Here is a 64,667-nt window from a genome sequence, read left to right as displayed (position 1 = left end):
CCCACCAAAATCCCCACTCCTTCCCCACTCCTTCCCCACTCCTTCCCAAATGCTCTTTATTAGAAATTTTAATTTACAAATACCCTGCACACTTCTTTGAACAAATAATACAAAAGTTAGTAATCTCACCCCCAAACCATCCTGTCCCAAGCCCACCCCCTCCAGGTAACCAGATGGCAGGTTACCACGCAGCCCCTCATCCCACCCAGAAAGACACTCCTCATTGCCGCGCTTCCTGCGCCTCGCCCCAGATTGCCAACAGTGCCCTGGACCGGAAGGTACAGCACTCATGCCCTCGTCAGAATGTTCCAGAATCCGTAAAGCCATGTCCCTCCTGATCCCTGCTGTGGTGGTTTCTACCATAACAACCGTGCTTCAGTAAGTCTGAAAATTTGGAAAACATCCTTTTACTTATATCCTTACAACCTACCGTTTAAACCACAGAAGCTTTTCTGGAAACGCAAGCGGAAGGAAACCCAAAATGTGAAACAGGCACGCAGAGAAGGTTTCCCACTGGAGGTGGAACTGCAGACCCCACGGGTGCCCCCCACTCTCACGGTGCTTTCAAGGCAGCCCCACCCAGCACCCACATTCTGCCTCCAGTCCCATGTCACCTACACGAGCACGCTTCCCCCTGGCCTCTTCCAACCAGGCCATTCCTGCCCCAAACAGGATTCCCCTACGGGGCACCTTGGTTTAGGGACTGTCCATCCACCTTTTGGAGACCTTGTCTAAGTTGGCTGTGGCCTGAGACCCTGCCCACCCAGTCCTTCCTTCCCCGCTCCATTCAGTGGTGTCAGATCCGCAGTGAGATCTGAGACCTCCTGCACCACCCGGTCTTCTCCCTCACAGGGTCCCCCCCACCATGAGTCTGCTGAGCATCTGACCCTGTGCAGGTGTCTGAGCTGGAAGCTAAATCCCTCCTCTCCGTGCCACTGAATGTTCAAGAATTCTTGGAATAGCGTGACGAATTCCAGTGAATTTTGACATACTCTGGAACAGTGCATAGGGAACTGTTGCCAGATAAACGCTGAAGCGACGCTCTTACGGACCAACCACACTGACGCAAGAGGAGGGGAGAAGCACATAAACGCCACGAGAAGTTATCCGTAGGTGTACTGGCCACGCTGTGTGTTGGGGGCTGGTGGGAGGGAAGCCCGGTGTTATCTTCCTTTTCCACCAGCAGCAGTGGGGTTCTGGCTTCTCCTTGGCAAGTCAAAGCTCTCATTCCATGGTTTCTGGAAGGTTCTACAAATATGCACCATTAGTCAGTGAGGAAGGTACTTGATATCAAAGTGATCCCTGGATCCTGTGAAACTCAACTGATGGTTTGAATTCACCCTGAGCCACTTGTGGATTCAAATTTTAGAGGCGCACTGACCAGGAGGTGGGGAGGTGTAAGGGTGGTGTAAAGGCCACGTGGGCCGTGGGCAGTCAGTGTCAGCTCAGTGCCTTCAGGGGGGCTGAAGTCCACTGATGATGACCATATTAGACGCAGCCCAGCAGAAGTGGCCACAGCCCATCCCGGGTTTGAGTCTTAGCAAGGCTGTGTCCTAGAGCGAATTTGTCCCAATGTCCTCATTGGCGAAGCAACGGTAAATATCAAGTTACTCACTGCACTCTAGATAAAAGAAAAAAACGTTTCCAGTCCACACTGTAGTACTTCTTATCCCCGAATTTTAAAATCGGTTCGCACTCTCTGGGTACTTAATTGACAGCCAGTGTCCGGAGCCAAGAAGGTTGTTTAAAATTCCCGACAGAGACCACCCACCCCTGAGAGACCCCCATCAAGTCACAGTGAACGCAACGACAGAAGAGGGCTCCGTGGGATCGTCTGCTGGCTCCTGGCAAGCCAGTAATTAGAATAATTACTCTAGTTTATCGGCAGTTCAGTGTTTCCTTTTTAAACCTAGCCAGTTATTATGGACCTTTACACAAGGTTGGAAACATAGTAACTATGTAATTTCCTTATCCCCGATCTATTGTGACTTACAGACTGAATGAGATGGGAATGACCCGTGGGAGGGGCTAGGATTCAGCCACAACCTTCTAGAAGGGCTCTGAACCCTCCCCGCCTCCTGCTGTTGGCCTGTCCTCGCAGGCTGCCGCTGGGCGCCACTCCCTGACCAAGTTACTGTGGGGCTCCGTGGAGAGTTCCCTCTTCCGAAAACGAGAATGGGGATGGTGGTACCCCTCACTGCGTGGGCTTTCAGGGAGTTAGCAAATCTCAAGCACCTGGTGGGTGTCTGACGCATGCCAAGTGCTTGATCGTCTCGTTAGCTTTGATGATCTTTACAGATTCCTCTGGGTGTCCGCCAGGGACTCCCGGCTGGCTGCACCGTGAGATGTCCATACCTGGGGGAAAGATAAAGGCAGAAACCACCCTGCCCCCAACACAGAGCACCCCGGGAACGGCATCTCTCCAAGTTCCTTCCACCCCCCAGATGTCACCCTGAGATGCTGGGCTTCACGCAGACCCTTTGTGTGTCTGCCCAAAGGGTGAAACGAGAGGCAGCCACACCATTAGGGCAGACACACAAAATGTGGCACACACGTGTTTCGGCCTCACCCCAAAATTCATTTGCGATGGGCACGTCAGTGACTTGAGTTTTCTCTACTGCCGAACTTAAAATCCCCACCCAGGCACTTTGGGGCAAATTCCATCCCGTTCCCTGCTGAGCGAGCTGGGGCTTGCTAGGGTCCGGGCTTCCATGCTGGACAGGGTGGTGTGGACCTCTGCAAGCCCCCCCACACCGGGACTGGCGTGCACCAAGATGGGGTCCCGATGGGACACCCTCCCAGACCCTTCTGGAAGCTGCGGCTTCAGCGGAGCTGCTTCCCGCTCTCTTTGGCAGGACACACAGCAGACCGGGGTCCTCACTGACCTGAGGGCACTGGAGCCGCCCGCCACACCCGCGCATCTTCCCCTCCCCGCCACCCGGAGGCTGCCCCGTCCGGCGTCCAGGCTGGGAACAGAGAAAGAGCCCCCTGTCCTGTGAGAGCTCAGAGCTGCTGGGGTGGGAGAGTGTCTTCGGACACTGGAACCAGATCTCCCTGCACTGCGTGTGGCCGTGGGGTCCTGACCTAACCTTTGTGCCTCTGCTCGTTCACTTGCAGAAATGGACATTATCATCCGGGGCTGCTGTGGGAGTTAACGGAAGTCAAATGTGTAAAACCCTGCAGGGCTGCGGCGGTGGGCACTGAAGGAGGGTGCGCCGCTCCATATTCACGTTCACCGGGACCCCAGGGCACACGCGGCCCGGCTTGCGCAATGACCCCCTCTGCCCCCTGCACGAACAACGGAGCGAAGGCTGGGGAGAGACATGTGCGCCCCAGGAGGGGAAGATGAAGGTCCATCTCCCCATCCCCCCACCTGTGGGTGATTCTCCTGAGCAGGGATGAAGGTCGCTCCAGCATCTGAGTCTGGCCCGGGGTCTCCCCCGGGAAAGCACACACTCAAGACGGGGCCCTGAGCAGCCGGCAAGGGAACAGAAGCCGCCGTCTGGGGCCTGGGGGTGAGGGGTGAGCACCGTCTCCCCTGATGGTGTCGGTGGCCTTGACACAGAAGCAGTGGCTCAGATCTGACCACGGAAGCTACGGGGGGTGGTGGCAGCAGCGTCTGTGAGGGGAGATAGCAGCTCCCCGGGCCTCGAGCTCCATCCAGAAGGGCGGGTGCAGGGGCCTGGGATGCTGGGGCCTCTGGGGTGGAGGGTGGTCCCCAGCCTCCGCTCCCTCCTCACCCCACGGGATTGTGCGCTGAATGCCCGGTCCTCCTGGGGGTGGAGGGCGAGCGGGGACCTGCGGGTGGGGGAAGGCGCTGGTGGGACTCTGCGGACAAGTCGAGTGAGTGAGGGCAGACGCCGCAAAGAGCTACGGACTCGGCCGTCAGGGAGGAAGGACAGGATGGAGTCCCTCTCGCAGGGTGGAGGGCGTGAGAGTGCTCAGGGAGCGGGCTGGGCATCTCGCTCTTGGGGAATCACGTGCACCTCAGAGGGGCTCTAGCTCCTCCAACTAGACCTCACGTGACAAATCGCAGTGTAACAGGCCTCCCCTGGGTGGGCCCTCAGCGGGGGCTTTGGGATGAGTTACTTATCCTACAACAAAGGGAATAACATCTCACTGCTAGGATGTTCATAGGATCTCACTCGAGAGACCTGGCCCAAAGTGCAAGCTTAAAAACAAAGCCTTTGGTTTCGAAAAGGAGCAAGTGTCTCTTTTCCAGCGGGAAGGATGGCTCAGACCCAGAAACCCCTGACCGGAGGCTGCGCTGCTTTCCGTTCCGCCCCGCGCATGCGGTGTAAACGAGCCCTGCGGTAGAAGGAGTAGAATCGTCTGTGCAACCTTAACAGAGTCCTGTCAGCAGGAGGAAGCAGGACACTCAGCTTGGACGGCTGGAGACCGTCCCGGTGTCCGTGGAGAGCTGCGTGTCCCCAAGAGTGAGGGAGGGGACAGCTCTCCGTCTCGGGGTTACTAAGACTTCATGAGTGTTCGTGGTGACATTTGTTCACGTATCCACAAAGCTGCATCCATTCTCAGAGGAAAAAAGCAAAAGAAGGCCCCCCAAGCTGTCACAGATGGTAAACTTGACTTACAAAGAAACCAAAAAGTGCCAATTGGTAAGATGGTTTTATTAGCTTTCTCTTCGCCAGGAAAGACATTAATAATCTTTTTTTTTTTTTTTTGGAACTTACATTTGAAACGGTGTTTCTCAAGGGACACTTAGAAGGCGGCTTGCCCTCCCCGTCAGGTCAGCACTAGATGTGAGGTTTGCTGCACCGTCACAGCTAGGGAGCTAGATTGGGAGCCTTCCCTCCTCCCCAGGCCTGGGGGAGACCCTCTGCTGGGAGATGCTAAGACACCCTCCTCCGCTCCCGTCTGTGAAATGCTGAGAAGGGGGAGTGTGACTCGGTAGAAATAAAACACAACAGCGGAAAGTCTCAGGAATGAAGACGTGAACTCATGCTGAGCACGGGAGCTTTATTCTTTAAACATCAGGCCTCACACATTAGGAGCAGTGCTTGCCGGGAGCAGGTGATAGAAAAGGAGGTGCTAGCGCCAGGCAGAGTCCCCTCCCAAGCTGTCGGGCAGCAGCACGGCTTCAGAAGGTGCATTCTGGAAACAAAGCACAGACGTGCGTTACCCTGAGCCATCCCGTGCCTGCCACCCGCTGCCCCGCTTCTCCAGGTCCAGACAGGCTCCGAGGTCAGCGCCGTCTGCTGCTTTCCACACCAAGTCCCTGGGGAAGGGTTGAGCTCCCCCCGACCCTCGTGGGAGAATAGCCACATGCCCCACGGGGACCCAGGTTGTCGGGGCAGACGGCACCAGAGACGGGCCCAGGTAGGGCCACTGCCAGAGTTCAAAGAAGTGTCGTCGCAGGCCGAGGAGCCGGCAGAGTGGGGACGGCCAGCACAGGGCTGACTCTCCCTCCTGGGCCCAGAGCCTTATCTGGACCTCTGCCCGGCTTTGCCGGAAGGGGAGGAGGCCCCAGACAATGGGAAGGGGCCCCCGTGCTGATTAGGGAGCCGGCATCAGGCGGAGACGTGGCCTCCTTCGTCGTTACCCGGGTGCTCGTTCCAGGAAGGGGCCTTAGGTAGCTACGTTCATCGTAGACGGTGATCTGGCACCGGGGCTGCCAGATGGCTCACGGCCACCTCCACGCCGCACAGGTGATGGGTGGGGCATGGAGGCAAATCACCTGTGCGCAGTCTGCTCCTGACACGCGGCTCCCCAGGGGCTGCCCTGCACCCCACTGCTCCAGCGATGGAGGGGTGAGCACCTCGTACTGGGGGCAGGGTGGGGGATGGCAGGGTGGGGAGAGGTGCCAGGACTCCAGCCCAGCATGTCGCCAGTCACAAAGGACAGAGACTCTGCAGGGGTCGTGTGCTGAAAATGACCTTGAAATCCTCCCAGCTTTCCAAACCTACGTATTGTCCATTTCTCTCCAAACTAGTTCCCTCTCCGTAGGGCCTCGACTTTGAACACCTTTCTGAAATGATTAGAGTTTGCACAGACCTCCTCGGCCAACTGACAGCCGTGGCGCAGGGGGTCCCACCCAGGGCTCAGGTGTGTGTGGCTTCCTGGGAGCCCAGAAAGGTCCCCCGTGCACGTGGGGCTGACTCACCTGCTTCCTGCAGGGGCTTGAAGCACCAGGGCACCCCGGGGATGCTGGAGTCGAAGCAGCAGCCCCGGTTGGTGCACTGCTCGGCGGTGACGTCGGGGTAGGCGCAGTCCACCCTGTCCTTGGCTGGGACCACGCACTGGTTCGGCGCTGTCCCAAACAAAGCCCAGTCAGAGCCCTTGTTGGCTTGGGGTTGGTCTACCGGCTGCATTTGCTGGTCTGCACCCTCCCCCAGCTCCTGAGTTCAAAGGCTGTGATCTCACCCCTCCCATAACCTGTGCTTGTCTGCTTGTCGAGGACACTCTTCCCGTAAATGTGTAAAGAGAAACGTTCTGTAGGCGATCTGGCTGGCTGCCTGGTGTCTCTCACTTGGGTGCTCCTAGCACCTTGCCAGGAAGTCAATAGGGCCTGGATTCCTTCCAGCTGGCAGGTACCCATGGGAATCCAGGGCCCCCGAACCCGGAAACAATGTTCCTCTTTATTGTCTTATCAACAAAATCTCCCCCTTAAAACAAAAGGAGTATAATAGAAGGCGGGCATTCAGAAGAGAAAATCACAATGTTTACTATTTCCTGCTTCTTTTCTGTATCTCCCTACCCCCCTGTCAAGCCTTCCCTGTACATCCTTGGCCTCTACTGTTCATTTTCCAAGTAAGCCTTTATGTCTGAAGTTCAGCAAAATTCCACTTTGCCTCATTTCTTAAACTGGATTTGTCCTTAGGAAAATAGAAATCACGTGAAATCTCAAATCCTCTCCTATGGCTGCCAATTCATAATTCCTCATTCCACTGGTCCCCAAACTTCGCTCACATTGGGATCAGCCGGGGGTCTTGAAAAACCATTGATACCTCCTCCCACCCAGAGACTCTCTGATATAGTTGGCGTATCCTGGGCTTTAAGAGTTTTAAAATCTTCCAGGTGATTCTGATGGGTGACAAGTTCGAGACCTCTCAGCAGATAACTGCCACACCCTAATTTCTTTTCTTTTCTTTTCTCTTCTTTTTTGCGATACGCGGGCCTCTCACTGTTGTGGCCTCTCCCGCCGCGGAGCACAGGCTCCAGACGCGCAGGCTCAGCGGCCATGGCTCACGGGCCCAGCCGCTCCGCGGCATGTGGGATCTTCCCGGACCGGGGCACGAACCCGTGTCCCCTGCATCGGCAGGCGGACTCTCAACCACTGCGCCACCAGGGAAGCTACCCACCCTAATTTCTTCACACTCTGGTTAATGGAGCAGACTCATTCCACTGGAACTGCAGTGCAATGGCTAAGTGAAAACTGTGTTTGTAGGTACTGAAAATGTGATCGTTTTCATTTGTCTTTTCTTTTTGTCTTGCGAATGTGCCGGAATAATGCACAAAGACCTATACTGTAGTTTGGAAATCCCCAGCAAGGCAGGCAGTGGGATAGTGGGCTTCGGTGTTGGCTGCCAGCCAGGTGGACCTGGGTTCCAATCCTAATTTCCACACTGCCCGAGAGGGTCAGTTATCAGCTTTCAGAGCCTCAGTTTCCTTGTCTGTAAAATGGGGACAGCAAGACCCACTATGTGGAGCTGTTGAGAGAAAATGTGTGCGTCTGGTAAGTGGCAATTTTATTAAGGGGCCTGGTCACTCTCCTCAAGTCACAGGAAGCCCCCAGCCTGGCTCTCCCACGTCCCGTCCCCTTGTCATATGCTCCCACCCCGCCACCCGGCCCCTCCTCCTTAAGGAGGTCAGAGCGGTACTCACACAGACCCACGTACTGCCCAGTCGAGCTGGAGGACACCAAGGGCAGGACCATCACCAGCAGCCAGAATGTTCTGGCCTCCATGGTCACGGGCGGGCTCTGGGGACCCGTCGGCTCAGAGGACATGCCGCGTCTGCCAAGAAGACTCATTTTTTATACCCCTGTGTTTACACAGGCACTCCGGATTCTGTTTGTCTGGGGAGCCCTTCCCTCTAGGTCCAGCCCCACCTGCTTCTCCCCTGCACAGGGTGGTACAGCCCCCAGAGCGTCATCCATCCCAAAGGGGAGAGGCTGCTTCCGACCCCACCTTTCTGGTAGTAAGCCAGTGGTGGTAGCAGATTCCAGTTTCCTGCGAATACCTCTCTGTCAGGGAGCAGGGCCGTGTTGATGCCTGTGTCAGCCTGGCTGGAAGAAAAGGATACAGGCTCAGCGTGGGGCTGGAGGGCAGGGTCAACAGGCCTGGGCATCAATCCTGCAACCCGCCCAGCAGCAGGCCACCAGGGTTCCTGCTCAGCGACAAGAGCTCCCAGGCCGCGTAATCGCAGCCCAGTCTCGGGTACTTGAAAAGACAGGTGACGGCGCAAGTGCGGTATGTGGTGCACGCAGATTTCACCACTCTTGAAAGGTGGACGTTCCTTTTCTTCCTTTTTTGCTTTTCTCCAGCAAAAAAGTTGTTTTTATCATCAGCTACACGTTAACAAATGTATTAAATAAACTTATTCAATACATTTTCATAAAAATATAATACCTGCAGCTGGTTTTTATTTTCTTTAATATTTTCTTGCCGTGGACCATTTGGTTTTTTGAAGTCTTTGTTGAATTTGTTACCATATTGTCTCTGTTTTATGTTTTGGTTTTTTGGCCAGGAGGCATGTGGGATCTTAGCTCCCCGACCAGGGATCGAGCCCGCTCCCCCTGCAATGGCAGGCGAAGTCCTAACCACTGGACCGCCAGGGAAGTCCCTGCAGTAGGTTTTTAAAATCAGACAGTACAGAAGACTCTCCCCCTTTTGTGTGGCGCTGTCCATGTTTAACACGTTCTTAGGTGTTTTCCAGAATGTTCTCTGTACATTTAAGCACATTTTTAACACAAAGGCGAATTTACACCTTGCCCAGCTGGCTGTTTTTTTTTTTTTTAAGTGAAGGCTATATCTTGGAAATTATTTTATAACAGCATACCTACATGATACGGGTATAATTTTACCCATTTTCTGGAGGAACACACCAAGACTCAAAACGTTGTTACTGAATCCAATCTCATACTGCTGGCCACACAAAAGGCCAGGGAATCGAGAGACAGGTTGGGGCAGGAAGAGCGGCTTTATTGGGAAAGCTGGGAGTCCGAGAAGATGGTGGACTCGTGTCCCGAAGAAGCATCTTACCCGGGTTAGAATTCGGGCTTCTTTTATTCTAAAAGGGGAGGGGGTGCGGCTGATGCCTGAAACTTCTTAGCGCCGCCAGACCCAGACCTTTGTTCTTGCAGCCTCCACGTAGGTCTAGTCACCGCGTGCCTGTAAACTTCCAACGAGACAAGGGTTATTCTCTATTGTGCAACTTTTTATCCCTATGTGAGTGAAAAGGGTTTTACCTTTAAAGGTCAAGCCTGGGAGGCAGAGCCTTGAGAAAGGGCTGTTACGTATATTTCAGGACATAGGGGACATTTCGGTACCCAGGTGAAGAGGCAACAAGATTAAGCACAGAGCACAGAGGTTAGAGCTGAGGGGACAGATCCCGCCTGGAGTCAGGTTTGTACTTCTCTGTTACAGGATGGCTGTCAAAGGTTACCTAGGGGACCCGGCGGAGCTGGGATTCGACCTGCCTCTGTGGGACCCTGCGGTCTCCACTCTCCATTCAGGGTACCCGCCCCACCCTGCAGCTGGCTGACTGGGGAGAGAGGGCGCCCCTGGGGTCCAGCTATCGTGTGTTCTTCAGGCTTCCTTCCTGGCTGGGCTATTCTTCTCTCTGTTCAGCTCTGACCCAGGAACCGTGGGGTAGGTTTTGTACACCATCCCAGGGCGGGGTTGGTGGCCGCACTTTAATCCCCAGGCGGGGTTACAGTGTTGGAGGGGGTCCCCAAACCACCCAGGGGTTCCTCCTCAGAGCTGTCCTCCCCTGAGTGACCCATAGGGCCAGCCTGTGCTTACACTGGGAACGGGGACTCTGTCCCCCCTCGCCACTCCCCTGACCCAGCCCTGCTGCCTACCCAGTGAGCCCTGGGGGAATCCCCATGCCGTGACACCCGCATCTGGTTTGCTCCCCACTCCAAGGCTTGGAGACAGCAGGCTCCTCATCGTTTTCACGCCCCTCGCTCTGTTCCCAGAGGGAGAGAGTCGCCTCAGCTAACAGAGGGCATGATGGTTATGTCATCGCAGGGGAAATTCCTGGGAGCCTCTTCTGGCCACACTGCTGCCACAGCCCCCGCCCTCCCACCCCCCATAGTACCCCAGGCCAGGCCAGGCTGGGGTTGGACCAGGTTTCAGGAAAACACAGACCCCCAGAAACGGTCTTAGAAGGGGCAGTTATTTGAAGGCTGCCCTGGCAGGGAGCCCGCCTGGCTGCCCTTGGAATCACCTGGAGGGCCGGACCGGCGTGGACCCCTGGGCCCTGCCTGCCCGGGCAGGTGGCTGGGAGACCACTGAGTTCTCCCGGCAGCCAGCGCGAGCCACTGCCTGCTGGTCTGCTGCAGTTTCACTCGGTGGATGTGGATGGAGACCCCGCTGCAGGAGCCTGGGGCTTGGGGCTGAGGAAGGAATAACAAGGGGGCAGAGCCCCGTCCTGAAAGACTCCCTCACAGGGAGACGGGGGTCACCGTTACAGTGATGAAGCCGCGAGACCTGGTCCCAAGTCTGGGGCTGTGTGACCTTGGACGCTTCACTTCCCGCCGGCGCCCCAGCTCCTTGCCTGTCACACACAGCCTCATCTGCAGGTTTGCCTGAGCTGGTGAGCCCGAACCAGGTGCTGGGGTCACACCTGATCACCTGCCAGCTGCGGTGCAGCAGCTATAGCGGCAGAGGGTCCAGCCTCGCAGACTCCAGGTCTTGATAGAAGTGGCAGCTGTGGGAAGGGGGGTGGCAGGGACAGAGCACAGGCTTCTTAGAGGGAAGAGGGTGAGGCCGGCCTTGGAGCCTCGAGAGGCGAGCACACGTTGCTGGGGGAAGTTCAGCCGTGTGTGTGCTCTTTGTTCTGTTCTGGGGACCCTGGGCTGTCCACCAGGGGCAGAAGATGGGGGCAGAGAGCCCATCCTGCCCTCCAGAGCACACAGGCCCATAGCCATCCGCGTTCCCCTGGGAGAGTTCAAGTTCCGGGAATGAAATAACACCAGTGCCAGAGCGGCAGGCCCCAGGGTCACCTGTCTTGGCCCAGCCTTGACAGATGGCTTGCCCAGCGCTCCCAGAGACCAGGGTGAAGAGCTGACTGGGCCGTCCTGGAAGCCTACCCTGCATCACTCCCTCCCTGGTCTTTGTATGCTGGTGCCCAGGGAAGGCAAGGGCCAAGAAGCAGGCTGTCTGGCCCCAAGCGCTAGGTTTGCAACCTCCCACCTGCAGGATGCATGGCCCCTGGCACGTATACAACAAGCATGGACCGAGCGTGATCACAGGCCTGGTACTTGACCTGTAATGTAGGGCCCTGAGGACACCAGGCAGAGTCTTGCCCTCAGAGCCCACAGCCCTGTGAGGGCGAACCAGCCTTGAAGTGTGAACTGTGGTATGATGCCACAAGACCTGGCAGAATGCTGCCCAGCAGGCTTCTCATCCGGGGTGAAATCTGCACTGGGTCTTGAGGGATGAGTAGGAGTTCACAGATGGATGAAGGTCAGAAGCGTGTTCCAGGCAGTCACTGTGAACTCACCACCTCACAGAAAATACAGTCAGGGCCAAATACTCCATGTCACCCCTCAGCTTTCTAATATCGTCCCTCTGGGTTACTCAAGCCGGCAGAGAGCCACACAGAGATAGAAGGTACAAAGTCACATTTTTCCACACACCTAGAGTAGCCCTGGGGCCACAGACCTCCCCAGGGAGCTTCCTGCTGACCAGCTGTCGCATCGCTCTGCAGCTGCCTTGGGTGTGGCCCTGCCCTCTGTGTTCCGTACAGAGTTCCCTCCAGCCCGACCCTTCCTGAGGAGCCGGACCTGAGTGTGTATGCTTTGGGGACGCAACCATGGACCGATTCAGGGAGGCTCCTGGTTTACACCGAGGACAAGCGGGGGGCTTAGAGTCGTGCACATGTATCGCGCACCAGCTGTAGGGGAGGGGTAGAGGACAGCGGGTCCTGAGTCCGGACGGAGGTTATGGGCCCGAATACGCCCCTCATGGACCCTGGATCTCTTGCCCCCAGTCCTGGGCCAGCACCCATCATACCACGTACAGGGGCATGTGACAGCCATTGGGGGTTTCAGGGAAAGCAGCGTCCAGCTCAAGGTACATATCTGGTGATGCTGCCACAGTGACCTCTACGTCGAGGGCTCGCTTGGGTTTGGAGCTATTGCGTCAGCCCCAGGTGCCGTGACACCCAGGAAATGTTCCCAAGAACAAGTCAGCTGATGACCAGGGCACCCAAAGGAACAGAGATAAGTCAGAAGTAAACAGAGCTGGGAGCCGGGAGCGGATGTGCCCGGCCCCTCATGGACAGCCCTGCCTTTTGGACCCAGACGGCCTTTCTCTGCAGCTGGACGGGCTCCAGCAGGAAGCTGAGGCCTGGCAGCCGTTAAGGCGGCACCTGGGTGTGCCTCCACTTGGGGCTGACGAACGCCAGCCCCTGGCCCTGCGCTGTGTCCCAGGGGGACAGCCATGGAAGACAGAGGTGGTCCCTGAGAGCCCCCGGTACAGGCGGGGCAGGACAAAGGCCCAGCAGCTGCAGGAGACCCCGGGGACCCCATCCTCCCGCCAGCCAAGTTGGATAAAAGCCACCGCGCACTTCTTCCCTGTGAATCAAGCCGCTGTCACTGAAGGACTTGCAGGTGTGCTGGGTATACAGCGTGTCCTCCCCAGATTCACGTCCTTCCTGGAAACTCAGAGCGTGGCTTTATCTGGAACAGAGTTGTTGCAGATGTAAGTGTTTCAGTTAGGACGAGGTCAGGCTGGAGTAGGGTGGGTCCCTGGTCCGATCTGACGGGTGTCCTTATAAGAGGGGAGGAAATGCAGAGACAGACACACAGAAAGGAGACGATGTGAACACGGACAGACAGGGAGATGCCCTTGACTTCGGGGACCGAGACCGGGAGATACAGCTAAGATACAAGGAACGCGGGCAGACCCAAGGAGCCCGGAGACGGGGGCGAGCCTTCAGAGGGAGCCCAGCCCGCTGACACTTCCAGCCTCCAGACTGTGGGAGAAGGGATTTCTGTGGTTGAAACCACCCAGTTTGTGGTACTCTGTTATGGTCGCCCCAAGGGACACCCAGCTCCGAGGGGCTATTTTGACTTGTACTTTCTTGGGTGAGGGGCAGGGAGGGGAGGGCACAGCTAAAAATCTCAACAGTTGTTTTGAAAAGAGACCCTCGTCTTCCCCACCCTGACCCTCCCCTGGTGAACTGGATGCACTCTGCCCAGTGCCCAGTGCCCAGTGCCCCCCGCCTGGGACCCCGGCCCTCCTGCTGTGCAGACTGTGACTCCACCCCTGTCTCGGGCCCCTGCATTTGTCCTCACTGTGCGCCTGTGATTGTTGGCCCCTGTGAATCACAGGCTATAATCAATGACCACGTGCTTGTTGAATCCCTTCCCATGCTTCCACACGTCCCCCAAATAATCCCCATGGCTCCTTTATTCCAATTTCCTTGTCTTGGGGAGGCTGGACCACACTGACCAGCAGGGAAGTGCAGCGGTGTCACTTCCCAATCAGGGCCTCATGGGCCAGGGCAGGGAGCAGCCCACGCCAGGGGAGGCCCAAGGGAGGTGACCGTGTCGTGAGTTGTCCAAACTGGGGCCTGTTCAGAGAGTATGGGGTGCTATTAGCGATTATGCCAGGACAGCAGGTGTGGGGTCCCAGGCCACCCGCCAAGAGGGCACGCAACCAGCCCCTCACCGATGGCAGTCACTTCTGAGTCTGATTTGAACAGCGTGAGGCTTTGATGGGGCTCTGGCAAGGTGCTCTCTAAAGCTCTGGAAACAGACACAAAGCCAAGGGGTGCAAATATGAGTGTGTCATGGTCCGTCACGCTCTGACGTGCATGCCTGTGCCCTGGCGGGCAGTGTGCTTGTGGGTATGAGTGTGAATATCCAGCCCTGTCTCAGTGTGTTCAGGCTGCTGTAACAGCACCACAGATGGAGCGGCTTATAAACAACACGTATTTCTCACAGCTCTGGAGGTTGGAAGCCCAGGATCATGGCACTGAGGCCTTCTGTGGAGGGTCATTGTCCTGGTTCATAGGTGGGCCTGCCTGCTCAGAGACATCTGCACTTCACATGGCGGGAGGGGCTGGGGATCTCTGGAGCCGCATGTATAAGGCCACTGATCCCATTCATGAGGGCTCCACCCTCATGACCTCATCACCTCCCAAAGGCCATCACATGGAGCATTAGGATTTCAACACAGGAGTTTGGGAGGAACACAAACATTCAGGCCATTGCAGGCCCTAATCAGTAGTCAGTGAGCGGAGTAACCACACAGGGCCTGTGGGATTACATCAGTAAATGTCTTTGTTTTCATTTCCCATTCAGTGGGGGCCGATTCTTTTCCTTTTGGGATGAAAACTCAGGTGATCCCATAATCCCTAAAGTCACAAAACTTACTTGTCAGGAACTGAAGCTTTAAGCTCCATGTTATAATTAAATTCAAAATTCTGAATTTGATTTCATTTGATGCTATAAAGGAATTAGTGGTAGCATGATAATTGTATTGTAGATTTATGACTGTGTATCTGTATATATATGCAGATACTTATATATATTCAGATATATACCAGGGCCCGGGTTTGATCCCTGGTCGGGGAACTAAGATCCCACCTGCTGTTCAGCATGGCCAAAATAAAAATTTTTTAATTTAAAAAATTTAAAAAAAAATTGGTAGTTAGATTATTTTTAAAAAAAGAAGAGTTCACACTTCTTGTACAAGCCCTAGAGGGGATGCACAGAGTTCCCCTAGGCCCGATGGCCCGCCTCTGGTTCATAAGTAGAAACACTTATTTATCCTTTGCCCCAACAAACTCTGGGATGCAGGAAGATCCTAACAGCTCATCTTGTTCCTTGCTTGAGATTAGAGTTCTCAAGAGTCAGAAACGAGCCTTCTGTCACCCCCAACTATGGCGGGCATGGACCAAGCTCTCTCAGTGGTCCCCCTCTGCCTTGTCCACCAGGCTTGAGATCAAGGGCAGGCACACCCACCCTCCTTCCCTGTTGGAGCAAGATGGGAGTGGGAAGGACTCGCAGCACCTAAACAGCTCTCTCTGAATGTTCTCACGTGTCATTTTCTCCAAAATTCTCTGCTCATGAAGCTTTTATAGCTTCAATACAAGTACAAAATTTAAGACTCATCTAACAGTCCAAATTACTTTTAAGATGTCATGGTCTGTATCTCACGTTGAAACATGACATCTGTTGTTTCTGGATGTCCCAGCTGACCCTCCACTCTTAACATCCTATGACCCTAGGGGTAGGGGACCTAGAAGAGAGATTATAACTGTATTTATTCTTGATTGAATATAAAACCCAAAGACAGAAGTTCTAAGTTTGTTTCTTGAGATCTTCTAATGGGCAGGTCACTGTGACAGACTCTAGTGAGAGAGAACAAAATCAGGTAAATGAACATTTCCTTCTCATGAGGGACTTCATAGCACAACAGAAGGCTAAATAAATAAACTGTGTACTTTACTGAAGCCCCTGAAAGAACTAAATAAGTAGGGAGGTGCCTATTCATGGATAAGAAGACCACATTTTTTTGTACTTTTTTTGATTGAAGTATAGTTGATTTACTATATTGTGTTAGTTTCAGCTGTGCTGGTTTCAACATAGTGATTCATTTATATATATATATATATATATATATATGTAAACATAAATAGAAATAGAAATAGATTTAGATTACACAAGATACTGAATATAGTTCCCTGTGCTATACAGTAGGGCCTCGTTGTTTATTTTATATATAGTAGCTTGTATCTGCTAATCCCATACTCCTAATTTATCCCTCCCATACCCCGTTTCCCCTTAGGTAATCATAAGCTTGTTTTCTATGTCTGTGAGTCTGTTTCTGTTTTGTGTTTAGATTCATTTGTATTACTTTTTAGATTCCACGTATAAGTGATGTCATATAATATTTGTCTTTCTCTGTCTGACTTACTTCGCTTAGTATGACAATTTCTAGGTCCATCCATGTTGCTGCAAATGGCAATATGTCACTCTTTTTTATGTCTGAGTAATATTCCATTATATGTATGTACCACATCTTCTTTACCCATTCATCCGTTGATGGGCACTTGGGTTGTTTCCATGTCTTGGCTATTGTGAATAGTGATGCTATGAACACTGGGATGCATGTATCTTTTGAAGTAGAGTTTTCTTCTTTTCTGGATATCTGCCCAGGGGTGGGGTTATTGGATCATATGGTAGTTCTATTTTTATTTTTTTAAGGAACCTCCATACTGCTTTCCATAGTGGCTGTTCCCATTTACATTCCCTCTAGCAGTGTAGGAGGGTTCCCTTTTCTCCACACCCTCTCCAGCATTTGTTATTTGTAGACTTTTTGATGATAGCTGTTCTGACAGGTGTGAGGTGGTACTTCACTGTGGTTTTGATTGCATTTCTCTAATAATTAGTGATGTTGAGCATCTTTGGATGTGCCTGTTGGACATGTGTATGTCTTCTTTAGAGAAATGTCTCTTTAGGTCCTCTGCCCATTTTTTGATTGGGTTGTTTGGTTTTTTGATATTGAGCTGCATGAGTTGTTTGTACATTTTGGATATTAACCCCTTGTCAGTCACATCATTCGCAAATATTTCCTCCCATCCTGAAGGTTGTCTTTTTGGTTGTTGATGATTTCTTTTGCTGTGCAAAAGCTTTTAAGTTTGATTAGGTCTCATTCATTTATTTTTGCTTTTATTTCTTTTGCCTTGAGAGACTGACCCAAGAAAATATTGCTGCAACTTATGTTTGAAAGTGTTTGCCTATGTTCCCTTCTAGGAGTTTTATGGTGCCATGTCTTATATTTGTCTTTAAACCATTTTGAGTTTATTTTTGTATATGGTGTGAGGAAGTGTTCTAATTTCATTGATTTATATGTAGCTGTCCATCCTTCCCAACACCACTTGTTGAAGAGACTAGATTTTATAGGTAGCCATTTTTTCAAAATTAAACTACATATTCAATGCATTTTTTATCAAAATCCCTAAGGGAGATTTTTATGAAACACCACAAATTGGTCCTAGTATTTATATGGAAAGGTAAAGGGCCAAAGACATCCAGTGCAACTTTTAAAAAACAAGTAGTAAAAAGAGGAAGAGCAGGATCAGAAGGTATCTGTCTAATCAGATTATTCAAAAATTGTGTTTAAAGCAAAGAAGTATTGGTGCAGTGATAGAGTCACAGACAACTGGAACAGAACAGAAAGCCTAGAAATAGATCCATTTACATAAGGTAACTTGGGTAATAACAGAAAAAGACTCATATCAGTGGGGAAAGAAAGGACAGCTAAGTACATGGTATCAGGACAATCAGTTATTGATATCAGAAAAGGATAAACTTAGATCCTTGCATCACAACACTAAGCATCTCTTAATTATCCATATCGAGAAAAAGGTAAATTTAGATTCACAACTTACAACTCATATTAACATATTCCCAGATAAATTAAAGGCCCCAAAGTGAAAGTAAGCCTTAAAATTTAAAAAGAAAATACAGATGACCAGCCACCTCACACCAGACCCAACCCTCCTGAATATAATAATGAAAACTCTGGAAAATATACAAAAACAATGACCTGTAGGCAATGGGGAGTGAAAAACGAAGCAAAAACAGAACAAAAATGCCCTGTAAGATCCTAGAGGGGCATTGACACTTGGAGGAAGGGAATGGAGTGAATTTGCTATCTTTATGGATTTTTGCCTGAGGGTAGGTCATGGTTGATATTGTCTAGTGGTGGCTGAAACCCCAACAGAAAATCTACAGTCTTTCTAGCCTAAGTAACTAGCATACAGAGAACAAGACAAGCCCAGCGGCTGGGAAGTGAAGGGGAAATTCCCAAAAGGAGAGAGCCACAGGGAGAACCCCAAATTGTGTGTAAAAACTCTTCCCAAATTTTGGTCTGACCTCTGAACCATGTGTATGCAGGACAGACTCCAGCTAAAATAAAAGAACTGAGGTTTGAGTGCCACTCAAGAGGCAGAGTTTGAAGTTTGAATCCAACCAAGTAGATGGTGTGTTAAAACAAACAAACAAACAAATATAACAGTCTTCAGAGGAATGTAAGAGAATCTAGAGTCTCCACAACATAACAATATATTATCCTGTATTTAATCCAAAATTACTAAAAGACAAAGAAACAGGAAAGTGTCATGCATTCTTAAGAGAAGAAACAAATGGAGATGGCCCAGATGTTGCAACAATAGGATAAAGATTTTAAAACAGCAACCATAACTGTGTTTGAGGAAGTAAAGAAAAATGTGCTCACAATGTATGAAAAGATAGAAAATCATAGAAGAAAGGAAGGAAGGAAATAAAAGGAAAGAAAATGGTAATAAAATAGACAAATAACAATTCGAAAACTGAAAACTCCAATATGTGAAATTAAAACTTATTGGATGGACTTAGCAAAATACAGATGGCAGTAGAAAGGGTCAGTTAACTTAAAGATAGAGCAAGGGAAATCATCCTATTTGAAGAACAGAGAAGAAAAAAAGTTTAAAACATGCACAAAGTCCTCAGTACCTGTGGGAAACTATCAAAACATCTAACAGAAGTAAAATAGAAAAAAATGAACAAGATAAAAAAATTACCAATCCTTGATCTTTGAAAAGATTAACAAAATGATGAACCTCTAACTAGACTGGTGAAGAAACAAAAATTAAAGAAAACACAAATCACCAACGTCAGAAATGAAAGATGGGCTATTACTATGGTCCTACAGACATTAAAAGGAAAAATAGGTAATATTCAGAATAATATTAATTAATATTAATACCAACAAATTTGACAACTTAGATGAAATGGACAAATTCCTTGAAAAACAAAATTTACCTAGATGAGCACAAGAATAAATAGCAAAATCTAAATATCCCTATTTCTATTAAAATGTTTGAAGTTACTATCAAACACCTTCCTACAAAGAAAGTTTTGGACTAAGGTGGTTTCACTATTGCATTCTATCAAACAAAGAACTCTAATCTTAATGCAAACTTAGAAAAAAATATAAGAAGGAAATACTTCCCAACTCATTTTATGGGGCCAGCATGAGCCTAATACTCAAACCTGACAAATACATTATGAATTATGAAAGACCATTGTGAATATAGATTCAAAAATACCTGACAAAATCTTAGTAAATTGAATCCAGCAAGACACAAAAATAATGATACATCAGGATTTAGGTGGATTTATCTAAGGAAAACAAGGTAGGTTTAACATCAGATAATTAATGCAATTTACCACATTAATAGGAAAATGAAAATAAAAACATGCAATCATTTTCATAAATGCATAAAAGGCGTTCAACAAAATTCACACCCATGCATGATAGAAATTTCAGCAACTAGGAATACAAGGGAACATTCTTAAGCTGATAAAGGGTATCGGCAAAAAAAGAAGCCCCACAAGTACCATCATAACTTGAGGTGAAATACTGGACATTCTCATTCTAAGATTGGGACCAAAGCAAGAATTCTCAATCGCACCACTTCTTTTAACATTATGACGGTGGTTCCAGAAAATGTGATAAGGCAAGATAAAAAAATAGTAGAGATCACAAAGGAAGAAGTAAAATTGACTTTATTCACAGAACATAATCTTATTTCCAACTGCTTGTGGCTAATATATAAAACCACAATTGATTTTTTATATTAACTTTGTATCCTATAACTTTTTTGTTTCAAAGGTTTCTTAGGATTTTCTAAAACAGCACAAACTGTGAAGGCACAGTTGATAAATATGACTCAATTAAAATCAAGACCACATATGTATCAGTATGTGACAGATGAGTAAAAAGTCAAGTCTTGAACTCGGAGAAGATATTTGGAGCCCACATAATTGACAGAGGATTGCTATCAAGGATACACAAAGAACTCCTACAAACTAAGGCCACAAAGGACAAACATGGTTTTTAGAATACACAAATAGGAAGTGTAAGGTAAGGGAAACCTAAGTAGTCAATAAGCATGTGGAAAGAGGCTCCACCTCACTCATAACTGATAATTACAAAATAAACTAACATTAGAATGACATATCACCAAATGTTGATAAGGGTGCAGAGAATTAGGAACTCTTAAATTTGGTAGGGTATCATTGACACATCCACCCTGGCAAGCATTTGGGCGATACCTAGGAAATCGAACAAGTCCGTATCGTTCCAAAAGGAAGAAACTGGGAATAATATACCTAATTGCCTATCAGTAGGGGAATGCATTCTATGTTAAATTAAATGAATCAGACCTATTTATCAATAGAAATAAATTTCAAAATTTAACTGTACAATATAAGATGAAAAGCCTGCATATTATGGTATCATTTCTGATTTTTTCTTTTTTTTTTGGCTGTGCTGTGCAACACGTGAGATCTTAGTTCCCTCACCAGGGATCGAACCCATGCTCCTGCAGTGGAAGCATGGAGCCTTAACCACTGGACCGCCGGTAAGTCCCTACCATTTCTGATTATTTTAAAAACAGCAACAAATACTATAGAATGTTTATGGATATGATGGAAATAATGTACACTGACTTTAGAATGACAGATGACTCTGGGGAGGGAGGGAAAAAAGATGGGTTAAGGGGGCACTTTTATTGTTTTATTTCTTTTTATAAAATGAGAGGTATCTAGGCAAATAGAACCAAAGTCCAAGGTGGATAAATCTGGGTAGCACATATATAGATGCCCATAACATTACACACTGTTAATCTGAGGAAAAGGGCTTAAAATATGGCAGCTTAAAATTTTCATTAAAAATATCCAAATAAATAAGGTGGTCCGGGAAGCAGGGAGAGGAAGGGCTGAGAGTGAGGCAGGCCTGGAAGAGGCCAGCACTAAGACTTGGGGTCAGAACCCTGGGGACCCGGTTTGGGAGCCATTTGAACGTCCCATCCTGGATGCCCAGTCAATACCGAAGAGATGTATCTGCCCAGGGATGAAGGAGGGAACCACTGAAATCCTACCCAGCGTCCAGCTTAAGAGGAAATACAAGTCTCAAGCCATTTCGAGTTTTTTTATTTTAATTCCTAGGTCCCTGGACATCTGCAGTGCAATCCCAACTTTCTCTGTATATTAGTAGATTTGCCAAATTCTACTAATTCTACCAAGACCCGGCTACATCCCTGGGTGAGGATGGACAACATTCGTGATAGTGACTTAGCATCCCACCAGGGAAGCGTCCAGTAAGTGACCATGTTTTATACGATCCCTGGATCGTATAGAATCCCTGGATCAAATGTGCTCTCAGTGTGACCCTCACACCATGTAGCAGCTTATCCTTCACCTCAAAGTTCGTCAGAGAAAATAAACTGGAGGTTGTGGTTCTGACTTCTTAGGGATGACCACTAAGTTGTTCAAAAAGCAAGTGATTCCAGCAGAGGTGAGCAAATGGCCTATTCAGTTTTTCACTACAATGCAGGATAAGAATGATCAGAACTGAAGGCACCTTACATCTCATACACTGCAGCCATATCTCACCCCTGGCTCTTTCCACCACATCCCAGACCATTGTTGGCTCCGCTGCGTAGAAAGTAGTTTGTAGGGAATTCAGAAGATATGGAGAGCAGATCCGTCCAGTGAGAAACGTGTCGCCAAAAACAAAGCCATACTGGACCATCAAAACTGCAAAGAGAATGTATCCGCTACCCAGACTGGAATCTCCGACGGATCCCTCGAAGCTGTCTACACAGGGGGAAAGGAGCTTTCTCTGCATGGAGAATTCCTCACGGTTGCCACCTCTCCAGGGCTGCTGCTCACAGGGACTCTGGCTGGTATGTGCTAAGGTGCCACATGGGTTTGAAGCAAGCCTATCTCTCAGGTTGACCCTTCATACTCACCATCACCATTTCAGTATTTCAGAGAATGCATTTTCCCGGCTATAATATATTCTCCTCATTAAGAATTCAGTCCACCAGGAAATTGAAAGCAAAGTGTGAGACCATCACACTTTGTCGATGTCGATGGCAACATCGACAGGCCAGAGCCTACCTCAACCGCCAAAGCCTCCCTACATGTAGCTCTTGGTTATAAAGGAGTTCACATGCTCTCAAGACTCAGAGTAGCCCTGTTTCGCATATTAAATGTAAATAAGTTAAAACCAAGGCTCATTAACAGATGATTCATACCCACAGCGCTCACATGATAGCTTGTGTTTGACTGTCTGAGAGGTTTTACCAAAGCGTTAATATTTGTTCAACTCCCACAGGCCGATACATTACTGAGCAAAGAAAAATCAGTCAATATTTACTAAACATCCATTGTGTGCACAGCCTTTGGCCCAGATACCCTGGGGAGGTTCCAAAGGGAGAAGGTGATGTGGTCACAGTTGATAGGGAAGCTGTGGTCATGAAGGGAGCACCATGAACTCAAACCCAGATGCCTCATTACGGAATCCACGCAGCATTCCTTCTGCTGCAGCTACTTCCCTCCAGCGGCTCCAAACGTTAGGAATACTTTTTATTAGATGTTTGGGGGGTATTTTACTAAGTAAATGGTTAACATGACATGAAAGACTCCATTGTACTCCAAATAGCTTATATCTTTAAAAGTACACACAATACAACAACTTATTTATTTTTCTATAATCCATATTTCTTTATTTTTACATGGTCGTATGTGTATTGAAATGGTATAACGTTGTCTCAAAGTTTAATTTCACCTTAGAATTCTTTCCTCCTGAAATTAATTGAGAAACTTCTATAGTCAACTTAGGGCTTTGTTTTCTATTATGTATATACCTTCTAATTCTATCTGAATAGAGGTGAATAACACATAGCCTTTCATGAATAATTAAATTAATCTGACATCAATTTGCATAAAAGGAAGCTGTTATCATTCCCCAAACTTACTCATTTTTTAAAAAATTTATTTTATTGAAGTACAGTTGATTTACTCTGCTGTGTTAATTTCTACTGCACAGCACAGTGATTCAGTTATATACACACACACACACATACACACACACACACACATATATATATATATACATTCTTTTTCATATTCGTTATATTAGGAAGGATTGAGTGGGTGAATATGCTGATTTCAAAAATAAATTCAAAACACACAGGCAGTCGTGTGGGAGGAAAAGATGTGAGTGTTGGGGCCCCGATGTCTGCACATCACTCTTCCTAACAGAGGGTATATCAATATGGAAGATACAGGATACCCTGAATCGGGCTCTGCCAGGCAGGGGGCAATGGGCGTATGTGTCCTAAATGTGAGAAAGAGGAAGATGAAGATGTAGCGAGAACACGCCTCTTTCCAGGGCATCGGGGCAGAGTGAGACAGTCCTGACACTGGAGCATACGTGGTGAGAGACCCTGGATAGCCCTGGGCAGAAGGGTCCCCAGCACTTGGTGTCCACGTGGCAGCAGCTCCAGGACCAAGCACAGTGGTCGTGACCTGGACCCTCCATGATGTCATCTTTGCTGTTGTGCAGGAAGGTTGAGAGAGGATGGTCCTGTGGGATCTAGAGACGGAAAACTGGATTCAAGCTTTCGTGGGTGTTCCCGCATGCCTGAGCTGTGGTTTCCTGATGGGCAACTAGGACGCCTTCCGAGGTGGGTATGAGGCTGGAGCAGTGATGTCAGGATAATCTGATGGGCGACGCGTCATTCCCGTTCTGGTCGCAGGTGGCGTTGCCATCATTACAGGAGTCCTATACAAGGTGACTGCTTTAGTGCAGTTGTGATAATCTGGAGGGGCAAACCCTATAAACATTCTCCATCCCTCAAGACTCAGTTCAGCTTGACTTGGCCTCAGGGACTGGGTCCCACTCTCGGTTTTGTGCCCAGAGCAGCTGTCCATTCCTGGACCAGACCCTTGGCACCCCCTGCCCTGCCAGCTCTTCTCCCTGAGCTGGAAGCTGCTGTCTGCTCAATTCCTTGGCACCCCAGCTGCGGGGGATGGGAGTCCTCCCAGTAGGTGAGTGTGGAAGTGGGATGGCTAACGGAGGAGAAGGAAGGAGGTGACCTGGCCTGGAGCTCATGGATAAGGAGCCCTGTACGCGAGGGCTATACCCTGAGGCCAGCAGTTAGCAGCCCAGCAGATTGCACAGCTCCGGGCGAGTGCCCAAAGGCTGTTAGCTGACTGGAGAACCACCAGCTGGGTGCTTGCTTATCATGCCACTTTTATAGACTCTAATAAAGGAAACTGAGAGCAGGCAGGCAGGATCTCTGTGCTGGGTTTATCTGCCTTAATGAGGGTCATTTGGACCATAATTCAATACACTCATGGCTCCAAGGTACCTTCTGCAGAATGATGTAGCCATAAAGTAGAAAAATTCAGAGATTCCGTAGCTAATAAATAACTGGTGGGTGATTCTGAGGTTCCGAGTTATAAGGAATTGTGGAGGCAGGCCCTGGAGCCGGGCTTCCCAGCCCTTTCCACTGTGCCCTTTTCACAGTAAAACATAAAAACCCTCAAACGCTTTTCTAGGAATTACAAAAAAATAAGTCGCACTAACTTTGTATGGTGTAGGATACAGTGAATTGATATAAAAATATTTTCTTTTAGGTGTTTCCTTAAAACTGCAGTCATTTCTATTACAGTTGTGTTTATTTCTTAACATTTTTACTTTCTGGAGAAATTTGATGTTCTCTGTAAGATTTTTAAATCAATTCTTCAGATAACTTCTCTGCTGAAGATCTGAAGGTGAATTTTCAGTATTATTACTTTTATGATTTTTCTCCTCATTGGCTTCCTGTATTTCTTGACCAGTCTTCTCTTGCTTCTTGCTTTTAACTAGTTGTCATTATGATGAAAAATTAGTCAATATATTGCTAATAAATGGAAACTTGAAAACACTAAGGATCAAAAGTGATTTAACTGATGTGACATTAAGCAGGGGATGTGTCTTGACCTCAGTCGAAATAGAATTCAGGACAAAGCACTTGTACGTAACACAGGGACCCTTTATAAGCCACAATTCACCATGAAGGTATACCAGTTACAAATATCTTTGTACCAATAAGGGGCTGGGCAAAGGTATTCTCCTTTACTAACCAGAAAGCATAGGTGATGCAGAAAGAGAGAAAAACACAGCTGTGTTGATGAGGACACCATTCTGGGTATGTCATGTGAACAAAAATATAAGTAAGAAAAGATAGACAAACAATATAATCAATAAGGCAGATCTTACGGACGTACATATGTCGAACTTAAGGCCTGATAATACAACCGGAACCAAGAAGAACCCTGAAGCCCCTGCCTGCTCCAAGTACAAAACCGAGTAGTTAATAATTAGGTCAATAGAGTCACAGACTCAGTCTGATGCACATTCCCGAATTGCTTTTACAGATACTGGAACTGCCACTGGAGAGGAAGAGCTAACTGCATGGTGACCAGACTGCAGCCATGACATAAGCTACTCCATCTTGAGCAGTACTGAGTCCGTGGCTATAGCACAACTCCAAGAACTGGCCTCAGGAGAACGGGATTAACAGGATTGCTCACAGTGGTCTATGTGTTCGTGGGCATCAAAACAACTGTAGCTTGCTCTGCCCGTGTCTGTAAGGGGGCACCCAAAATTGTCAGCCCAGGGATGCTACAGACCCATGTTGACATCTTCCGCTCTGACAATACGGCATCCTGTTCAGCATGAAGAAGTGACAGAAGATGGACTTTTGCCCACCAGTTACAGAAGGCGGACTTTTGCCCATCAGTTACAGAAGGCGGACTTTTGCCCATAACCCTTTAGAGCTGGAGTGATGTCTGACAAGTGGGGATTTGTTAAGCAGCTCTTTTGCCCCTTTCCTGTGTCCCCTTTTCTGTTCCCCTCTAACCTTACAAAGAACCTAATTATGGGAATGAGATCACTAAGCAATTGAAACTAACTCCTGACATGTGCTCTCCTCAATGCCCACCATGCCGTGTCTGACCTGTTGATTCTTTCCCTAGATAAAAATAAGTGAGGATGAAGAAGTAAGCAGTTAAAGGGTGACCAGCTCTCTGCCCCAACAGCCCCTCGGCAATCCTGCAGACCACTTGGGCAAGATGACATCTGGGGCTTCCCTGGTGGCACAGTGGTTGAGAGTCCGCCTGCCGATGCGGGGGACACGGGTTCGTGCCCCGGTCCGGGAAGATCCCACATGCCGTGGAGCGGCTGGGCCCGTGAGCCATGGTCGCTGAGCCTGTGCATCCGGAGCCTGTGCTCCGCAACGGGAGAGGCCACAACAGTGAGAGGCCCGTGTACCGCAAAAAAAAAAAAAGATGACATCTGAAGAGTCATCCAGTCTGCACGCAATGGAGAAAGATGCAGAACCCAACCTCCTGACTCCATCGTTCACTGAGATTTCGCCCCTTCCCCCACCCCGGTTTTTTTTCCATTTAAAACTGCCGTGGCTGAGCAGAATCTCTGGAGTTGGTCTCTGGACACGAGTCCACCTTCTCCCCAGGTGGCTGGCTTTTCTGATTGAAGCAACTTTCCTGTCTACCCGCAATTGCCTCTCGAATTATTGGCTTAGGAGCCGCCAGCAGCCAAACGTGGGTTCCAAAACACAACTTCCTGAGTGCGTGTGAAATATTCATGAAATTTAATCATATGTTTGTTCACAAAGAAAGCATTGTGTTCCATATGGTAGCCATGTGACAATCACTCTATGGTCAAATGTAAAAAAACTAGAAAATAATGACAACATTTCTGAAGGTTCTTGCATAAGGAAATTTAAATATCTCTACTAAACACTTGTGGCTAAAAGATTAACTACAAACCAAAATTACAGACTTTCTTAAAAATCATGGTAATAAAAACACATCATTTCTGAATCTATGAAGAGTATTTAAAATAGTGATCAAAAGAAAATGTGTAGGGCTTCCCTGGTGGTGCGGTGCTTGAGAGTCCGCCTGCCGATGCAGGGGACACGGGTTCTTGTCCCGGTTCGGGAAGATCCCACGTGCCGCGGAGCAACCACGCCCGTGAGCCATGGCCGCTGAGCCTGCGCTCTGCAACGGGAGGGCCCACAACAGTGAGAGGCAGTGAGAGGCCCACGTATGGCAGAAACAAAACATGCAAGCTGGGGGGAGGAAAAAAAGAAAATGTATAGCTTTAAACACATATCAGTAATAATGGAAGAAAATTCCCAACTCAGAAAGCTAGGAAAAGAATAGGAACGCAAGCCAAAATAACACAAAGATGAAGAAATTAATGAAGTAGCTCAGAGAACAAGAATAAAGTAATAAATCAAAATCTTGGTTCTTTTGAAAAATAAAATATGCAAACCACTAGCGAACCTAATAAAGAAAATAGAAAAAAGAGAGAGAGAGAGAGAGAAACCCCAAATAAACAAAATAAGAATTCTTTGGGAAACACCTATTACAATAGAGGAAACTTTAAAAATTATAAGAGGCTACTCTGAATAACTTTATGCAGCTCATTTTGAAAATCTAGATGAAATAGACAAGTTCCTAGGAAAATCACCCTTTACCAAAGTGATCTGGTAGAGGCATGAAGCTCAGATCAACCATAGAGGAAAGAGAGAACATTATCAAGTTTTACAGATTTGTTCTGTAAAACCCTCCATGCCCAGATGGTCTCACAGAGAAATTCTAACAACGCTGCAAATACCAAATAGTCCCAGTGCAACATATATTGTTCCAGAGAATTAAAAAAAAAGCAAAGGAGAATGCCAAAATTCACACTGAAAAAATTACCTCAAAATGTGTCATACACCCAAAATATAGGAGCTAAGGCTATAAAACTCCTAGAAGAAAACATACTAGAAAATCTTTGTGGTCTTGGATTAGGCAAATAATTTTTTTAGCTAGGGCACATAAAGTGTGAATCATGAAAGAAAAATGGAAAACATGGGACTTCTACAAAATTAAAAACATCTGTTCTTTGAAAAATACTTAAGGAAATGAAAAGGCAAGTCTCAGACTTGGAGGAAATATCTGCACAACATAAATCTGATAAAGGATCTGTATGCAGAACGGATAAAGAGCTCTTAGAACTCAATATAAAGCAGACAAAACACCTGATGAAAACCGTAGGACTGACATATACACACTACCGTATATAAAATAGATAACTAATAAGAGCCTACTGTAGAGCACAGAGAACTCTACTCAATACTCTGCAATGACCTAAATGGGAAAAGAATCTAAAAAAAGAGTAGATATAGGTATAACTGACTCACTTTGCTGTACAGCAGAAACGAACAAGACATTGTAAGTCGACTCTACTCCAATAAAAATCAATTTAAAATAAAAAGACTTGAACAGATGCTTAACCGGAGAAAAAGTAAAAAAAAAAAAAAAAAAAGACAAGCCCATGAAAAGACACTCCATATCATTAGTTACTAGGGAAATGTAAATTAAAGTGGAAATGAGATGCCCATCACACAGCAGCATGACTCAAAGTAAACGCTAACAACATCGTGCTGGAGAGGGTGTGGGAAACCTCCGGATTCTCATGCTTTGTTGGTGGGAAGGCAAAATGGCACAACCATTTTGCAAGAAGAGTTTGTTAGATTCTTATCAAGTCCAACAGAACAGTTGCCATACGACCCAGCGATCCTACTTAGCAGATATTTTCCAAGAGAAAAGGTATTTACACAGCCAACTCCAGACTCGTACACACTTGTCCCCAGCAGGTCTGTTCCTAAGAGTGAAGCCCCGGAAACAACCCAAATGCCCATCGACTGAGGAATGGTAAACACACAGTGAAATGCCCTCCTGCAGAATCCTACTCAGCAAGCAACAGGCATGGATGACCCAGATAAATCTCATAAAGAAAGATGCAAAGGGTCATGCACAACGTGACTACATTTACAGGAATTCTAGAAGAGGCAAAACTATAGTGAAAGGAAGCAGATTCATTGGTTACTTGGGGCTGGAAGTAGAAGGAGGGCATTGACTACGAACAGGCGTGAGGGAATTGAGGGGGGGAATGAAGATCTTCTATATCTTCCTTGTGGTAGTGTTTACACAACTGCAAACATTTTTCAAAACTCACTGAACGGATTCAGTTAAAATAGACAAATTTTATTGCCTTGAATTATACCTCAATAAGGCTAATTTAAAAAAAAACCTCAACGTATAACAATTATCAGTATTACTGGTGTAATTCAGTAGAGCTGAATGAAAGGTCAACGCTATGACAAAATTGTGGCCCCACATTCACCTGTTGAAGCCCTAAGCCTCAACGTGACTGTATTTGGAGATGGTGCCTTTATGGAAGTAATTAAGCTTAAATGAGGTCATCAGGGTAGGGCCTTGACCTGATAGGATTAGGCCTTATAGCTTTCTCTCTCCCTGTCCCGCTCTGTCTCTATCTCAGTCTCTGCCTCTCATTCCATGTATATACACCTAGGAAAGTCCCTGTAAGGACAGCCAGAAGGTGGCCGTCTTCAAACCAGCAAGAGAGCCCTTTCCAAGTTCCTAGGCTGCAACACTACATGTGACATTTCTGCTTCGTGAACCCGTATCAGTAAATTCGGTCTGATCCAACTTTATAAGTTTAGCAACTTACAATCTTTTTTTAAAGAATTTTTATTGGAGTACAGGTGCTTTACAATGTTGTGTTAGTTTCTACTGTACAGCAAAGTGAATCAGCTCTACGTATGCATATATCCCCTCTTTTTCAGATTTCCTTCCCATTTAGGTCCCCACAGAGCACTGAGCAGTTCCCTGTGCTGTACAGTAGGTTCTCATTAGTTATCTATTTTATACATAGTATCAATAGTGTATGTATGTCAATCCCCATCTCCTAATTCCTCCCACTCCCCCCTTTCCCCCTTTACAATAGTTATTGAGGCCAATCTCTGGACATGAGGAGGCTACCTATTGTCAGACAAATCCCTGCCCCTTGGTGAAGGCGGGTGCGTCAGTCCCCAGGGTGGCCAGCAGAGGGCACTGGAGGACAGACAGCCCTGCGAGCATCCTGGGCCTGAAGGTTCTTCACGGGGAAACACCTTCCGAAGTTCATTAAACCTGTGTCCTGACACGAACAGGACGGGCCTTCCTTCCTTGAAGCCGCGTTTCTGACTGTGCTAAATTAAGGTCGAGTCTTCATTAAGTGCTGAGCTCTCTTTGGATCCCAGGAAATAAATACAGAAGTTGCCACCCACGGGACTTTCTGGAAACCCAGCCCCTCAGCCCCGGAGCAGTATCAACCCAGGCACCTGACACCTGGGCGTGTGTCTGAGCTGCCAGGGAGGCCTGGCTGGGCTGCAGCAGGGATCCGGCCCCCAGGGGCTGTGCAGTGAGGCTGCTCCTCTGGTCCCCATCCGTCTGGGCTGCAGGGAAGCCCAGGAAGCTGCCAGCATGTCCTGGAACCTCCCACAACTGTTCACACAGATGCAGACAAGCCCTGGGGAAGGGCCAGAGGCTGTGAAAAGGGAAGGGCTTGACCAGGGGGGAAGGGGTCTGGGACACCGGGCAGGGGAGAGCAGAGGTCCATGAGGACGCCACCCCGAGCCAGCCTGGCTGGGAGGCATGGTGTCACCTCATTGTAGCAAGACAGGCCACCAGCCAGGGGAAGGGGCACTGCTCAGCACGCAGGTGATGCTTAGGTGTGCAAACCCCAGAAACACGCTGCACTCTGTGTGTGTGGCCCTGAAGCGGTGGGCTCGGGGACTGCAGAGGACACTCCGCTTCAGCCACTTTCTCAAGGCTGTGGGGTGCCAAGGCTCAGCATCCCTTCCGGGGTCCCCACCAAGTGTAGCGAGAGGGACGATGAAGCTTCCCCTCATTTCATGGGAACGCTGCTGGCCAGGCCAACTCCCAGGGTGTTCCCAGGAGGTCCAGCAGTTGGGGCCCAGCCTGCTGTGGGTACAGTTGTCCACTAAGACCATGGCATTAGCCAGGGCCACAGAAGGCCCCCTGGGGAGGGGACCTGGCAGGGATTAGCCTTCCTGCATCAGCAGGGGCGACCTGGGAGGGGCTGATGACCGGGCACTGGGGTAAGGAGATCGCATCTCTCCCCCTACTTAATAGGGCCTGGACTATCGGGTCAGTATGTGTGAATATAACAATAACTGGCATTAATTGTCATGAAGCCCTCGCCACGTGCCCGACACTGCTCTAACCACATCTCAGGAGATGTGGAGAACCTCCCCGAGGTCACACACCAGCACTGTGATGTCTCCTGTTGTTTCCGCCCCAAAGACCTGGCCCATCCCCTCTCCTGTGACTGCCTCAAAGCACCTTCATTACCTGAACCAGCCAGGCAAGGACCTGGGTGAAGCCCTGGAGCCCGGAGACCAGGACAGTGGGAGTGAGGGGCGGAGCTGCTGTCCCCTCCCCCTGCCAGGCCCTCTGCACCAAGCCCGCCCTTCTCCACCCTCAGCTATGTCCCAGCTGAGCCCAGCGAGGGTAGGGGTGCCCCTGGAGGGCGTAGGCCCAGCCGAGGAGGGGATGGAGGGGGGAGGAAGAAAGGTCGGTTGTCTGACGGAGGGGGGTCGGATGTCACCAGCTGCTGCTCCAGGGGCAACGAGGACACTCCCCATGGGCCACCTACAGAAGGGGGACGGGGACGGTCTGAACCACTCTGGGGGGCCACGCCGTTCTCTGTCATCAATGGCGCTGGAGCAAGCAGAGGTGTGGAAATAACGTCAAAAAGATTTAAATGGCCTAAGGATCCCCCGCCCGGGGAACGCCACTGAAATTGCTTCAAAATCTAAAAGTCTGCGCTCAGTTATCAGAAGGGCCGTCGGGAGCCGGCTGGGAAATGAGGGCGTCAACGCGTCAGAGAGAACGTACGAGAGGAGGTGGGGTTGGGGTCGTGCGCGAGGACTCCCGAGAAAGAGCCAGGACTCCCGCACCTGCAGCCCTGGAACAGGAGGCCTGAGACCAAAAGCTTCCTCCAGACCCCAAATCCAAGACAGCCAGGGCCGCTCTGGGAGCAGCACAACCCAATTCCCAACCCCGGGGGTGTGGGTATGAAGAATTCATGTGTCAAAGACCCTTTCCCCAATGTGCCAATACCAGGGCCGGCCTTGGCTCTGCGGGGGCCGAGCGCGGGGCTGAGTCGGGACAGACGAAGCGCACGTGAGGACATGGCTCCCGGTGAGGAATCTATTCACTAAGGCTGCGCCTGTCTCCACCCGCCACTTGTCTTGAATGTTTCAGACCCCGTGTTCCAGCAAGAGCCATTGTTTCATGGAGCTTCTGTGTGTGTTATTAGCAAGATGAAGATGCCTCAGTGACCTAAGGCCGTATGGGGCCCCCTTCTCAACATAGGTGTCCCGAGAGGGGATGTGAGGCCAAGTCCCTTCCTGAAAGAAACACTTTTTAAAATTCCCTCTTTTCAATGCAAAGCCAGTGTCACCTAGAAGGAGAGGCCCTGGGTTTCCAGGGTGACCATAGGCCCCGGGCTGGAGGAGGGTTAGGGAGGAGGGATAGGCCGCAGAAAGTCTGGCCTGGGGTCACCCGCCTGCACTTCCACCCTTGAGCCGAAGAATGCCAGGACCCCTTCACCCAGATGCCTGAAATATCTTTCACGCAACGACTTTCACACACGCTTCCTAAAAGCCTTGACGGAAGCTGTCAGCTACCTCTTTGGAACGGCTTTCAAATCGCAACAAGACGGATGCTGCAGCCGTGCGCTCCCAAGCCTCGGGGAGAACTCATAGGAGCTAATCTGGCACAAGCCCCGACTCACCTTTGGAAGAGGTATTGGGGTTCCTGGCACGAATTTCAAAAGCACGTGGTCTGCCATGCATTTGTAAAAGCAAAGCCATTTTGTAATTGCGATCTGAAATTATACGTTGCTCCAAGAGCAGCATATAATTTTTAGTATGTTTTTTGGGGTAAAATCATTTGAATTTTAATACAGTGATTTAGTACAAGAGTTATAAAGGGATCATGGATTCTGAAATTCCTTACATGCAATACGTTTTCACGGTCAGAGTAGCCTGAACGTATTAGATGAATTCTTGCTCTTCTGGCAAATGAAAGAATCTTAAAATTATACACACACTCGTACTCTCAACCTTTCTCTCTCTCTCTCCCTCTCTCCCTCTCTCTCTCTCTCTCTCTCTCTCTCACACACACACACACACACACACACACACACACACACACACACTGCTATTGCCACCTCTGTGTCAATGAAGCCAAAATGAAATTTAGCAGATTTTAAGTGTTTTCTTTATTTGAAGAAATTGCATGTGAAGCCATTGAAAAGGATAAAAAGCAGATTAAGAAAACCCAGGAATTCGGGAAACATGAAATCTGAACCCATAAGACGGTGCATGTTCTTCTTTAGTTTCAGGACATCCAAGGAGCCTGAGGGGTTCTCTGAAGCCACTGCCTCTTAATAATGACAGTCTAGAAATTTAAATGTGACATTGTTGGTGAGCACGTCAGAGAGCCAGGGTGCCTGAGCTAGAAGGCCCCGTGGGTTCACGGGACTATAGCCCTTAGTCCAGCCGTCCCTGCTGGAGAAGGAGCTGCCTGCGGGGCACAGGCCCCTGGGGCCAGATGTCCTCTGGGAGTCCATTCTCCCCAGATAACTGGTAATTTTCCAGGTAGACACTTAGGTCACACAAAAAAATCACTTGGAAATTTCTGAAAGTAAAGGCCATGCTCTTTAGAGCACACTGATTTCCTCAAAATGGGAAGAGGCATCCTTCAAGGATCAGTGCATCCTCACCATCTTTTGGAACACCCGGTCTTTCCTTGATCTTATCAAACTCAGTGTCAGGGACACACTGTAACTGAGGGGTGGCGGGGGAGGGGAGATGGGCTCTCTTGGGACTGGCGCTGGGGCAGGACCTGTCACTCGTGGTCACGGGAGAGAACTGCGGGGTCCACGAGAGAAGAGACCACATCTGCCTCACTCTGGGTCCCTCTCACTATGCCCAGCACAGCACGTGGCATTCAAAGCACCCAAAATAGTGACCCCACCCCACTGTGCTGGGACCTGGGGGTGCGGCTGAGAAAGGGATGCTTTCTGCAACCATCCAAAAGCCACAGTGGGAAGGCTGGAGGGCTTAACTTATTAAAAAGAAGCTGTCGTTGTTGAGAACATTCTGGAATTGCCTTCTGAGCTGGTTCACAATAGAGGTGGCTTCCTACACGAGGACACTTTTTCCTGAACTGGTCACCCACTGGGTCCAGGGGCCTGGCCGGGATGGCATCAGGCATCCTGCCCAGCCTAGGACCTCCTCTGCCCCAGCTCCCACTGCCCTCGAGAACCATCCTTGTCCAGGAACTGGACATTACCTTGCACGGAGAGCGGGAAGAAGCACCAGGGCACTTGGGGGATGGTGTCGGAGAAGCAGCACTTCCTAGAGGCGCACTCCTCGGGGCTGATGCCTGGGTAGCCGCAGTTCTCGCGCGCTGAGACCTCCATGACACACTCCTCCGACTCTGCCGCGTGCCACCGGATTTGGGGACGACAAGGGGACTCAGTTAGGCCAGCTAGCTAACCAGACATGTCCATTCCATCCTCCCAGGGGAGCGCCGCTGGGCTCACAGGCTCGGGGTAGCATGAGGGGCTTCTGAGACTGTCACCCCTGGGCTAAGAGTGGGCGCCCGCAGGTGGGCACCCCTTCCTCCTGATGCCAAAAGTCAGAATGTCTGGAGGGAAGATCGTCTCACCTCCCTGGACTTGACATTGCTCTGTAAAGCGGGGTGGCCCACCGTACCTCCTGTGGGGACCCTTTAAGGATGTAAAGCATTAGACCAAAGAATTGAAACCCAGCGATGCTTCCACTACTGGGAGAGGCCTGGCTACAACCAACCAACAGCCAGCCCTCGGGCCCGTTTCCCCCGGAGCCCGGGAGCCTCTGACCGGCAGCCTCGGGGGCTGTGGGCGGGAGGCCAGGGTACTCAGTTCTGCACACACGGATCAGCTTCGCACACAGACTTTTTTGTGTGCACGCTTTGGAGTCGGGGACTTTCTAAACAGATAATATGCACAGGCACAAAACTCACTCTCAAAAGGTAACTCAAGAAGACTTAAGTGAATTTCTTAACATTGAGGGTCTGTTTGCAGCTGTGTTAATAATGCCCTGATCTTAATGCCTCATGTCCCTTAGAAGCTTCTCAGGAGCCACAGCGAAGAGGGGCCTCAGAATTGTTTTTTCTTCAAATACTGTAAAACGGATTCCAACAAGGCTCCCCTTGGGGTCCAGTGTGGACATAGGGGTGGGGGCACGTTTTCCCTTCCCTGGGGCTGGCCCAGGTGGTGTGGGAGCCCTAAGAAGCCAGGTCCTGGGCTGCCACCCGGGGCACAGGAGGAGGTCCCAGCTCTCCTGGACGTTACCTTGCTTGGGGAGGGGCTTGAAACACCAGGGGACCCCGGGGATGCTGGAGTCGAAGCAGCAGCTGGCGGAGAAGCACTGGTCGCTGGAGATGCCCGGGAAGCCGCAGTTCAACCTGTTCTTGGTGCTCACACGTGAGCATTGGCAGGGATCTGCAGAGAGGCCCTGGCTCAGCCAGCCCCCCACACCTGCCCCCAGCCCCCGGGCGCGTCCGGGACCCCCCAGCAGTGCCACTCCCACCCTGGGAAAGGCCGTCTTATCTTGGTCGTATTTGAACCAGCCAGTGTCCTTCAGAGGAACTGACAGGGCTTAGCTGAAAGGGTTTTCTTAGTTTAAAAATAAAACCTTCTGGCAAGAGAGTGGACAGAGGCACTCAGGCCCAGGTCGGGATGAAAGTGGGCAAGGCCGGACCCCCAGGAGCCCTTAGTGGGCCTCCCACCCAGCCTCTCCTGGAGCCCCCGCCCACCTGAGCCTGAGGCCATCCTACTGATCCTGAAGGGGGTCCTCCTGGGAGGTCTCACCCCCCTCCAGTGCCCCCCTGCTGCCCTTCCTGAGTGGCGGGGAAGCAGGGGGACGCACACAGGAGCCGGCTGTGTGGCTAGCGTCCCAAACCTCAAGACACCTTCCCACCTGCTTCCCTTCTCAAGTTAACTCATCGCCTGCGTTTTCTCTCTGAGGGAAACTAACACGAACAGAGACACCCCGAGGGGCAGAAAACAAGGACCTCTCATGCCCTCCCTGCGCTCAGGGCACTAGAGGCCTCCCCAGGCTCGCTGGTCCGAATGGTCCCCACGGCCCCTCGAGGACATGAGCCCTCGCTTACCAGGTTTCTGGGCCCCCCCCAGGGCACACAGCCCTAGCAGAAGGAGCGCAGCCAGGAGCCGGGTGCAGCGGACCCCCATGCCCACGCTCGCCTGCATCCCAGGGCCGCCGGAAGAGTGCACGCTCCCCACTGCGGGGGGTTGTTTTATAAGCTTCTCTCTATTTGCTCAGTAAGCAAGATAACCCCCTCTCTCCCCGTGGCACTGACACTTTGGAACCTTTGTTAGGAGAAGGAGCTGAGGTAGCTTGGCTGAAGTGCCAAGTGGTGACAGAGCAGACCTCCGGGCTCCCCGGGCACAGCCGGGCTCCCCCCGACCCAGGCAGGGAGCCAGGTCATGCCAGGATGCCAACATGGAAGACGGGCCATGTGCGCGTGTGGCGCTGGGTACTCACAGGGTCCCACCCAGGAAGGGAGAAATCATGTATTTCTCCTGATAAAGTACTTGGCTACCACAGGAGTTTTAAAATATTGGGCCCAAGGCTACTGGGGGAAATGACCGGGCCAGCCACAGACAGAGAGAAGACCCCTCCTCCAGGAATGGGAGGGTCTCCGAGGAAGGCAAGAGACCCTCCTTCAGGGCTGCAGACCCCTCTCTCAGCCCCTGTCTGTATCTCCTTGTCTCTGTTTTGGGGAGGGGGCTGCTCTTCGTGGAGATGAAGCTGTCCAGGTAAACGGAACGGCCCCAGATGAGTGTAGAAGTAACAAGTCCGTTTCAGCAAAGCCTGAAGTGTGCCATGTTTTTCTTCCATGGGAACTGTGTTGCCTAAAAGATGGTACCTGTAAGCCAGCCTATGCCCAGGATAAGATACTCCGGGGAAAAGACTCTGTGCATGGGACCCAAAGAGAGAAAAGAGAAGTGGAGATGAGACACACAACACACGAAGGGGAATGTGGAGGAAAGAGAGGATCGTAAACTCCCTACTCTGGGGGACTTCCAGGAGCCACCAATCTGTCCAGCACGGCTTGAGCAGCCAGAAACCCAGAGATGCGTGGAATCGGAAACCCTGGGTCCTCAGGGTCTGGAGAGCCCAGGGCTTCTGCCAGCTCCAGCTCCAGCCGCCCCAGACCCCTGCCTATTCCCCCATTGAGCAACCACCACGACTCCATCTTTGCAAACCTTGAGAAAGTCACCTTTCCCCACTGCGTCCCTGTCACTCTTAGTCACCACCAAGACCTAGGGCCCCAAGTCCTCCCTCTTCCCCCAGATTCTCACCTCCACTTTCCTCTTGCTTCCTCCCCCTTGGCCCGACTTCCCACTGTGCCCTCCTGGCCCTTCCGGGATTCCCACCGAAACCGCCTGACCCATGCCAAAGAGATGGCTTATCAGCCCCTTGGTCTCTGACCTGCTCTGGCCCTAACGGAAGCCTGCATCTTCCCTGCGATGTTCCTCTTGCATGCATCTCAGGTGGAGGTGCTCAGGCCCCCATCCAGGGCACCATCCGCCCACACAGTATTTTAGTGCTTTTAGAAAAAGGCACATTTTCTTCAAGACAAGTTACTTCCACTGTGGGGAAGTCATTACGTTAGATACAATGTCTACAGTATGAGTGGCACCCACCTGAACGTGGAGCTCTGTGCACGGCACAACCTCTAAGCTGCGTTGGGTGCCTGTGCTCCCATCACGTGGGCTCAGGCTGGGGGCTGGACATTGACCTTGAGCCCCAGTGTCACCATGCTCCTCGGAATCGCAGCTGTGACTGTACCACCTTCAAGGCTCCTGCCCCACCGTCATCGGCTGACTGTCAACCTGCTCCTTGTTAAGGGTTTGGCACCGCGCTCGCTGTGTCCCTTGTCACACCAAGATGTGTGACATCCTGGGCGGCTTCAGCACTCCAGGGACGTCTCACCCAAAGCCACAGGAGCTCAGGTTTTTATTTCCTCCTCATCTCTGGGAACTTCCATCCCTCCTCCACTCTGCCACCCCTCCCATGACCACACTCAGAACCCGTACTCCACCTCTGAAAGAGGACATGCAAATGTCCTTTCTGATCAGCATGTCTAAGCTTCTACTGCTTCCTCGTTACTCCTAAACCCTCCAGTCCCTTAACCCCTCGGCTTCCCCTCTGAGCACTGTACCGTCTGCGTCTCCCCCTCCCCTCCTTCTCCAGCCTGGTTCCCATGGTCCCCACTCCACCTGCTCCCCCCCCGTCTTATCACCCCCAGGAGTACCCATCTGTTGACCATCTCCAGGCCCTCCCACCCCACCTGCTGTGCTAGCTGGTGCTGCCACAGGAGCGCCCAGTCTCAGACCCATCCCGCGCCTAGTGGGATTGCAATTCTTCTTTGTAGTGATGTTACCTATCAGTTCTCACAGGAAACAGAAGCCAAATGGGGGGTCCCTTAGATGTCACCCATGTCAGTCTACTTCTGATTATTATGGAGGTACTGGTACCAGACCGTTCCTCCTGCCATAAGTAACTCTAAACCTATGTGGAATAACCGTTTACAGATGCTGAGCAACAGGCTGTGTGGGACAGAAAGGGAAGCAGTGTGGAGAGGCCCAAGGTCACCTGGTTTTCTGTCTAGAAACACAGTCTGGCCACAGAGCATCAGAGGCTTATGGGGCTGAGGGACAGAGGGTGGAATCAGAGACCACGGGGTTATGGGTTTCCAGGGTGGGGGCCGGAGGAGAGGGACACCTGAAACAGGGCTGGGGACTCCCTGAGGTTTAGTCAGATGCTAAGCCGCCACACACAAAAGGCCAGGAAGAAACAGCTCCCAGGAAGGAACGCACACCAAGGAGACAGGGCTGTCAGCAGCCTGATTCACATGAGTTCTGACCAGCCACAGGGGAAGGCTTGTTGGCTGTCCAAGCACTGAGTAGGGACATAGAATGACCATGCCATGTCTTAGTCAGCTTGGGTGGCCATAACGAAATACCACAGGGAGATGGGTTAAACAACCGACATTGGTTTCTCACAGTTCTGGTGGCTGGAAATTCATTATCAGGGTGGCTGCAGGGTAGGGTTCTGGTGAGGGCTCTCTTCCTGGCTTGCAGATGGTGGCCTTCTCAATGTGTGCTCACCTGGTGGAGAAAGGGTAAGTTCCCTGCTGTCTCTTTCTATAAGACCACTAACCCCATCATGGGGGTTCCATCCTCATGACCTCTTCCAACCCTAATTACCTCCCAAAGTCCCTACCTCCTAATAGCATCACACTGGGGGGTATGGCTTCCACATATGAATGTGGGGGGGGTGGCACAAACATTCAGTCCATAACATGCCATAAGAGTAGGCTTGATCTTGTTCTAGAGTAAAGCCATACCCCTTCTAACAAAACTTTAAAACAAGTCCTAAAAGATCAAGTTAATCTATAAGTAAAGTGACTGCCTAACAGAATGAAACTCAGCATTTTGTTAAGGAAGACAACAAAATCCAGACACATGACATAGCATTCATAATGTTCAACATAAACTCAAAACTTACTAGGTGTGTGAAGAAGCAGGACCTTAAGCACTGGAAATAACAGAGAATAGAAACAGACCAGATACTGCATTAAAATGTTCAACTCCTTAAAGAGAAATATAACAAGGGAACACATTTTAAAATCTGCATAGAGGAATGGAAACTAAAAATGAACCAGGTGGAAATTCTAGGCATGAAAACTACAATATCTGAAATGAAAAATTCTAATTAGATTAGATACTTTAGAAGAAATTGCTGATTTATTTGAAGTCAGTGCAGTACAAGCTCTCCAAACTGGGACATAGAGAGAAAGAGGGCTGAAATAAAATGGAACAGAACCTCAGTGACCCATGAGACAGTGTCAGCAGACCAACATATATGTAATTAGTGTACCAGTAGGAGGGGAAGAAATATTGGGGCAAGAAAAAGGATTTGAAAAAATAATGGCCAAATTTTTTGTAAATTTGCTGACAAATATAAACTCATATATCCTAGAAGCTCAATGAATGCCAAGCAAGATAAAGAAAACCACATAAAGGCACAGCATGATCAAATTGTTGAAAAATCAGTAATTTTAAAATGTTTTTACAGCAACTGGCAGAAAGACACACTGAATTACAGGGGAGCATATTAAGAATGACAAGTGAGTCGGAGATTGGCTCAAGATGGCGGAGTAGAAGGATGTGCTCTCACTCCCTTTTGCAAGAACACTGGAATCACTGCTAATCACTGCTAAACAATCATTGACAGGAAAACACTGGCATTCACCAAAAAATATACCCCACATCCAAAGACAAATGAGAAGTCACAATGAGATGGTAGGAGGGGCGCAATCACAATAAAATCAAATCCCATAACTGATGGGTGGGTGACTCACAAACTGGAGAACACTTATACCACAGAAGTCAACCCAATGGAGTGAAGGTTCTGAGCCCCACGTCAGGCTTCCGAATCTGGGGGTCAGGCAATGGGAGGAGGAATTCCTAGAGAATCAGACTTTGAAAGCTAGCAGGATTTGACTGCAGGACATCAACAGGACTGGGGAAACAGAGACTCCACTCTTGGAGGGCACACACAAAGTAGTGTGCACATCGGGACCCAGGGGAAGGAGCAGTGATCCCATAGGAGATTGAACCAGACCTACCTGCTAGTGTTGGAGGGTCTCCTGCAGAGGCAGGGGGTGGCTCTGTCTCACCATGAGGACAAGGACAAGGACACTGGCAGCAGAAGTTCTGGGAAGTTGGTTACTCCTTGGTGTAAGTCCTCCCAGAGTCTGTCATTAGCCCCACCAAAGAGCCCAGGAAGACTCCAGTGTTCAGTCACCTCAGGCCAAACAACCAACAAGGAGGGGACCCAGCCCCACCCATCAGCAGACAAGCAGATTAAAGTTTTACTGAGCTCTGCCCACCAGAGCAACACCCAGCTCTACCCACCACCAGTCCCTCCCATCAGGAAATTTACACAAACCTCTTAGATAGCCTCATCCACCAGAGGGCAGACAGCAGAAGCAAGAAGAACTACAATCCTGCATCCTGTGAAACAAAAGCCACATTCACAGAAAAACAGACAAAATGAAAATGCAGAGAGCTACATACCAGATGAAGGAACAAGATAAAACCCCAGAAAAACAACTAAATGAAGTGAAGATAGGCAACCTTCCAGAAAAAGAATTCAGAATAATGATAGTGAAGATGATCCAGGACCTCAGAAAATGAATAGAGGCAAAGATTGAGAAGATGCAAGAAATGTTCAACAAAGAACTAGAAGAATTAAAGAACAAACAAACAGAGATGAACAGTACAATAACTGAAATGAAAACTACACTAGAAGGAATCAATAGCAGAATAACTGAGGCAAAAGAACAGATAAGTGACCTGAAAGACAGAATGGTGGAATTAATTGCTGCGGAACAGAATAAAGAAAAAAGAATGAAAAGAAATGAAGACAGACTAAGAGACCTCCGGGACAACATTAAACACAACAACATTCGCATTATAGGGGTCCCAGAACGAGAAGAGAGAAAGGAACAGAGAAAATATTTGAAGAGATTATAGCTGAAAACTTCCCTAACATGGGAAAGGAAATAGCCACCCAAGTCCAGGAAGCACAGTGAGTCCCATACAGGATAAACCAAAGGAGAAACATGCCAAGACACATAGTAATCAAATTGGCAAAAATTAAAAACAAAGAATAATTATAGAAAGCATCAAGGGAAAAATGACAAATAACATACAAGGGAACTCCCATAAGGTTAACAGCTGATTTCTCAGCAGAAACTCTACAAACCAGAAGGGAGTGGCATGATATACTTAAAGTGATGAAATGGAAGAACCTACAATCAAGATTACTCTACCTGACAAGGATCTCATTCAGATTCAATGGAGAAATCAAAAGCTTTACAGACAAGCAAAAGCTAAGAGAATTCAGCACCACCAAACCAGCTCTACAACAAATGTTAAAGGAACTTCTCTAAGTGGGAAACACAAGAGAAGAAAAGAACCTACAAAAACAAACCCAAAACAATTAAGAAAATGGTCATAGGAACATACATATCAATAATTACCTTAAACGTGAATGGATTAAATGCTACAACCAAAAGACACAGGCTTGCTGAATGGATACAAAATCAAGACCCATATATATGCTGTCTACAAGAGACCCACTTCAGACCTAGGGACACATACAGACTGAAAGTGAAGGGATGGAAAAAGATATTCCATGCAAATGGAAATCAAAAGAAAGCTGGAGTAGCAATTCTCATATCAGATAAAATACACTTTAAAATAAAGAATGTTACAAGAGACAAGGACGGACACTAAATAATGATCAAGGGATCAATCCAAGAAGAAGATATAACAATTATATATGCACCCAACACAGGAGCGCCTCAATACATAAGGCAACTGCTAACAGCTATAAATTGGAAATCAACAGTAACACAATAATAGTGGGGGACATAAAATCTCACTGACACCAATGGACAGATCAGCCAAACAGAAAATTAATAAGAAATACAAGCTTTAAATGACACAATAGACCAGATAGATTTAATTGATATCTATATGACATTCCATCCAAAAACAGCAGATTACACTTTCTTCTCGAGTGCGCACAGAACATTCTCCAGGATAGATCACATCTTGGGTCACAAATCAAGCCTCACTAAATTTAAGAAAATTGCAATCATATCAAGCATCTTTTCTGACCACAATGCTTTGAGATTAGAAATAAATTACAGGGAAAAAATGTAAAAAACACAAAGACATGGAGGCTAAACAGTACGTTACTAAATAACCAAGAGATCACTGAAGAAACCAAAGAGGAAATCAAAAAATACCTAGAGACAAATGATAATGAAAACCAGACAATCCAAAACCTATGCAATGTGGCAAAACAGTTCTAAGAGGGAAGTTTATAGCTATACAAGCCTACCTCAAGAAACAAGAAAAATCTCAAATAAACAATCTAACCTTACACCTAAAGGAACTAGAGAAAGAAGAACAAACAAAACCCAAAGTTAGCAGAAGGAAAGAAATCATAAAGATCAGAACAGAAATAAATGAAATAGAAACAAAGAAAACAATAGCAAAAATCAATAAAACTAAAAGCTGGTTCTTTGAGAAGATAAACAACATTGATAAACCATTAGCCAGACTCATCAAGAAAAAGAGGGAGAGGACTCAAATCAATAAAATTAGAAATGAAAAAGGAGAAGTAACAACAGACACTGCAGAAATACAAAGGATCATGAGAGATTACTACAAGCAACTCTATGCCAATAAAATGGACAACCTGGAATAAATGGACAAACTTTTAGAAAGGTATAGCCTTCCAAGAATGAACGAGGAAGAAATAGAAAACATGAACAGACCAACCACAAACACTGAAATTGAAACTGTGATTTAAAATCTTCCAGAAAACAAACAAACAAACAAACAATATCTTCCAAAAAACAAAAGTCCAGAACCTGACGGCTTCTCAGGTGAATTCTATCAAACATTTAGAGAAGAGCTAACACCCATCCTTCTCAAAGTCTTCCAAAAAATTGCAGAGGAAGGAACCCTCCCAAACTCATTCTATGATACCACCATCACCCTGATACCGGAACCAAATATACTACAAAAAAAAATTACAGACCAGTATCACTGATGAATATAGATGTAAAACATCCTCAACAAAATACTAGCAAACAGAATCTAACAACACGTTAAAAGCATCATACACCATGATCAAGTGGGATTTATCCCATATATGCAAGGAATCTTCAGTATATGCAAATCAAACAATGTGATACACCATATTAACAAATTGAAGAATTAAAACCATATGATCATCTCAATAGATGCAGAAAAAGCTTTTGACAAAATTCAACACTCATTTATGATAAAACCTCTCCAGAAAGTAGACATATAGGGAATTTACCTCAACATAATAAAGGCCATATATGACCAACCCACAGCAAACATCATTCTCAATGGTGAAAAACTGAAACCATTTCCACCAAGATCAGTAACAAGACAGGGATGTCCACTCTTGCCACTATTATTCAACATAGTTTTGGAAGTCCTAGCCACGGCAATCAGAGAAGAAAAAGAAATAAAAGGAATACAAACTGGATAAGAAGAATTAAAACTGTTACTGTTTGCAGATGACATGATACTATACATAGAGAATCCTAAAGATGCCACCAGAAAACTACTAGAGCTAATCAATGAATTTGGTAAAGTTGCAGGATACAAAATACACAGAAATCACTTGCATTCCTATACAGTAATGATGATAAATCTGAATGAGAAATTAAGGAAACACTCCCATTTACCATTGCAACAAAAAGAATAAAATACCTAGGAATAAACCTACCTAGGAGACAAAAGACCTGTATGCAGAAAATTATAAGACACTGATGAAAGAAATTAAAGATGATACAAACAGATGGAGAGATATACCATGTTCTTGGATTGGAAGAATCAATATTGTGAAAATGACTATACTACCCAAAGCAATCTACAGATTCAATGCAATCCATATCAAATTACCAATGGCATTTTTTACAGAACTAGAGCAAAAAATCTTAAAATTTGTATGGAGACACAAAAGACCCCGAATATCCAAAGTGGTCTTGAAGGAAAAACACAGAGGTGGAGGAATCAGACTCTCTGACTTCAGACTATACTACAAAGCGACAGTAATCAAGACAATATGGTACTGGCACAAAAACAGAAATACAGATCAATGGAACAGGATAGACAGCCCAGAGATAAACCCACAAACCTATGGTCAACTAATCTATGACAAAGGAGGCAAGGATATACAATGGAGAAAAGACAGTCTCTTCAGTAAGTGGTGCTGAGAAAACTGGACAGCTACATGTAAAAGAATGAAATTAGAACACTCCCTAACACCCTACACAAAAATAAACTCAAAATGGATTAAAGACCTCAATGTAAGTCCAAACACTATAAAACTCTTAGAGGAAAACATAGAATGAACACTCTTTGACATAAATCACAGCAAGATCTTTTTTGATCTACCTCCTAGAGTAATGGAAATAAAAACAAAAATAAACAAATGGGACCTAACGAAACTTAAAAACTTTTGCACAGTAAAGGAAACCATAAAAAAGATGAAAAGACCACCCTCAGAATGGGAGAAAATATTTGCAAACGAATCAACGGACAAAGGATTAATCTCCAAAATATATAAATAGCTCGTGCAGCTCAATATTAAAAAAACAAACAACCCAATCCAAAAATGGACAGACCTAAATGGACATTTCTCCAAAGAAAACATACAGATGGCCAAGAAGCACATGAAAAGCTGCTCAACATCACTAATTATTAGGGAAATGCAAATCAAAACTACAATGAGGTGTCGCCTCACAACAGTTCGAATGGGCATCATCAGAAAATCTACAAGGAACAAATGCTGGAGAGGGCATGGAGAAAAAGGAACACTCTTGCACTGTTGGTGGGAATGTAAATTGATACAGCCACTGTGGAGAACAGTATGGAGGTTCTTTAAACAACTAAAAATAGAATTACCATATGACCCAGCAATCCCACTACTGGGTATATACCCTGAGAAAACCATAATTGAAAAAGACACATGCACCCCAATGTTCATTGCAGCACTATTTACAATAGCCAGGTCATGGAAGCAACCTAAATGCCCATCAACAGACGAATGGATAAAGAAGATGTGGTTCATATATACAGTGGAATATTACTCAGCCATAAAAAGAAACGAAATTGCGTTATTTGTAGAGACATGGATGGACCTATAGTCTGTCATACAGAGTGAAGTAAGTCAGAAAGAGAAAAACTAATATCGTCTATTAACGCATATATGTGGAACCTATAAAAATGGTACAGATGAACCAGTTTGCAGGGCAGAAATTGAGACACAGATGTAGAGAACAAACGTATGGACACCAAGGGGGGAAAGCGGGGGTGGGGGTGGGGGTGTGATGAATTGGGAGATTGGGATTGACATGTATACACTGATGTGTATAAAATGGATGACTAATAAGAACCTGCTGTATACAAAAATTAATTAAATTAAAAAATTTTTTAAAATGTCAGTTCAAGGTTTGGATGGAAACATACTTAAAGTATATTTTAGAAAAACTGATATTATAAAAAAGTTATTAAAATATTGTATTGGAAAAAGAAAAGAATGACAAGTGACCTCTCATCTGAAACCGTGTAATCTGGAAGGCAATGGAACAACAATATTAAAGTGCTAAAGGAGAAAATTTGTCAAGTCAGAATTCTATACTCACGGAAAATGTCCTTATTTTATTTTTTAGAGCAAGTCTAGATTCACAGCAGAATTGAGCAGAAGGTACAGAGATTTCAAAATACTTTTTTAGGCAAGCAAAGGCTGTAAGAATCTGTCACTTGCCAACCTCTCCTCCAAGGAATCTAAAATTGGTTCTTCAGGCTGAAGCTGTGGTTGTCCCTTGATGCAGGGCAGTGCTGCCACCACTTCCCACCTGGCTGGATTTATTCAGTTATGGCAGCGTTTGGGCCTCTGTCAGCATCTGTGTTTACAGCCCAGTCTAGTCTCATGATTTCTCCCTTGGCTTGCTACAACTGTTTCCTAAATAATCTCTCAGCCAGAGTTTTGTCCTCATCTAGACAAAAGTCTGGTGCCTTGATTACCTTTATAAAGTGACAATCAGTACATGGCACTCCCCTGGCACTCCCTCACACCTCCCAGCCTGAAGCGTGCGTGAAAGGCAAGACCTTTTATGAGCTGGTCCCCACATACCCACCCCCCAGCCCCGCACTCTTCTATTGCCGGGTCTCCTTCATAACCTAAGCCTCTTGCCCTCTGACACACCCTGACCTCTGACACTTTGTTTGCATGTCCTCCTCTCGCTGCAATGCTCTTCCTCCACTCTTTGCCTCGCTAACTCCTGTCCACCCTTCAGCTCTTGACTCAGGAGCCACTTCTTCCAGGAAGGCCTCCTTCACTTCCCCTGAGAGAAGACAGGGCCCTTCACCCCTCCCCCAAGCATCCTTTGTTCACCTGATTCACAACACTTAGCCACACCTGCATTTTAAGTGGAGTTGTATGTTTCTGGTTCCTTTATTAATTGTACCAAAGGTAACAGGTAAACCTGCAGGCCAACTTTGTCCCAGGTGATATTCTAAGGATTTCATGTGCTGTATGTCATTTAATTCTCACAACAGTCCAAATGAAGAGCTGAACCTATCGCCCCCAGTTTATAGTGTATACGGAAAAATAGTTTCCCCAGACAAACACAGAAAGTAAGTGCAGGGTGGCATCCAGAGCCGGACCTATGCCTCCTTTATTTTGAATCCCTAGAACCAAAGCCAGCATCTGCACAAACTAGACCTACTTAGTGAGGTGGTGTGGGGTGGAAAAATGGGTAAGTGACACCCGGAAGGTGAGGAAGAGGAGTCTGCCTCCTAATGTCACCCATTCGGCCAAATTTCCTTATGGAATTCATAAAATAATACCTAGGCCTGGATATATGCAAATAAGTAAGGCGAGCCTCTTCTCATCTCTGGATTAATTTCCTCATCTGTGAAATGAGAGCTGGAATGAGAGTTTATCAAATGATCTCCAAGGTCTCACATGCCTGGTGAACCCTCACTCGGATACTATCTGACTAGGATAATATTTCATTTTTACACTGTCATCAGGGGAAAAAGTAAATTTTTATTACTAACATTTGCATGTACAGTGTTCCTAAATATAGAAGGTGGGGCTGAAAAACATGCAAATTCAGTTTCCCTCCCCAGCATTCCAGGTTTCTGGAGTTTGGTTGTGCTGATCAATAGAATGGGTAAATAATAGACTCTTCTATGGGACTTCCCTGGTGGTGCAGTGGTTAAGAATCTGCCTGCCAATGCAGGGGACACGGGTTCGAGCCCTGGTCTGGGAAGATCCCACATGCTACAGAGCAACTAAGCCCATGTGCCACAGCTACTGAGCCTGTGCTCTAGAGCCCACAAGCCACAACTACTGAGCCCATGTGCCACAACTACTGAAGCCCACGTGCCTAGAGCCCATGCTCTGCAACAAGAGAAGCCACTGCAATGAGAAGACACGCACTGCAACGAAGAGTAGCTCCCGCTCACCGCAACTAGAGAAAGCTGGCACACAGCAACAAAGACCCAATGCAGGCAAAAATAATAATAATAGACTCTTCTAAAACCCAGGACGTAATTTAGCTACATAATAAAGAAGATGGCCAAAGCTGGGAGGAGACATAAACAGATGAGCCAATGCTGATGAGCATTTGGTACAGACTTTAGGAAGGAGCAAATAGAGAGGTCCTGATGGGTTATATCCGGGGGACATAATTGGACAGACATAAACCTTAGCATTTTTCAATGTATTGTGCAACGGAATTCCTCCTTGTCCTACTTTGAGGGACTTTAACCAAGATTTACATTCCTTCAAAATGTCTCTTTTGTACCCCTTTTGTATCTGAGTGGGAGCTGGCCAGTCTTGAAGCTTACCACAAGTCAAGGAAAAATGATATATTATAGTAGGAGTTGGCAAACTATGGCCCATGAGCTTGTTGCCTGTGTTTAAATAAAACTTTATTAAAAACACAGCCATACCCATTCATTCACACACTGTCTATGGCCACTTTCTAGCTATGATTGCAGAGTTGATTACCTGTGGCAGAGACTGTATGGCCCAGGAAACCTAAAATATTTACTCTCTGGCCTTTGAAGAAAAAAAAAATCTGCGTATCCCTGTATTTTAGTCCTACAACTCTCTAAAAACAAAATTTTAAAAAGAAGGTGGTAAATATGTGTATTTATAAATGAAATGTTACAGAAATGTGCCTCAGTGCTCTTTTCCCCTTCTGTAATCTGGTCTTGGAAATGGTATATTTAGTATACTGATTTTCAGGAGACAATTCCCCGCGAGTCTCTCACGTTCCCACAGGTCTTGTGAATGAGATGCTAACTGTCCCAATAGCTTAGGACCTAAAATTACAGTTGAATGTTAATGATGTCAAGATGCCTTGACATCTGGCAACTGAGAGGCCGCGAGTGGCCTAACCATGAATTCTCCTCCCTACTCAGCTCCCACAGATAAGGCCCCTTAGCCAAACAACCTCCTTATCTAGGGACTGGGCACAGTTCCTGCTTATCCCTGAGGAGTGGACCTCCCTTCCCTGCCAGCCAGCAGAACTATCCAATCAAGCCAATCTCATCCTCCTGCAGGAACCAGGGAGCACCCCGCCCTCTTGATACTACACAGCTCCTTCCACAGCCCCCGGCTGTTCGCTGTGTTCCTGAGCGCAGCCCCCGTGTGGCCCTGCGTGGCAGGATATTTGTGCGGCAAACAACCTTGGAAGGTAGATAAGCAGGCGGCAGAGGGCCGGCAAGCTTACTGCCCCTTGAAAGATTTAAACCCCTTGAGAGGTCAGTGTTTCTCTCCTGGAAGGCAGCCCACTGTGTGTGCTGACCCCCATCTGAGCTCATCGGTGCCACCCCTGAAGGACTTGGGGGCAAAGGGAACCAAGACAAGCGTGCTGCTGCTTACGCTGCTTGCTATGTGATGAGTAATAAGGTCCTTTATCTCTGAACCGGGAGTCTCCTGTCCTCGGCCAGCAGCCATGAAGCTATTCGCTTGCAAGTAGGGTAAACTCTCAGCCCTTCTGAGTTCTCAACACTGATGAACCAGATAAGATTAAATATAAAAATCCCATCACTGTTTGTCTTTAGAATAGATGTTCCCTACTTTTAGGTTCAATCAACTACACGGTACCACATATATATGTGAGTGTGTATGGCTTTGCCTAATTTAATCTGTTTGCTACCCCCAAAATGTCCGGCTCAGGGCAATGTCAAGAGCTGAGAAGAACAATTAAGAAATACCTTTAAAATAATACTATGTACCTTTCTGGAACTAACTACAATGTGACAGCTCGGACCTTTAAATGGGTGACTGTTTGATACCTGCCAGTACATTCCTGTGCTGGTATTTCCCGGGTATGTGTCTCTTCTTAGCTAATGTTTCCTGTCGGGCTCACAAGCACTGAATATTTCCACGAGCTGTCTCTGCCCACACTCACAAATAAACGCAAGAGAGTTTTCTTGAGCTAACAATACGCTTCCCTACAACCCTACGAATAGGATCTGAAGCCACAACTTGGCTTCCAGAGTTGGTTCCTGGTCTGGTCCTTAGTTCAACATGTTCTGAATAGAAGCCTATTGTTGTGTTGGCAATTTTCTAGAAACAATGATAACCTCCAAGTACATGGCCAGCTGCAGAGTGGAAAGGCTCACAGATCCAATTAAGGTGCTTGAGCCACGGGGTTTAGTAAATCTATCTCCCACACGTGATGAAAAGTGAGGGGCAGAAGTGGCAGGTTTGCACTCTGCATGGGGTGCAAGTGGGTGGAAGGACCACACACCTGGATCCTGGGTCATGAGATGCTCATGTGTCCTGTTCCTCTCTCGGCCTTTCCATCAATGCATGGTGACAAGGACCAGAACTGGGGTTTGAACAGGGGCCAGGACATGGGCAGTGCCACCACACACTCAGGCTTTATTGGGGAGACTCAGGGAAAGCAGCGTTGGCCCAACTGCAGCCCACAGTGACCCACAGAGCAGCCATGCTGTTAGTCTGTGTCTGGGATGACACGTGGAGCTTGAATTGGACCATGACCAGGGTCACCAATGGGGGCCTGATTAAGGATGACGGAGCGGCCAGGCTGGAGATGAGCAGTCTGCTTCCTACGGATCCTCCATCCTGTCCCACCTGTGATAACATTCTGCCTGCTCCATCCTCTTTGTCACATAACACACCCTACAGGTGACCCACTCACTCCCTGTCTGCCCTTAACACACAGTGTGAGTGTCCCCTATGTCTCACGGTCTCTGGGTTTGCTCACTGTCTGCATTTGACACATTCTCAGTCTCATGTATTCCCTTTGTTTTCTTACCACCTAGAGCAGAAGTGACTAGTCTCAGCAACAAACAGCTGTGACCCCTGCCCTTTGGTAATTTGCATTTATTAGGGTTCCTTGGCTGCAAGTAAGAGACACCAGCTGTTATGGGCTAAAATGTCTCCTCCAAATTCACATGTGGAAGTCCTATTCTCCAGGACCTCATAATGTGACCTTATTTGGAGATGAAGTCTCTAAATATAATTAAGTTAAAATGAAGCCAGTAGGGTGGGCCTTAATCCAATATGACTGGTGTCCTTCTAAGAAGAGGAGATTAGGACACACACAGAGAACACGGAGAAGACGGCCATCTACACACCAAGGAGAGAGGCCTCGGGAGAAATCAGCCCTGCCCACACCTCAATCTTGGACTTCCAGCTTCTAGAACTGTGAGAATAAATGTCAGTTGTTTAAGTCGTCCGGTCTGACGAGGATACCAGCGCAAGCTGATGAAGAAAGGGGAGGGTGTGTCACATGGCATCAGTTGTCACTGGGACACCAGGGTGACAGCACTGCCAGCCTCGGGGTCGGGACTCGCTCCCTCTCCCTTTGGCCCCTCTCTGCACATCCACCTGTCCTTGCCCGGCCCCTCAGGCCGCGTGGGGAGCTGTGCTCACTTGGGCTCCTCTGTTACGCATTTGTTACCCATTCTCTCCAGGGCTGATACAGACGTGACTCCCTCCCACACCAGTTGTGTCCACCAGAAGACCCCTGACTTCCTCTCAAAATATGAATCTCTCCCAGGAGAAACTTCCTGGGCTTTTGTCTGAAGCTCTTCAAGGACATGGAAAGTTCTAGAAAAATTCCCGCGTTGGTGGTTTCCAGGCTGGAGGGAAAGGGTAGTACGCAGGGTGTCAGACAGCCGTGTTGACTGGCCAGTTAGCCTTGTAGCTCCACCCTGTGAAAATCAAGAACACTCTACACTGACACATCACTCCATGGCGTCGTTCTGAAGTTGAAGGCCTGTCTCTAAAGACGAAGATGGAAAACATAAAACTTTCCACTAACAAGCTACGTATTCAGATGTAGAAAGTATAAGGGTGGCTTTCCCTCCTCTGGCAGAAATCCACGGGTCTTGATGTGCAAGAGAGCTCACCCCCAAATAGCCTCCCTCAGCCTGGTTTCCAAGGTTGGGGGGAGGGAGCAGCGTGGGCCCCTTAAGAGCTGTGTGTATGTGTGTCGGCATGTGTGTGTGTGTGTGTGTGTGCATGCGTGTGACATGGTCCCCATGTCAAGGCTCCTTGTGCCTTACCAGCAGAGCTGTTCTTTGTCACGCAGCCTGCCTTTTTTCCACCACCTTCTGGATGCTTCAAGGCCTCTGCACTGGCCGTGAGAAGGTGCCCTTTGCTCCTAAGCCCTGCCATCTGTTCTGCTTCCCTGGCCGTGGACTCCTGGCTGTAGTGAAGCGCGGGGCGGGGAGGCGGTCCAGGCTCCTGGGAAGCCCAGATTTCCCTCCCCAGGAGGGGTCACCAACCAATCGCCTTCATGGGGGCGCGTGATGGGGAGGGGCAGGTGATGCGAGAGCGTGACAGGGAGGCGGCCATAGGGGCAGGTCTGCCCCCGTGGGTGGTGGTGACTTCTTTACGGTCCTGTTCTGTCCCCCACCGGCTCCCCTGCCGTCTCCCCCATCCTGGCTCTGAACACGGGAAGGACCCAACACCCCGGCTCTCACCTCTCTCCCTCCACAGCCTCACTGAGCGCTGGGACCCACTGGGATGTCCTGGGAGGCTGAGGCCAGACAGCACGGGCGGGCACGGGCCTGACTGCCCTCTGAGGCCACCCGGCTTCCCAGAGCATTTCCACCGGCATCTGTTCTGACAGGTCCCCCCACACGCTGCCTGGGCGCCTCCCTCTCTGCCCTCAGTTGCCTCCACTGTCGGAATTCCTAGGGATTTTGTGATTCTCAGGAAGCACAGCGTGGCCGAGGCCAAGTCAAATCCCTTTCCCACCCGTGCGGGGTGCTGGACTGGGCACCCCTGCAGGAGTCCCCCGTGTTCTCGTACCCATGCGGGTGAGCCCCAGAGGCCTGGTGTCCAGACAGTGGAGCCGTAGGATCTCGCATCCACGCGGGTAAACACCAGGGGTGGTGGCCGAGCCATCGTGGATCACAGATTTCTTTCCCTGTAACGTGGCGGGAGGGGGAAGGGTTTTGAAGCTGCTGGTCCTCCATCCATTCACTCCCTCAGTGGGCAAGAATCCAGAGAAACAGAAGGAAGGCAGGGGACCCACCTGGCCTCCTGTCACCTGGCCTCCGCCCCACAGCCTGGTGCCTGTCAGCCACAGGAGTACTTAGGGTCAAGAAACCCCAATCTGTGCATCACAGCTCCCTGAAAAGTGGCGTAGCCCTCACGCTCTCTGCCCAGGAAAAGGGGGAGAATGCCCAGTGCAGCCCGCTGCTGCAGGAACCCCCAGGAGACCAAGTTCACCTCTCAGAGCCGGGGTACATGTGACACAAAGGGGCAGCGTGGGTACGGCCCTCGTGTCCCAGATCCCATTCTTGGCTTTCTCCTGATTGCATCCTTGAAATTATTAGTAAACCTTGATGCTAGAGGCTCTCTGGTCCAGGGGAGTCTGGTCTGAGCTGTGTGCCTGCTCGATTGGGCGAGTTACTAAACATTTCTTGTCTTACCAAACGGGGATGAAGATAAGGGTAAGATAACATTTGTAATGGAGTTTGTTTCGAAAACCTAAAGAAATGCCTTTTAATCCTCCCCACATGCACCTCCCTTTGCCCCTGATCACTCCTGATTCTGAGCCCAAAATTCCTCCCGAGAGCCTGAGGCGGGTGGATGGCTCTGTGAGAAGTTGGTGAAACACTAGGTGTGGTAGAGGGGACAGGTTGCCCACTGGCCTTTAACAGATGAAGGGCCCAGCCTGGAGGACTCACCCTGAGGACGTTTACTTTGGCTGAGAGCTGGTCCCCTGCCCGTGGTAGCTGGGATCTAGACTCACCCCTCTAAGGTACAAGGAAGATACAGGCCTTGGTAAAGTCTTGGAAGATACAGAAAACTCAACCAGCAGAGGTTTAACCCATAAGGATATTTGGGTTTACTTGAAATGAAGTGTGGAGGTGGGTGATGCTGGAGCAAATCAGCAGCTGAGGGAGATCAAGGCTCGAGTTCTCTGGCTTTTCCGCATTATCATAGAATGACTGCCTGAAGCACCACATCACACCCTCACGCCACACAGCAAAGGCAGGCTGCAAGGGCCGTCCATGACCGCTAGAGGGCGCTCTCCTCTCACCAAGCAGTAAAAGCCTTTCCCCAGAGCCTTCAAGTAGATGCCTGCTCCTGCCTCATGGGCCAGAGTGGAGTCCTACCTCTCATTGAAAGAGAGGTTAGGAAAGTGAGTACTTTTTCCGTTCTTTATAGGGTGGAAGTCAGGGAAGGAACGGATGTTGGGAACTGGGAAACGGGCCTGTTTTGTCATGGGGGAAAGCCCTCCTCTCTGGCACTGGGGAACGTGGGGAGAAGGTACAGGGGACGCGACAAGCTGGACTCCAGAAAAAACTCCAGCCGAGACCCCCAGACAGGTCAGTGGCAACCCAAAGGGCATGACGCAGACCCAAGGACTCCCTTGCTCCACAGCCGCGGGGGCTTGGTCCCCTCTGTCCACCCACCTCTAAGGAGGGGCAGGAAAGTGGGAGAGGGAGGGTCCAGAGAGACTGGCGACTACTACCTGCAGACGCTGCGCAAAGTACCGTCACACGCTGCATTTCCAGAGCGGCCGGAGTAAACACAGGGAGTTTATTTTTACCTCTCACTAACAGGTGAAGATTGCGAGAAAGATCAGATACGCTTCAGATTTAAAAAAAAGAGAAGCCGGGCTTCCCTGGTGGCGCAGTGGTTGAGAGTCCGCCTGCCGATGCAGGGTACACGGGTTCATACCCCGGTCCGGGAAGATCCCACGTGCCGTGGAGCAGCTGGGCCCGTGAGGCATGGCCGCTGAGCCTGCGCGTCCGGAGCCTGTGCTCCGCGACGGGAGAGGCCACAATAGTGACAGGCCCGCATACCGCAAAAAAAAAAAAAAGAGAAGCCAACATTTCTCTGCACATTCTCCCGCGAAGGTCACGGCACACGCACGACACATACACTATTGCACACACACGCATGCTGCTGTGTGCGTGTGCTGGGGTCCCCATCCTGATGTTTCCTCATGTGCAGTGTATCTCCTGACCCCCGGGGCTTCTGTACTTAATCGTCCTGGTGGCCAAGGGTTGCGGGTGGGTGATGGATCTGCTGGAAAATTGGGAAGAAAACTGATCGCGCAGAGGGCGGTACCTCCTTCTGGGGACCAGGTGGCTGGGGAGGGCGGGAGGGCGGGGCTCCTGGGACCCCAGAGACAAGCTCTGGGAGGAGGCGTCCAGGAGCACGGCTGGCTGAGCTGAGCTCCCTGGAGCAGGGCTGACTGCCCCGGGGGCACTTGAGGCTGCTCAGCCCAGCACTGCCCGCCAGGGTGAGGCATCTGCCCAGGTCCAGGCAGGTCCGACTGGCTCCCTTCCGTCTTGCCTGTGTCGGTGATAAGGCGGCACCGTGGCCTCCGTATCTCCCACCTCACCCCCCATTTTGTTCTATTTTCCAGTTTGGAGTTCAAGCGTGGGGGGCCAGGCAGGTGGGTGTTTCCTCAAGACGTCAACCCGCGCCGTCCTCTGCAATTGTTTTTATTATTAACACTTGCAGACGCTTTGCGATGGATTCGATCTCCTAAGTCAGTTTCCATCTGGGGGAAGTGAAGAAATTACCAGGCAACTTTTATTACCACCATGAATACGTAAAGAATGTGAGTAAGGTTTGGTGCCTGTTTTCATGATTTGACAAGGGTATGACTCCGAGTTGCTTCTGAGACTGCAACCCAATGGCCTGGTGCATGGACGCCGATGGCTGATATCCATCGAGAGAGCCTAACGCAATTACAAGTCACGCTCTCATCTGGCCCAAGATAGCCTGAGTTAATGTGTAATCCACATTACACATTATGTGTAATGTGTGAGATGTGTAATGTGTGGGATGAGAACCCAGAGGTGCAAATATCACATTCCTCCCTCAAAGGGAAAATCCTTTCTATTTTTTAAAAGAAGTACCAGCACAGAGTAACATTTATCTCTTTTAATTTTTAGGCTGATTTTGGGTACGAGGAATCAGAGCAGTCAATCCAGGAAGTGAGTTCAGGCTCAGAGGACCCCGAAACATCCAGCCAGAGATGGAGTTAAGACCCCGGCGCTGGGCTGATGCCATCCCCACCGGAAAAGCGTCTAAAACTGACACTCCCCTGCAAAGGTGAAGTGTGGGGAAGAAGAGGTGCATTAGCAAGAATAAGTATTTTCTTTCACTTTTAAATAATTACAGAGAATTTGCTTAAAAGCGTGACGGGAACGTTCTTTAGAAAACAAAGATTGTCTTTATATTTTGTCATTCTTTCCACTCCCCACCCCCAAGCAAGCGATGAAGCGCGTTACCAAGGACAATTCTTCACAGATCTGTAGTTCGAGATGTGAAGAAAAGCCAGGAAAAAAATAGGGTGCCTCACCCAATGGGTCTTTCACCCCTGTGTTTCCATCCCCCGGCCCTGGATTCAGACTGATTTAGGCAAAACCACTTCTTTCTAGTCACCCCTTGGCCATTACTTTGGGTAAAAACGCAGCAGGCAATTTGGAGCAGGGTCCCGTGGTCCCATGTGGTGTTTTTTTCTCACGAATTCTGCATCTTCAGACCCCACGGTGTTGTCATGGGCTTACCTTCTAAAGGTTCATCAGCGGCCACAGGATGGAAGCACCAGGGGACTCCAGAAATGTTGTTATCAAAGCAGCAGCCTTTACTTTTGCACTCCGTAGACGTGATACTGGGGTGACCACAATTTACCCTTCGATGGGGTTCCATCTGACACGTCTCTGAAAGTACATGGGCCAAGAGGTGAAGGTAAGTGGCAGGCTGGATCCCTTCCTGTTATTACCCGCACTGCAGCTCACTTCCTTTCCCCAATTACATCAGCAGCCAGCCAAGCAGTTGATGTGGACCCAGGGCTCCCCACACAAGAGGAGACCCTGTCCTCATTTCCTGATGCGCAAACACCGAAACTCTGGGAAAATGCAAGGTGCCTGGGATTTGTAAACTTTGCACCTACCTAGATAATCTACTCATTTGCTCATTAATTTCAACAATTATTAAACTTTATTCACTCAATTGATAAATATCTGTGGAGCACCGCTTGTGGGTGCTAGAAACGGGAGCCAGCGCAGCAGAAATAGACAGGGATCTATTTATCCCCTCAGGAGTCAAGTTCATGCCAGGCCTTGTGCTGGGTGATAGGGACCCAGAAATTAAAAATAGAGACGTTGTTGTTAAGAAGCTCACAGTCTGACGGAGGCGGGAGCTGAGTAAAGGTACAAAACGGCACAGTGCAACCAGCCATGGGCAGGCCCAAGAGGGGAGAGTGACAACAGGCTGAACAAAGCAAGGAGGGCTTCCTGTCGGAGGAGGCTGACCTGATGAGGACGAGGCAATGGGTGCTCCAAGCAGAGGGAGTAGCGCATTCAAAGGTGGTGGAGAGAGAGAGCAAAGTGTGTTCGAGGTAAGATGGGGAGTCGGGGTAGGGTAGTTTGGGGAAGCCAGGCTGAGGGCTGGAGTGGACGACTTCAGCCCAAGAGCAAAGGGAGACACTCGGAAGCTTTAAGCAGAGGAGTGACGACATTGACCCAAAGTGGAGAACGCTCGCGGGCGGCTAACGGCTCCCACGTGTTCTAGATGCAAGATGGGGAGGGTCTGAACTCAGGGCCACAGTGTAGGGCTCTGAGAAGGCATACTGCTCAGACCGGGTGGTGGGCGGGTTGAGGCAGGTCGCAGAAGAAGAATCCGGAACCCCTACCCTGTCTTGTGGGTGAGGGGGGATGCTTCGAAGGTTAGGGGCTCCGCTCTGCACGTGGGCTCGGCGTGCTCGTGGATGAACGCCACCAGCTGGCCTCCAGAGAGAGGCCTGGCCATGCAGCCGCGCCATCCACTTCCGGACCAGACTCTGTCCCCGGGTGAAGGGGACGCGCAGCCAGGCCTTGGGAGTGTGGGTGGTAAAGAGACTGGGAGGGAAGGAGCCGGAACAGAGCAAGGAGGACCGAGGTTCAGGGCAGACATGGTCACGAGCTGGCCTTGACCTGGAGCATCTCGCTCTCAGAAGAAGGCAGTCCAACCAAAGACAGATAGATGCCTGGCGTCTCCTAGACTGGGAGGCAGGATGCTCGCCTTTGGTCCCTTGTGAAGTCCACCTGAGCATCTTAAAGCGGAGCCCGTCACTCAAGCTGGTCTTTGTGGGTTTTTGTATCGACATCTGAGGATCGCCTCCAGCTTTCTTTGAAGAAAAGTTTCTGTGGCTTTGCAGAAAGACGGGCGTCCATCTCCCACTGGCGGTGCAGCCTTTTGGGGACATCAAACCTCCCAGGGTCTGGCCTCCCCGCCATAGAGAGAAGGTGGTCATTGCCCACTCCACCGGGCAGGGTGGTGGGGAAGGTCAAGACAGGCTGTGTGTGCAGAGCTTGGACCACAGCTCTTTTGTCCTTTCTCTCCCTGCAGGATGCGATGTAGCAGCCAGCAGGAGGGGCAGAGAACTGCTTTGCTGGGTAACCTGACCCCCTCCCAGCTGCCATCCTAAACGGGAACTGAAGATTTCCAAGGGTTCTGTCCTCAACAGGAGTCCATCTTTTTTTCTGTTGCATAACAGGACTAAATGGAAATGATTTCCAGCCAGGGCTACACTTGTAATTGGATGGAGTTTTCTAGTTTTCTGTTTTCACAGGATCGCTGACCCTGTGAGAACCATAGAGAAAGGTTGAGCCTTGGGCCACAGGGCAGGGGCCAGTGGGTGGCCAGAAGCTGGTGTGGAGAGTGCGGACCAGGGCTAGGCTGCCCAGCCTCCCAGAAGCGGACAGTGCCGTGGGCAGAGCTGGGGACTGGGGTGCCAGGGAAGATGCAGACGGACCGGGGTGCGGCCAGGTGCAGACCACCCTCCTCCATCCCCACAGGAGGTCATACGTCCTTTCAGGTCCAAGCCCCCTCCCTCCTCCTTGCCTTAGGCTGTGGGGCCTTCCTCCCCCTATCCCCTCCTCACATGCCTGGTCCGCTGTTCCTGACTTGTGAGGTCCTTGGGACGTGTCCAGAGATACATGGGACCCATCCTTTTACCTCCCTTCAAACCTCTATCGGAATCCTCATTTTGAAACCTTTGGAAAATCCTTCTCCAGCCCTCTCCCTTTAGAAGTGTATCTACCAATAATAAGCAACGTTCATTGAGCACTTTGTAGCTTTTCCCAAATATCATCACACGTAATTTTGTTGACAGCCGTCTGAAGCTGAAGATTGACCCTGTTCTGCAGGTAGAGGATTTGAGACACAAACACGTTCAGAGGAAGCAACAGTGTCCTCCCTCCTTAATGCTCTCATCTGGTGACACCCATGGACTAGGCACTGATGGGACGCATGCACCAATGGGACAGGTGGTCTGGGTTCCATGGAACAGGGGGCCCAGGAGAGCCCACAGACCGGGGACGCCCGTCCTCAGAAGAGGCTCTTAGAGGTCTGTGTGGACCTTGAGTGGGTCCAGCCCCAGGGGTTTGGCTTGGGCATTAACATCAAAGATAGCTCTTTGAAATGTGATATTTAAGAGCCCCAGAATATTCTAGCATCAGTACTGAAGAGACATGCCAACCGAGGCCGCTACGTTCTCACCGCAGTCCCCAAAGCTTCCACGGGCCCCTCCACCCTGCTGCTATCTTCCCCTGTTCTGCTTTCCAGAATCTTCCCAGGGTCTAGAACAGCCCCTGGCACTAAACAGCGCTTGGCTCAAAAGTACGTTGTGAAACCATGACTCCCAGAGGTGGACCCCTGCCCCGCGTGCCCACCACAGAGCAGGAAAGGGGGTGTCTTACCAGCCTCGCCCTGAGCCAGGCTGCTGAGGGCCAGAGCAAAGACCATGACCAGGACGCAGGTCACCTTGGGCTCCATGGTGGCTATGACCTTCCTCCTCTGTCCAAAGGAGACCACCGTCAAGGATGAGTGTGCGTCCTGGCCCTCGATCTTATACCGCAGGCTCTGTTTGCTTTTTAAAGAGGGTCAGATAACGTTTGCCTAAGGAGGGCCCCGACACCCTTCATTCCAAGTAATCTCCATGATTAAAAGGTGTTTCCTAAACGCAGCCAAGCCCAACTGACAAGTTTGTTGACAGAGGAAAATGCTATATTGCGTGGTCATCTTTGTTGAGGGAGTTGAGATTCAGAAAATCCCTCTCTTATCCTGTGGCAGTCTCCTTGGTCACGACATGGTCCAGTGCCTGAGCTTTTCGGAGACCCTCCTGCTAAGTCAACAGTACACTCACGGGGGAGTGAGTCATAGGTGAGATGCCCATGCCAGGCACAGTGTGTCAACAATGACTCACCGGTCCCCCATGGCGATTCAGGGACGGACAGGCAGACAGGGGCAAGTGAAGCCCCCTGGCCCAGCCTGGTCCTTTCCAACTGGGCATGCAACTCTTTCCAATGGTTTTAAGGATCCTTGTGCCTGGGCAAAATGACCTGGAAATACCAGGAACTGGACTTCAAACTTCTTCTTTTCTCCACTCGTCTGTCTTGTCAGACGTTTCCATGGCAAATTGGTACATGAGCAAAGCACCCTTAGGTCCTTCAGCACCCTGGCGCTGTCCAGAGAGCCATGCCCTTCCTTTTGGCATGGACATTGAAAATTCACCAATGTTCAACATCCCACTTAAAGGAATTGTGGGAGCATTTTTACTTATTTACCTAAATTAATTAATTAGATTTTTTTTTTGCTTTGTGGAGTCCTTTCACAGTGAGGTTGGGTGTACGAGAGCTGACGTGACACTGATGAAGCAGCGGTCTCTCCCTCTAGCAGGGGCCCTGCATCTGGCGGGGGGGGGACCTCCCTCTCTCAGGTCCTTGTGGTGCAGCATCCCTGACCCTGTACCAAAGGGCCACCTCCAACCGCAGTGTCCCAAGTCCCTCCCCTGCTCTGCAGTTCTCACTACCTTCTAAGGGACACAATGATTTGCTTACACTCTGTCCTTGTTATGTATTGACACCCTCGCCCCCCCAGTAGAACGGAAGGTCCACAATGCAGGGAGCTTCATCTATTTTGTGCGTTCAGGTGGCCCCAGCACCTACGACAGCGCCTTATTCAACAAATATCTGTTGAAGAATGAATGAATGAACGAACGAATGAATGAATGTAAGAGAAATTCTTTTCTTCAGTGAAAGATTAGGTTCGGAGGAAAATGAGTCTGGCCTTGGAGAGAGAATAACTTCTCTTGGGTGACCTGGTACGTGTGTCCTGTCAGCCCATTGGGAGGGGAGCAGGGTCAGAACTGGGGCCCCCACATTCTTAGTCAGGCTCCCCCCCAGCCCGCCACCCTGGCTCCAGCTGCCGACCCTGAGCCGGGGTCTCCAGGGGAGGCCCAACGGGCAGGATTCGTGGTTGTTTGCTACATCCTTCCCGGTGTGTGTCTGACTTTGCCCTCCCGAGTGAGTGGGGGGTGGGTGGACGGGGGCCCACATCACTCTCCAGACCGCCTCTCAGATTTGCAGTGGTGATTCCAAGACTCCTGGCAGACAACACTAACACAAGACCACACGATGGTCTTGTTTTTAGAAAATGACCATTTGGTGAAGAAGGCACTGCACTGAGCTGAGTATTGGTCCACTAACGAGCTGGGTCGCCTTGTACAAATATTGGAAGTCCTCTTGGGTTTCACTTTTCTTGACAGAAAATAATGTGTCCGGACCCTGAGGCAGCTGGAGCCTAATCTAACTTGCAGTCCTCTCGTGCTAGGTTTCCAAGTGGGCGCCCCTGGTTTTGCATGCCCAGTAAGCCTTCCTGCTTTGGGGCTAAAGTTTTCCATCTCCAGGCCCCCTCCCCACACCCACTCCCACTGTGTGTAGTTTGACTTGGCCTGCCCCCCGTCGACCTCCATCTCACAGTCACCCTGGTTCTGCTCGGGGGTGCATGTCTGAGTGGGGTGGGCTGGGGTCCTCTGTCTGCCCATCCTGGTCAGCTCTCTGAGCCCCTGGAGGCGCATCAGCTGTGTCTCCAGCCCTCACATCCCCTGGCTTTTGGCCACTGTGGTGGCACCAGTAGGACGTGGATACTTGGGAGAAAGTGAACTCAGTGGGCGGAGGTTGCCTCCTGGTCCCTCCTGGCAGTGTCACCCTGGACAGGCTGTACCTCCACGTCTACCCACAGCCCCGTGGGCGGCCCTCTCCACACAGCAGTCTTCTCTGGCTCACCAAAACTGACCCCTCTCTTCACTCCTCAGGCTGAGGGGTTCACTAGCTCCAAAGAGAGGTCAACACTCTCTCCATCAAACTTTCCTTGAATTACCCAGATTTGGAGTGACAGGCCTGCTTCCTGCAGGGCCTCTGACTGACACAGAAATTGCTACCAGCAGTGACCCTGTTAACCGACCCCGGAAATGAGACCCAAGGTTGGCTCCCAGGGCATGTCTCCTGGTTGGAGAGGTGGAAAAAGGTCCCAAACCTACCAGAGGTGATGTGGAGTGAAGTGTGAGGTAAGGTACCTGGGAGCATGAGTGTGAGTTAAGGTACCTGGGGGCATCTCGTTTCCATGGTAACAGTCACGTGATAAATATGGGGGTCAGTTGGCTTCTTCTGAGAGCTACACAACATTCAAGAAGGAAAGAAGGAATGGAGGAGTGAGAGTGTCCCTCTGGGAATGGGAAAAGGGAGTGGCTTTCCCAACTAAGCCTCCACTGTTGTGAGGCAGTGAGGGCTGGGCTCAGGCTGGGCCAGGCTCCTGGATTTTCAGCACCAATTAGACGTCCATCACATCCCACTTCCTTACACCAAGGTCTTGGCCTTGGAGAGCAAAGAGTTAAACTCTGAGACATGGGGTTGGGAAGTTTGGGCAGAAAGGTGAGGCCAAGAATTTGGGATCCTGAGCAAATACCCTGACCCTTCTCCCCCAGCAGAGATGACCCCTCCACCCCCATCTGAGGCCAAGCATCTCTCCCCTCCATAAATGCTTCCATTGACCATTGACCACCCAAGGGCTCACACGGGATGTGGACACAGGATGGGGCCATCTCCACATCCCGCATCGCTTCCAGGTGCACGAGGGTGAGACCCCTCATGGCCCAGACACAAGCACTGGCCTGCCAGGGTGGACAGCCTGTGCCCAGGAGAGTTGCAGAGCTGCATTGGCAGGATTCTGGGGGAGACTGAGGGTAGATTTGGGGGTGTCAGACCACAGAGGATGAGGTGCCAAGCTCAGAGGACTGACATCGTCACACTCCCCAGGATTCAGGGCGGATGTGCTGGCCAAGCGTACAGGAGGCTATGACCGTCCTGTGAGTGGGTAGCCAAGCCCTGGGCTCGAAGGTGGCCAAGAGTTCATGCAGGGGAAATGCCGGAGACCCACCTTCCACCTCCAAAACATGGCAACCTCACTACTCAAGGTGGCCCTGGGTTAGCAGCATCCCACCCCTGGGATCTCGGCAGACACGCTCCCTCCCAGGCTTCATGAATTCAAATCTGCATTCTAGAAAGTTCCCAGGTACTTCACAGGCACGTTAGCTGTGGGAAGCTCAGTGATGCTGCAGGTGAGGGGGTCCCGGCTCAGAGAGGCTTCAGTGTTGGATGGACCTATGATGTGCACCCTTCTCGGCCACCCTAGGGTCCAACATCCCTTGACTCCACACTCAACCATCCTCCCCAGGCTCCTGCCAATGCAGTCCTGCAACTCTTTTGGGTTCCCCCATCACTCAGATATTCAAAAATGCCCTGGTCGGGGGCCACCAGGATCTTTCACAATCCCCTCTGGGCTTCTCAAGTCTTTGTAGCCCAGAGTTGATGTGGGACCGAGTCCCTCACCAAGAATGGAGGCCAGGTCACCTTGAGGAAGAGCCTTACAGCAAAGCCACAGATACAAGTGATGAGCCGTCCCCCAAGCCTTCCCCAGAGTGATCTGAGCCATTCACTAGTACTCGTTTGCTAAGGTTTAATTGAGTTCCCCAAAATATGTTGCAGTCCTAACCCCCAGTATCCGTAAATGTGACCTTATTTGGAAATAGGATCTTTGCAGATAATCAAGTTGAGATGAGGTCATTAGGGTGGGCCCTAATCCATTATGACTGTGTCCTTATAAAAAGAGGATATTTAGACACAGACATACACAGAGGGAATATGATGTAAAGACACCCAGGGAGAACACCATCTATAGCCAAGGGAATGCCTGAGGCTGTTAGAAGCTATGAGAGAGTTACCCTCAGAAGGAACCAACCCTGGTGACACCTTGATCTCAGACTTCTAGGCTCTAGAAATGAGAGACAATAAATTTCTGTTGTAAATTCAGCTTGTGGTACTTTATGATACAGTCCTAGAAACTAATACAACCGGGGTGACTACTACTGGAGAAAGAAAACTATCTAGGCTTTCTGAAGGTCATTAAATATTAGCTCTGAACTGACACTAATCCTCAGAGCCCAAATCTCCTGTGGTTCACCAAAGATGGAACCTGTGGATTTCAGATGTTGGTTGAAGTCTTGGTCCAAGACATGGCCTCACTATGGGTCCAGCGAGGTGACACACACATCCCTTGGGGACCTCCTAAGGCCC

At 49.2% G+C, this 64,667-nt stretch overlaps 3 protein-coding genes across 3 annotated transcripts; all 3 read right to left on the bottom strand.

Moving 5' to 3' along the window:
* Window positions 1-4,962: 4,962 nt before the first annotated feature.
* TFF3 (trefoil factor 3) lies at window positions 4,963-7,957 on the bottom strand. Its single transcript, XM_027121497.1, has 3 exons — window positions 7,843-7,957; window positions 6,122-6,268; window positions 4,963-5,112 (listed from the first exon to the last, which is right to left on the bottom strand). Exons 1-3 carry the CDS (start codon window positions 7,922-7,924, stop codon window positions 5,099-5,101), a joined length of 243 nt encoding a protein of 80 aa, XP_026977298.1. The 5' UTR covers window positions 7,925-7,957; the 3' UTR covers window positions 4,963-5,098.
* Window positions 7,958-33,258: 25,301 nt separating this feature from the next.
* Window positions 33,259-38,450, bottom strand: TFF2 (trefoil factor 2). The gene is given in 6 exon segments (XM_027108867.1): window positions 33,259-33,433; window positions 34,331-34,477; window positions 35,376-35,525; window positions 36,197-36,218; window positions 36,220-36,287; window positions 38,402-38,450. Coding segments are annotated over 6 exon segments (450 nt in total). The 3' UTR covers window positions 33,259-33,419.
* Window positions 38,451-38,753: 303 nt separating this feature from the next.
* Window positions 38,754-60,033, bottom strand: TFF1 (trefoil factor 1). Its single transcript, XM_027107761.1, has 3 exons — window positions 59,955-60,033; window positions 56,781-56,933; window positions 38,754-38,761 (listed from the first exon to the last, which is right to left on the bottom strand). Exons 1-3 carry the CDS (start codon window positions 60,028-60,030, stop codon window positions 38,754-38,756), a joined length of 237 nt encoding a protein of 78 aa, XP_026963562.1. The 5' UTR covers window positions 60,031-60,033.
* Between the last annotated feature and the right edge of the window lie 4,634 nt (window positions 60,034-64,667).

This window comes from Aethalodelphis obliquidens, unplaced genomic scaffold (assembly GCF_003676395.1).
Source record: "Aethalodelphis obliquidens isolate GAN/ISIS:26980383/991018 unplaced genomic scaffold, ASM367639v1 scaffold1, whole genome shotgun sequence".
NCBI classification, from domain to species: Eukaryota; Metazoa; Chordata; class Mammalia; order Artiodactyla; family Delphinidae; genus Aethalodelphis; species Aethalodelphis obliquidens.
The sequence above is the reverse complement of the archived record's forward strand: the minus strand, read 5'-3'. Positions and strand labels throughout refer to the sequence as shown.

Excerpts from the sequence above, each read along its gene's own strand:
- TFF3 (XM_027121497.1), bottom strand. The coding sequence starts at position 7,924 with ATGGAGGCCAGAACATTCTGGCTGCTGGTGATGGTCCTGCCCTTGGTG. Across the intron at positions 6,269-7,842 it reads TGGGCAGTACGTGGGTCTGT|CGCCGAACCAGTGCGTGGTC; the intron begins GTGAGTACCGCT and ends TGTTTGGGACAG.
- TFF1 (XM_027107761.1), bottom strand. The coding sequence starts at position 60,030 with ATGGAGCCCAAGGTGACCTGCGTCCTGGTCATGGTCTTTGCTCTGGCC. Across the intron at positions 56,934-59,954 it reads CCTGGCTCAGGGCGAGGCTG|AGACGTGTCAGATGGAACCC; the intron begins GTAAGACACCCC and ends ATGTACTTTCAG.